Raw genomic sequence first — 53333 nt, 5'->3', positions numbered from 1 at the left:
AAATTTGGGCAGCTCAGTGTTGAATGCTTTGGAGAGATTGACAAAAGCCATGAAAAGGTCTCACTGTGAAAATTGTCCACTGTACTATGATTCTTCCTGAAACCACACTGCGATTCTGGCAACAGGCCTACACAGCACTATCTCCACAAGCCTACACAGCATGATTTTTGCCAGGATCTTATCTGCAACACCTAGGAGATAGCGAGATAGATTTTTCACCCTTGTTTTTATATAAAGTGACAATGTTTGCAATGCATCCCTCCATTGTTGAGGGACACACTCTTGTTCCCAGACCTGCAGGATGAAGGTATCTTGGTATGAAGGTAGCCACCCTGTTAAAGGAGCTCTGGTGAGATGCTGTCATTCCCAGGGGCCTTATTCATTTTGAGGGAGTTGATAGCTGCTAGCACCTCTAGAAAACATGAAAGTATAGAATGAAATTCATTTATGACATAACCAAGATAGTTTTATTTTATTATTTTTTTAAAGACATTTATAATATTATAAACTTATATGGGCCACAGGGGCAGTCATAATACTTTCTCTCAAGTTTTGAGAATTCAAGAATTCAGGCGGGCGTGCCTGTGTCTATGCGGGTTTGTTGTGACTCCTTGTGCATCTGAATCATATTGACAGTCTGTAGAAGAGCTGATGGTGGCTTCAGATGAACTTAACAGTGAGTTCTGGGCTGACCGAGATCTGGCCATGCCTTTTCATTTGAAAGCATAGCGAGGGCTTTTAACTTCTGTTTCTTTTTTAAATTTTAATCCTTGTCAAAGTTTCTCTCATATGCACTTTGTGTAGGCTATATGCAGAAAAATATTACAATATGAGCATGGACGAGTTCAATCATGAAACATGCATTGTCATCTGCTATTAATTAAAAGGGCGTGTTCAACATGTTGTACTGAAGTCATGATTGATTTATTGAGCTACATTATAGAATTTTACTCAAATTATTTATTTTCTTTTATGTCGTTAAGCTGAAAATGAAAATTCTGTCATCATTTACACACCCTTATGTCATACCAAACCTGTATCTCTCTTCTGCTGAACACAAAAGATAGCCTATTTTGAAAAATGATGACAACATTTTCATTTTTGGCTGAACTATCCCTTTAAAGGCATAAAAGAAAATGAATAATTTGGTTAAAATTCTAAAATGTAGCTTAACAAATCATTCATGAGTTCAACATAAGGTTTCAAACACAAGGTTTAACAATTTTGGCATTAAAAATCACTGCTGCTGTTAGCAATTATGCCTATGCAATTCATGTCAACGTATGTCATTTCTTGCATTCAAGACAGCAATGACAATGAAAGACTTGGACATGACATGCCTCAGGGCTCAACATGGAAGTTACTGTTAACAGGCCAAACCCTGCTTTCTTTCACATTCTTTCGTCTTCATCTTAGGTGGAAACAAATGAGTGAATACATTTATGAAGGAAAGCAGATAGGAACATGTGTAAGTGATGATAGCTGTATCTTGACGAAATAAACAAAAATGATGCTGGGTAGTCCATGTATGCCTAAGTTTCAACCTGTTATCAGATGCCAAGATGGATGCATAGCTCAGCCTGGGCAGCAACTGAACGTCCTGCAGCCTCTAGAGGGAGTATGTATCTCACTTTCCACAGCAGGCTTCTTTACTCCAATCAAATTCTGTGCATGAACTAGTCTTGCTCCTAAATTCTTCAAATATGAGGGACAACATTAGCACAGAAGATGACACACCAACACCTTTAGGCAAAGTTTGTAAGACGCTATAAAACACACAAAAGAGTATGTGAATTATGTTGAGCTTTAATGGTTTGCTTTATCAGACTTGCTCTTGGATTGCTATTCACGTCAGGAACATAAACTTTTGAATGCATTACGATTTAAATCATAATTTTCCCCAAAGCAATATTCTTTTATCCACTTTAAGAGACTGACAGCTTCCCTGAGGACATCTGTAAAACTATCTGGGAAATATGTAGACATCAGTAGAGAGATAGACACAATTTAAAGCTTTAACCTGTTCAACATGCCTAATCCAACAGTGGCTCACCAGATTAAACTCTGAAATAGACAAGACTGCACATGATTATCACCATGAATTATTAGAGGCTTCCCTCGTTTGGCCATATTAACATAAAAGCATGCAAATTAAATTCCATCCCAAAGTAGCATTTGTACATTAACAGGACTCAAACATCTTTAAAATATTCCTGAATTCTTCACTTCGTATGTAATGCTTGAGGTATATCATTCACAACTGCACCTTGACTCAGTTGTGTTATGGTTACACATTGTGCCTGTGTTTAGAGTGTAGCCTAGTGTAAAAAGGTGATGTTTTGAAGAGTTTAAGATGGTATCACTTTGTCGGCTTCTTTATTGTCAAAACCACGTCATGGAGGAAACTGAAAAACATTCTTTTAATGTTACTTTTTCCACCCACAAATGATTTCGAGCTGAATTTAATACTATAGGCCTATTTTTGAAAATATGTTTAATCTATGCTCACATCATACAACTCCAGTTGGGAGTTGTAAGTCAACTCCAACTTAAAGGGTTAGTTCACCCAAAAATGAAAATTCTGTCATTAATTACTCACCCTTCGTTCATCAGAAGACCTTTGTTCATCTTCGGAACGGAAATTAAGATATTTTTGATGAAATCCGAGAGCTTTCTGTCCCCCCATAGACTGCAACGTAATCACCACTTTCAAGGCCCAGAAAGGTAGTGAATTGGGTAGGTAGAATTGGAAAGGTAGTGGTTAATGTTATGAAGCGACGAGAATACTTTGTGTGTGCAAAAAAAAAAGACTTTATTCAACAATTTCTTTTTTTCCGAGTCAGTCTCTGATGCTGTTCACATTGTAAACACAGCACTTCCCGGTTCTACGGCTCAGTATTGGCCGGCTCCTGCATCAGCAGCACATGCATGCATGGTGGTGGTTACGTGAACAGTGCAGAGACTGACACGGAAGAAATTAAATAGTTGAATAAAGTCATATTTTACTCTATGGTAGAGTTGTCAAAAGTACCGACCTCTGTACCAAGTTGGTACTGAAATTTTAAAAATGTGACGATACCAGCAATTCCCTCTAGCATTTTGAGGTTTGAGGTTGAGCATTCAAAGGGTTAGTTCACCCAAAAATTCAAATTATCTCATTATTTTACCTTCAAGCCACCCTAGATGTATATGACTCTTCTTTCAGCCAAACAATGGATCTTCCAAGCTTTACAATGGGAGTGAATGGTACCTTAGATTTTGAAGCCCAAAAAAGTGCATCCATCCATCCATCATAAAAGTAATCCATATGGCTCAAGGGTGTTAATAAAGGCCTTCTGAAGTGAAGCAATGTGTTTTTGTAGAAAAAAAAAATCATATTTATTACTTTATAAACTATAATCAGTGGCTTCCGGTAACAGTCTAGTTCCAGCGGAAGAGTGACCTTCCAGTGTGAGTTGTGTTGCTTCACCTCCATTCATAAACCCTTTCCCATGGCCTCATGGGATATAGTCAAGTGTTCATTGGCACTTCAGAATCTCGCGGGAAGTAGTTTTCGAATACTATGTTTTCGGACATACTACTCTGTTGGCATACTGTTTTTCGCATACTATATTGTAGGGAAGTATACAGTAGGATTTCGTATTCGGCACTTTCAAAACAGACAAGACTGTCAGCAGGACCCTGACAAAAACCTTTAAATCTAACAGATAAGGAATATGTTCCATCCATCACGCCAGACTTTAATTAAAATAATCAGTCACTGATATGGAAATATTAATTTATGTGATGGAAAAAAGCAGAAACAGTATCTCAATAGTTACAATCTTTTAGCCGAAGACATGATGCAAAGAGGATACATTTCAAATGAGATCCTGACATTAATGTTTGTTAGGACTGCATGAATCATGAAATAATTGAATAAATCTCAAAAGCTAAACTGGAAAAGATATTAAATTGGGAATGCTACATAGAGCAGTGGACAAATGGTTTCACATAAATACAGGGTTTTATCTTTTAATGGGCTATTACTCATTGCAATGTTTTGGTGATGTTTTTAATTAAGTCTGATTGGGACCCTCTGTCCACATTTTAGTTTCAAAAGCACTGTTTAAAAAACAAAAAACACTATCATTAAAATGAAGTATTTTGATATCAATAATTGATAATCTATTGACAATATTGATAAACAATCATTTTAATTTTTGCATTTTAACACTTTTAACAACTAATTAGCTTGCTAATTTATTAAAACACAGACTTAACAAAATATAGTTGTCATTAATCTTATAATCAATGCATATAATGGTAAGTTTGCACGACAACAATGTACTAAAAATGGAAACGTTTTTTCTTTGCGTTTTTCGCATACAGACGATAACGTTGTCTAAGCAAACCCCGTTCACACGGATCCACAAAAACGATTAAAATGCTGTATTATGCTGCAGGCCAGTAGTTGGTGATGTTACTTTGTAAAGAAAAACTATGCACTGAACACGTAATACGCATGCAAATGACGTTTTCACAAATTCACGTTTGTCATGTAAATGAATGGCTAAAATGCATAAAAAGTTGGCCCCTAAGTGATCTTACCTCAAAACTTCTTTCTAATTTGCTGATAAATTAGAAGACAATAATGGGTAAATTACTTATTAGCTGCCATCCAATACAATGTTTACCTCAAATAAAAATGACTAGATTTTGATTTCAGATCTCCTTTATATAGCCTATAGTAAACACAATGACATCACATCACAATGAATATCTGTCTCAATACTAAACTAATTAGGTTCCCTATAAACAATTAGTGTTATTCCAGCTATCAGCAGCTGTGATCTAGGGATTACCTCAATCAGACTGATGCAATTATGCTCCAGAAACAATACAAATCAACAGGTTATGCTAAGTGCCGTGAGTTGGACAGGATGTGTCCTCTCTCTCTCTTTGCTTCAGGAGTGTGTTGCCACAGCTGGTTTGAGGAGGTCTGTAGGGAGTGATAAGGCTGGTTAGTGATAAGATTCAAATCTTGAGTATGATGTCATACATCTGAATAAGGGTTTAGAGAGCTGGAGAGAGTTGCTGGATTTCAGGATGTTTGTTTTTAATTCATAAATGTAGAGTCTCTCTCCCTGGGGACAAACGGACATAGTGAATGGATCTTATACCTGTGTGTGTGTGTGTGTGTGCGCGCACAGTAGTGAGTGCCTGCACAGTGCCTCTCCAGCTGTACAGGAAGGGGGTTAGCTCTCAGGTTGTCAATTCCACGAGTGTGAGTCTCCCACGTCACATTCCACTCATCCACACAGCTGTGTTTGAGAAAAACAATCTCGAACGGAAAAGACAAGCAAACTAATGAAGAGACAATAGCCCTCCTCCAGCTCCGCTCATACGCATACACACTCTTTTGACCTTCTGTGTGGACAATTGAGTAAATCCCCCTGTTTTATTCAGGCCCACCGAATTTACTAGGCATTAGACCGTGAACAGACATAAAAACCCATTTCTGATTTGTGTATTTCAGCATTTTCTGTGTGTTAGTCATGGCCTGGAATTGTGAAACCATTGTTAGTGTGTGAAAGGTGTTGGTGAGGTAATCTTTGCCGAGCACAATTTATTTGTCATTAAGACTAATCACATATGTGGGTTAACTGTTAGCAGACATAAAAAGAGCTTTTTGTTTGAGAAAGACATTTTTACAATGTGTGCAAGTTGTGAGTACAGAAACTGACTCTATTTGAGCTTGAATGGACTGGATAACAATAAGATTTTATTTGTTCTGCATTTACAAAGCAGGATGTGACAGCTAGGAATTTGAATATGAAGTGAGTGTGAGACTGTTATACTGATTTCTTTGGATTAGCTTTGTTATGGATGAACAAGTAAATTTTTAATGACAAGAACAAGGGCCACGGAGATTTCAAGGAAAATTAGACATCCATAGACTGTAACCCTGCAATTTATGTGAAAAGAAATGTCTTTTTACTGGTTGAAGCATTAACAATGTGTTTGTCTTCCGATGTTTTTTTTGCGTCTGTGATGGTGGACCGCTTTGGGTTGTGAGCATGTGAATAGATTGAAGAGGAAGGAAAGTTGATTTCCTTGTCCTGTGCGGATCCAGAGAAACAGGATGTTTGTATGATGTCCACAAGAATACTCAGTGATATGATAAAAGGTGACACTCTTCTTCTGAGTGTGCCTGATGAGTCTTCAATCTACTGTATGTAGCCAGGATGCCCTGGAGGATGTTTTCTGTGCGTGTGTATTTTCTTTATCTCGTTTGAAGAATGTAATTTATGCTATAAACAAATGTCATGGTGGCTTATTGACTTAGTGTCCAGTTGCATGAATGAGATACTGTTGGCCCACCAAAACATGTATGGGGAAAACTTAAGGTTCAATACTGTAACGTTTAACCAAAAAACAAACACTGACCTGCTCAAACAAACTGCTGCCCCTCAGACATTCTACAGACTATAAGTAACTTTGCAAGTACATGTCAACTTATTCTGCTAATCCTAACCCTAACCTAACAGTCTACTAATGAGAGTTAGTTGACATTTAGTTGAAAATGAATGAGAGTTAGATTAAATGTAGCAAAGTTATTTAGTGGAATGTGTAAAAAGTGGACTATTGAAGTGTGACCAAAAATGTTATGCTATTATTCAAATGTATATATATTTTTTTCTATTATTGATTTATGCAAATGTCTTCCCTTAGGTAAAATATTATTTAAATTATAATGTGTAACAATGCATTACTGAAATGTGTGTAACCCTTTTTGAGTTATCACTGCTCAATTGTTGGCTTTTCATGAAGTGCTATTCTTATGTTGTCTGTATGCAACATTATTTGAATGTCCATTAATCAATCAGTCGACAGGCAGAAATAGGACACCTTTAATAGAATTTTTATACCTTTAATAACCTTTTTTTTTTTTTTTTTTTTTAAAGCAGGACCTACTGAATCAAAACTACAGCAATCATTTGGTTGAGTTTGGCTAACCAATGACAGACAAGGGCATGTTCTGGAAACCTGTTTTCCTATTGATCATTATTTTTGTAATGTGCTTGGTTACACTATTGACACATAAATTACACACTCCCCCTGTAGTCAATAATTGTATCCCTTAAAACTCATCTTTAATCACCAAAATTACATATTTAAACGTTTTTTTCCTGTAAAAAAAAATGTCCTAATGCCTTAAAATAGCTTGAATGTAACTACACTCTAACTTCATGAATATGCAAATTAGCCCCGCCTCCACTCACTCTCAGCAGCTCAGAATACCTGATCCACTCGCTCAACTTTACTGTAGTAAACGCTGCAAAACGGTATTGCTCTTTACAACGTTGGAAACATAACAATAATTAACATGATTAGCCTTTTGCTTTACTAAGTTATCAAACAGCTAATAATGTGTTGCTAATGTTACACAAACCGTGTTCCCGTTTGCCGTCTCAGCCTGCCTTCTAAAACATCAGTATCCTTAGAAATGCTTTGAACATCATTGAACGGCTAACCAAAACATCATAGGGCCTACATAATTCACCCATATCGCTAAATGTATCCTATTTTTCATATCAACAGAAAAATCATATCAACAGATAACTTGGACTCCCTGCTTCACAGCAGTTAATGATATGCTAAAGCCCGCCCGCACGTTGACATGATTGGATACAAGGTAGTTTGTATTGTAAGAAACACTGGCGATTTTCTTTGGTTCACTGCAGTTTTAAGGAGAAAATACTCAACAATGGTGCTGAATAATGAATTTGCACATGATTTATCTTAAAGCATATTAAAAAAACACCACGCAGATTTAAACATTAAAAACTTGATTTTCACCACAGGGGTAATTTTAAGTGGGAAAAAAATCCCAATATCAATTGTTTCATGATACAAACATTTAGGCTGAATATTTGAGGAATCTGTTTGAAAATTGCTATCAGCTGTAATGTAGAAAAATATGCAAAACATAAAATCAGTGCCTGCTGTCACAACGTACACATACAAATATTTTTCTTGAATTTTAAATTGGTGTATGCAAATGCCAAAAAATAGAGGCGATATCTCGAATAGATCTCTTGCAGCACAGGCTAAGTTTCCAGATAAAGTGGCAAATCACGCTCTTTAGATCATCTAACTTACCTTGTACATTATTGAATAGTGCCGTAACACCTGATTCTCAACGAGCTCTTTATTTAGCAGAACCTATGTGCGTCATCACACGATCTGTCAGTTCAAGAGGTGCAGAAAAAAAGCCAAACTTTAGCCAATATCTCTGTAATCTGAAAATACTACCAAACAAAGATATTTCAAAATGATCTGCCCCATCCCCAGAACTGATTAAAGCTTGTCTATATAGAAACAAATTTTGTTGGTTAGATGTTTATTTCTCAACATTGTGTAGTGTCAAAAGATGGGTCAAATTCATGGCTTATTTAACCTGTCTTAAATAGGATCTTAACATGAAAACTTGTGAATAAATTACCTTAAATGAGAGGACTGAATATGATGAAGCATGGCAGCACTTGTACACAGTTTTTGTGCCTGAAAGCTTCCCAAGTGGTCTCTGGAGTTCCAGAGAACATTCCTAACTGAATCCTGTTTTAATAACATGGCCTCTAAGTGCTCAGAAAACAACTTCCTTTTTACCCATGTCATATTGGAAAAACCTTGAAGGTGGATGCCCTCAGCATGAAAACTAATAAAGAAAGAGATCCCATGGTCTCAACTGAAAGAAAAGAAAATATTTTTTAAGTTAACTAAATTGACTATAACACAGATTCAAGGAGTCAATTTGCAAAGAAAATGGAAAATAGTATTTGAGTAAACAAACGTAAGTTCACAGGGTTTCTTTGAGAGTTCTTTTTCTTTTTCTAATGAGAGTGGGAAAAAACTCAATGTGAGTGAACAAGACTGAACATACTGTGGCAAACTTATTGTTCAGCTGAATCCATGTAAATGACGAAACAATTGTCATTCTGGGGCCTAGAAAAAGACACAAAGACAGGAAATATAAACAGTTAGATTTTGAAAACTTTTTCATTTGAAAAAGTACAGCAGAGTATAAAATGATTTTGTAATTCAGCATGTTTTTTCCCCCCTTTTGTTTGCCTAGACATATTTGCTGAAACTATATCTATGGAGTAATTATTTATTTTAAAGAGGTCATGTCATGAGGAATCAAAATGCCCCTTCTGTTGGGTTCTTAATGTACTTTGCTTAACAAATACTCCCTGGTCTAAAAATAATTTAATGAATCATTTTTTAATCATTTAAATTAAAACCAAGCTGCTAAAATCACCCAATCAGAACTTCTGCAACTATCTGATGCCAGACAGATATTTTGTTTTATAAAATCCCAGATTGTTTGATCTTCCAAATTTTTGGTAATATATTTAAGCCTGAATTGTTTTATGCATCTGTCACAATGTGACACATTTGTCATGGGGCAGTTAAAAGTAGCCTGTGCTTTTTAGCTTCTGTATGAAAGCTGAAATGAGAATGTGCTGTTCGCATTTCACATACGAGCAATACATTTCTTAAAGGCATAGCAGAGTTTAAAATGAAGGGCCTGGAAAAAGGAGAAACAGTATATGAGAAACAACGAAGTGACAGTATAAGTGTAAAATGTATTTACAGTGATGTTTTTTATGACTTGATAAGACTCTTGAAAGAGTTACATTCAGTCAAACTAAAATCTGAAGAAAGAAAAAAATACATTACAAATTAAGCATGTTAGAAACAGAAAAGACTGACAAACTATAACTAGAATGGCTTCAAAAACTGAATTCAAGCAGGAAAAGTACAATGAGACTAATGTGATAAAAAGGCTAAATTATAAAAAACAGAAACTCATTGTATCTCTTGTACATTCTGTAATTTTTTTTTTCAGTGTGCTGTAGCATTTTAATGCTTGAAAGATCTAGTAAAACTTATAAATATTATAATGACAAGTTAAGAAAGGGATCAATCTGAAGAAAATAATGGAGCTTTCGGTTAACAAATGATAAATGACATTTTACATGACATACTCACAAGCACAGAAAATGAAGCACAAACAGTCTTTGGAAAACTCTTTTTTTTACTGAGCTTTTGCTATGCATGCCCCATTGGAAAACAATGCAGTTATGCAGAACCATACAAGTACTCTGACACTTTCCATGATCATCCCTTTCAGTTCCTCCCTATACATCTGCACAGATCTTATAATAGTAGCCTGTCTTTGAGCTATGTGATATCTTGTGTAAACCTGCATGCAATTGATCATCACTTTGTTTTAGACTGCAGGAATGTGGCACCGGTGTGGACTGAACAAGGTGTTTAAGACTCTGCTGATTTTGAGGGCAATCTTAAGGCCAGTTCCTGTCAACATGGTGATCATTTTATACTGACATGGCCATGCATGAATACAGTCTGACCTGTCTAAGAGTTTTCTTTGTTCTGATTAAATACGATTTGTAGTGACACACAAAGCTTTTAGTGGTGCTGAAGACCTGCGTTTAATCAGCGTGCGGAACCATAAATACCAGCTTATGCTTGATGCTGTTTTTGTCCTGCGTGATGGAGGACATGGGCATACCATTACCATGCCTTCACCCAGACACCATCTGTGCATAGTATGGGAGCCCAGATGGGAGAAAATGTTTGTGTCCATCGCACTGTAAAAACACATGCTGATGGCACATAGTGCTTCTTTAGACATTTTGCTAAATGAAGTTTCCCAGTGTTGTTTACATGAGGCACAGAATATTTAACTGTGTAGTCTTCTACAAATGACGCAAGTGTCAGTGGCTGGTCAAACACAAGACAGCAGAACAAAGGAAATGGACGAGGACAACAAAAATGAAACCTAATAGGGTGTCCTTTGTGACCCCTCACGCCTCTGTTGCATATTTAATGCGCAGATAGCTGATAGTCCCACACCCGGAATGTTCCAGGACCGAGTGCTTTTCTGATACGCTAAGATTCCAGTATGCTGAGCATCCAGCCTTTTGTTTTGAATGGTAAAATATTCATGCAGGGGAGTAAAAGAGTGATTAGATGCTGTATGAGCACATAAAGTGGGGTTTTGAGGCTAAGCCTTTTTTATTGTATCTGGCTTATTCCTACAGTGTATCGTTTGATTTCCGTAATGGTGTAGCGTGTTGTACGCAGTGCTTTGAAACATTATCCTTTTGTAACCAGTGGGTCCAGTGCATCATTACAACACTAACGTTCAAAATCTGCCTGAGCTCTTGTGTAAAGCTTTCTGTACTATAATAGCCTTTCTACAACTAAACAGCCAATTTAAATGTAAAAAATAGGAAAATGAGCATGCACTCATGCATAAATTTCCAATCTCAACCAATACTGATTAATTTAAATATCTCTAATAATGACCAAAAACTGAAATGGTACTGATATACTGTACTGTGCATCCCAAAAACACACATAATACGGCAAAGACTTGCAGGTGACAATGGTTCACAGCTGTGTTGTAACTAAAGTATATTGGCTACCTTTCGATACACCGTCCAAAGTCCTGCTACAATACGTCAATATAACCAATAATAAAGTCAAAGAGTCAAAAGTTCATTCAAGGCTAATATGATGGTGTGAGGTCAGACAAGGCTGAAGTTATTGACATCACACCTTCACTTCCTGCCCATCGTTCTGTTTATGTTTTGCTGAGGTGAGTGTCATAAAGGAGCAGACTAATAGCCACATGTTCTTAGTTTAGTTTTGTTGGGGTTAAATGAATTGAATTGGAGTTCTGAGCAAGCAGATTCTTAGAAGAGGAATAAGAGAATGTGTGTGTGTACGTGTGTGTGTGGAGACATGTATCCTTACCTCTGTTATTACCACACCACTGGTGGTGTTAGAGGAAGTTAACTGTATCAGAGATAAACCCAGCACACATTTCCCCACTCTACCTCATCTATCTCTCCATCCTCTTCACCTCTCTGCTGTGGTTTCTCAGCCAAGTATATATGTGTGTGTGTCATTGCTTAAGGTTGTTTGTGTGTGTGTGTGTGTGTGTGTGTGTCATTGTCACTGTGGTGTATGGGTTGTACTGTTGTCGTGGACTGGCTTCATGGTGGCTCTTGTGGTAGATATGCTCTTCAGTATATATACACACACATCCAACACACACACTTCCTCAGCAGCTGGGAGAAAACAGGAAGTGGTATTTTCCCTACTATGGCCTCCCCTGCTTGTGACACACACAACGTAAATTAGAGAAACGTATGCATTAGGGAAGCACACAAGTAATCGTTCCAGTACTTGTTCTGCACCAACTAGTCGACTACTAAAAGAACACCATTCGAACGTTGCAAATTGACTTCCTTGCCATACCTAAATCTCACCTCTATAACTGAATTAGTTGTTCATATGTGATGTTGAGGTGATGAAATGAATGCATTTTTGCATTCCACTGCTCTACTTTTCCATTGTTTTGCACTCGCAACATCTTGTCTTGTCTTTTGCAGCATCTCACAGCATTCTAAAAACACAGCACTCAAGTAAAAAGAAGTCTCTAGACCTTGTTTTTTTTCATTCCGTTGCCATGCATCTTGCGTTTTATCAATTTCATGAACTCTTATGGCTATGATAATCGTGTAGTGACAATCTGTAGTGACAAAAATTAGCAGCTGTGCTGTTCTTTCACTTTCTCCATCAGCTGGGCATATACATTATACCCCATTTCTTCAATTTGTCTGGTGATTGTACTTGTGGACAGACTCACCGCATTTAAGACGTCTTTCTTATCGGGGCACACCTCCGCCGCAACAGCATTCATACATTTCTTGACGAACTCACTATCACTGAATGGATATCATCATTCTGTCTGAATGATGGAACGTTAATCTGGGTGAATCTAACAAATTATTTGGCTACTTTAAAAATTATAGTTAATATCTAAAGGACATTTTAGTTTGAAAGCCAATATTTATTATCAAATACAGATATGATATGATTAAAACATATGTTTAAAATTACATTTTCAAAATATATCTCTGCATGGCATTGTTCAGAGGGCGGGTCCAAATGTGGGGGCGGGCTACTTGGCCCGCAGGCCGTAGTTTGGGGACCCCTGGTCTAGACAGACAAATTGCTAGGTTAGAGTACTCGACTTTAAAATGACAGGAAATGCCCATCCCTTGTAATTATTCACACCCTAAACTCTTATACTTGCTTGCACATAAATGGTCGTTAGCATCCACCTCAATCTACCTTGAGCTCCCTGTATGTTCACACCACATTCTTTTGCCTGAGGCTGTCCTTCATCATTTAACTGCTCAAACACTGCCTGAGGCAACTCCACCCTGTTCATGCACCCTTAGACCTTCCTGTGAGCTTCTCCAGTGCAGTTAAACGGCTGGTAATCCACCACCAAAGGCAAAGGAGTTAATAACAGTCATTAAATCTTATTAAAGCATCAAGAAATATTTTTTGATTACCTGAGTACATTTGGACGAAACCAATGACTTGAAACCCACATAGCTTACATTACGTTGAAAACTAGGCAGATTTTTTGGATACCAGAAAGGAATGACTTGATTTCAGTGCTTGTCAAGGTTCTAGATTAACCTAAGATTAAGGTGTTCCCAGATCCCATATTTCTTACATTTGGTTGAAGGTAGACTCCAGCAATAATGTTATGTAGGCTCAGATTTCACCATATCTCCAGCCTGTATGTCAGCCTGTGCCTTCATACCCAAACAACAGCCAGGAGAAGGAGATTCTTTATCTACATAAAGTCAGTCATATCTGGAATCAGAAAGGTTTGTTGCTGTCCTGTCTGTTACAGTGTTCATCTCCTCTAAACATTTCATCAGCACAGACCCAACGAATGTGTAATTTAGTTTATGACTTTCTAACCTTAGAGTTAAAATGACAAGTTAATTATTTAAAAAAATAGTTAACTTGCTGAATATATTGATAATTAAAAAGTGTCTCAGTTTTTGTTGTGTTTGTAAACAGCATCATCATCATCATATATAAGGTCATGTGATCTCAAAATGCAAAACAACTAGGTTCCCTTTCAGTCGCTCATGTTCGACTTAGTCGACGTGTCGACTGATTGGGATCATGCTTAGGGAGCCTGTCATCTTCGAGTATTGTGAATTGCATCACACGCTCCAGTGTTGTGAATTGGATGCACGCACCAGAGGTCTTTCGCTTTGGAGCCGATCGGATCTGTCTGATGTCTCTGAAGAGTGTTGTGAGAATACAACGAGCGAGTGTGTCAGTGTTCTTCTGGAAGACTCTCCCAGTGCTGGTTTTGCTACAGCGAGTGCAGCGGTGATCGCGAGCTACAGAAGCTCTCAACTGCTGTTTTAACATCATTTGCTTAAAGAGTGTTTGTTGACGGCCGGTTGAGGGAGAAAGTGGTGAGTGCTTCACTGAAAAGTGTTGCTGCGGTTGTTCCCCTTTGTGCTCCGGCACTGGTGACAGGTCCCATTTCCTGAAAGAGCAACACGGGTGTGTTTGCATCTTTTTCAAGATGCCATTCCATCCGTGCATTTCTGGGTGCGGTAGGGCTCTGTCCCCCTCTGACGGTCACTATAGATGCATCACGTGTTTGGGCTTACAGCACGCTGAAGCAGCTCTCGTGGATGATTCATGTTCTCACTGTGGGAACATGGTCATCTCTGTGTTGAGATCGAGAATTGCCTTCGTTAAATGCGAAGGTGGGGTCCCCACTCCCATGCCCCGCTCTAGTGTTTCTTCTGGGCCAACTTCCCAGAAGAAGGCTGGAGTGCCGCATGGGTTGGGTGATCTGAGGATTACAGTGAGGGGTAATCTGCCCGGCAAAAAGCCCCGTGGATCCCTCACTCCTCCTTCACACCACAACTGGTGGAGCTTCCTGAGGAACGCATTTCGTTCGGGCCCCTCCAGAGGACAGGATGTCCATCGCAGCATCGGAGGGAGAGCTGGGCTCTAGAGATGATGACTCAGCTCCACTGCCTCCCTCTGGGAGACCAGCTCTGCCCGAGCCAGATCCAGAGACTGTAAGTAGGGCTTGTCTGGAATCCTCCACCGAGTCCCGAACCGTCTCGGTTGGTTGATTGGTTTCTCGGGGCGGGCCGGGCTGGTTCTCAGCCCGCCGCCCCAGTACCTTTCTTCCCTGAAGTGCATGAGGAGCTTACTAGGTCGTCGACGGCACTTTTCTCTGCCAGAAACCGCATTAGTAGTGCCGGAGGGTTACGAGGCTATCCCTCCAGTGGAGCGGTCTTTCGCGATGCAACTGTGTCCGGCGACTGCTACCTCATGGAAGGGGGATCCTCATCTCCCCTCTAAGGTCTGTAAGGTCTTGTCCGTCCTTACGGGCAAGGCTTACAAAGCCTGTGGGCAAGCCGCTTCTTCTCTGCATGCCATGGAGTTGCTTCAGGTCCACCAGGCCCAGGCACTCATGGATATGCACGAGGGTAGCCCAGACCGTGAGCTCATGGGTGAGCTCCGCCCTGCAACCGACCTCGCCCTCCGGGGCATGAAGGTTGCAGCTCACACGATCGGTCTGGTGATGTCCACCTTATTGGTCTAGGAGCGCCATCTCTGGCTCAACCTGGTGGATATGAAGGATGCGGACAAGGTTTGATTCCTGGATTCCCCCATTTCACAGGTTGGGCTATTCGGCGACGCAATGGAGAACTTCGCCCAACAGTTCACACACATTCAGCACATCTTGCCCCGGTGGCCTGTTGCTGCTTCCACGCCTGGGGCAGATCATCCGCCTTCTTGTCACCGAGGGCGTCCGTCTGCCTCTGCTCCCGCTGAGCCAATACAGCAGCCTCCACCCAGGCCTCAGTGTGGACCCGGCCGCAGACGAGGCACCCAGCCCACTCCAGGTGCTACCAAGCCAGGTGGTAAGCGTAAGCGCAAGCACTCCTGAGCGGGCCACTCAGGAAAGGAGGAGAGAGCTCTTGGAGATGGTCACCGATCCACTCCCTCCACCCTGTGGAGGGCCGGGAGGAGTCTTTGTTTGTCTGTGTCTGTTCCGCCGCTGGCTCCCATAAGAGCGGAACCAGCGGTACCTACATTTTCAAAGAAAGAGAAATTTCCTCTGTTCCTGGGTCCCAAGAGGGCCAGACTGGCAGTGTGCGACCCTGTAAAGCCTTGCACCCCTCAGCTACCTCTTGTATCGCCAGCCGGCAGTTGGGTGCGGTTCGAGGACCCGGTCACGCCTTCTCATGCACTCTCTGCTGCCATGTTGAGACAGGTAAGAGTTACACTACACGCTTCGGGCCGCCTTCGGGCCTTCCGAGCTGGGTCCCTGTTATCTACCTCGCTGCCTCACTCTGAGTACGTCTGTGGTACCCTTGGTTCCCCTGTGTCGGTCCGTTGAAGCACTAGATGGTGCTCCCGACTGATCCAGCCGGTTCCTCTGTACCAGCAGACTCGGCAAGACGATTCAGTTCGCCCGGTGCCCGCCCATGTTCAGTGCTGTTCGTTACACTTCAGTGTTTCTGAAATTGCGTCTGTCGTGCACGCGGTCATCGCATTCCTACTGGCGAAGGATGCGATTGAGCTGTCCCTCCAGCCGATATGAAGGCCAGCTTCTGAAAGTTGCCTGTACTTCATTGTACTCAAGAAAAGGTGAGTTACGACCATCTTGGATCTGTGTCTCTTGGTTCGGGCCCTTTTTCAAGCTCCTGTTCAAGTTACAAACACAGAAACGCATTTCCAATGCTCCGTCCCCAAGATTGGTCTGCAGCATTCGACCTGAAGGACGAGTACTTCAGATCTCTACCCTTTCGCAACGCAGGCCATGCGTTGAGGGGTCAAAGTCTCAGTACAAATGCAGTAACGGGGGTCTGGGCGAACCTCCCACTGCATTGGCATCCATTGCCTCGGGTTGTTAGCAGTTCCCTTGCTTGATGCCACTGCTCAGCAAGCCTGCACTGCTCAGTACAGCGACCGCTGCTCATACGCTTCCCTCGCATGTCACAACTCGCCCGCCACCTCCTCCTATGGAGTCAGAAGCTTCTGAGGTCGCTTCTTCCACTTTAAGTTCCAGCCTGCTCAATCGTGCCGCCTACGAGGCCTCACGACAGCCTGTAGCCGAGGAGAGTGGAGACTCCATCCCCAGGCGGTCCAGCTGTTTTGGGATCACTTCGGGGCCGAACAGTTAAATCTGTTGCCTCTCCAAACTCGTCCCCTTGCCAGTAGTTTACTCCCTGAAACACGGAGACACTGGCATACACCTGACCCCAGGGCCTACGCAAAATGCGTCAGAAAGGAGCAGGAGCTCTTATTTGCCCCGTAATGGCCCAACTGGACCTTGTTCCCCCGAACTTATGCTCCTCTCGACAGCCTCTCCTGACCCATTCCTCTGAGACATCTCAGGGATGGGGCACTGTTGGCACCTGCACCAGACCTCTGGAAACTCCATGTCTCGTTGCGGAGGTTCAGTTATCTACCTCAAAATGACCGTAGATACTATCACTTCAGCAAGAGCTCCCTTTAAAAAGTGAGGTTTGCTTACAACCTGAAATGGAACCTGTTCGTTGTTGGTGTTCTTCCCAACCGGAAGACCCCCGAAGGTGTTTGATCACTTCTGTGCTTCTTTCCTGCACGATGGGTCGGATCGAGGGCTGTCTCCCTCCACCCTCAAAGTGTATGTTGCCTTTATATTAACGCACATCATGATGCAGTGGATCTAATCCTTAGGGAAGTACGACTTGATCATCAGGTTCCTGAGGGGAGCAAGGAGACTTAATCCACCTTGTGCCCCCTCTATACCTTCTTGGGACTTATCTCTGGTGATACTGCACTCAGAGACCTCCGCTTGAGTCACTGCAGGCAGCTAAGTTAAAAAATCCTGTTTTTAAAGAAACAGTTCTCCTGCTTGCTTGCCTCTATCGAGAAGGTAGGGGACCTGCACACATTTTCGGTCAACGATTCATGCCTGGAATTCGAGCCAGCCAACTCTCACAATATCTGAGACCCCGGCCTGGATACGTGCCCAAGGTTCCTACCTCTCCCTTAAGACGGGACCAGGTGGTGAGCCTGCAAGTGCTGCCCCGGAGGAGGCAGACCCAGCCCTGGCTTTTCTCTGTTCCTTCCGCCTTGCAGGTATACAGGACAGAGTGCAAGCCTCAAGACCTCATCCAGCTCTTGTGTGTTACAGAAACCAGCAGAAGGGAAGGCTGTTTCCATGCAGAGGTTGGCCCACTGCATAGTGGTTGCCATCACCTTGGTGTGTTATACCCAAGGTGCACTGTGCGCACCTGGGTGATGAGCTCCTCCAAAGAGAGAGCGTAGCTCCTTCCTGGGCGTTGACTTAGAGTGCCTCGCTGACAGATTTTTTAGAGCTGCGGGCTGGGTGACACCAGCACATTCGTTAGGAAAATAGCCTATGTGTCGAGCCGTTTGCTTTCCATGGGCTCCCTTCACATGAAGCCAGCTTCACTGTTAACCCAGTTTGTAGTGTCGGCTTGCTGCGTTATTCCCCTCCTATGGACTGGATACGTGCGCCATTTTCTCCAGTTGAGTTCCCCTTAGCCCAGTGGTTCTCAAAGTGTGGGGCGCGGAGGGAGCCCAAGGTTACTGCAGGGGAGGCGCGGGAGATCAGCAGAAAAAAAAAAAACAGCCGCTACGTTACTACGGCGTTCAAGTGCGTGAAAGCGTTTAGCACTCTGCCTTTATAAAGCAGCAACGAACGGCAATTACACTGAATCGTTCTTCTGCAGACCGTTGGAACAAGCCCAACATAGAAATTGCTCGCCATAGAAAAACACCTCTTCAGCGGACCGAATCACAAGCTGCTATTATGAGATGAGAAGACCAACAAGAAGCTGAGCTCGTGAGGCATTCTCCAAAGCTGCTATATATTGGCGCTTTTATATAGTGTCCATCCAAAGCATCACTTAACTATTTAGATGTTGTTGTTTATTTAAATTAAAAGTTCAAGTTCTGGTTTGTTATTCTCTCTTACTTTGAAACTATTTCTGTTTTTCATTGCACGTTTTTCAATGTAAAAAAATCTTTCCGATTTTATATATATATAGGGGGGGGGGGGGGCACCCGATTTTTTAAAATGTTTAAAGGGGTGCGACCAAAAATGTTTGAGAACCACTGCCTTAGCCGAACCCTGTTGAGTTCCTCCACACCCATTCGGCATTGGACATTGCAGAGAGTCCGATGCTAGGCCTACCACTCGTATGCAACTTGTGGAACTTGTGTTAGGCTGGGTCCATATGTTGTGATCCCTACGGCGATCCCATATCTGTATTCTTCCACGGTACGGCTCCCTCCGGCGAGCCTGTGTCTTCCCTTGGCAGAGCCTGCTCTGCCATCACAGACCGGTTGCGTCTCCCCCCGTTATAGGCTGGAGCCACCTCAGTGACATTCCATATGTGTTATTCTCCACATGTTACCTCCCTACAGGCAGGATGTGGCTTCCGCAACGTATGCCTTCCAACGAAAGGTTAACAGCAGTGACTTTCCTGGCCTAAGCCCTGTCCTATCTCCGCCTCAATATGTGGGAGGATCAGCAGGCTTTTATCTAGGCACTGGAAGGTGGCAGCACTAGTGGCGTTTTAATAGGGATCCCAATCAGTCGACATGTCGACTACGTTGAACGTGAATGACTGAAAGGGAACGTCTCGGTAAAGTATGTAACCCTCGTAGTCCCGTCGCCACTATTGCTGGACCACCGCTGACCCCGGGCTCCACTTGGCTCCTTGGCGAAAAACAACTAGTGCGTGCATCCACTTCCGTATTCATACCCGCACTGCGGGGCGGAGCGTGTGATGCAATTCATGTGCATTTGCTCATTTTTACAATACTCGAAGATGACAGGCGTAAGCGTGATCCCAAACAGTCGACACGTCAGGTTAGTGATGTTACTAATCCGGGAGGAATGTCGTGTAGTCACTACCAGCCGTTTGTTGTAGTCCTTAAAAAACGATTTCTTTAAGAGCAAATATCTTCCTTTGCTCTGAACTTTGAGCGTTGTAACTTTGCAGGTGTTGTTTATGCTCAAACAGCAACATTACACACTAACTAAAGTTAGAAAAGTGAAATCATAATCAACCACCCCTTAAAATCATTCAATCTGTCTGAGCAATGAGTTTCAAACCTAGAAAAATGTTTTCTTTGTTTTGGATGCTATTTATGCATTTTAAGAGTATGGACTTTATGAGAAGTCACGGTCGGCAGGTTAAAGGGATAGTTCATCCAAAAATGAAAATTACCCCATGATTTACTCACATTCAAGGCATCCTAGGTGTATATGACATTCTTCTTTCAGATGAATACAAAAGCTAATAATGGCAGTGAATGGTCGTTTCTGTTTTGAAGTCCATAAAAGTGCATCGATCCATGATAAAAGTCATTCACATGGCCCCGGGGGGTTAATAAAGGCCTTCTGAAGCGAAGCGATGCCTTTGTGTAAGAAAATTATCCATATTTAAAACTTTATCTATTAAAATAACTAGCTTCCGATAGACGTCCGTAGTGCAGAACAAAATACCAGTCGCAAATTAAAAGTCTAAAACAATAATCTGTCGGAGGAGCTTGAGTTTGTTGCCCAGCCCTGTTTGTTAGAACCGCAAGAGGCGTAAAAGCTTACACTACTCCTACATCCTACGTCATACATTGTTTCAAGAGTTACTCTGCTGGAAGCTAGTTATTTTAGTCGATAAAGTTTTAAATATGGATATTTTTCTTACACGAATGCATCGCTTCACTTCAGAAGACCTTTATTAACCCCCCAGAGCCGTGTGGAGCAATTTTATCATGGTTGGATGCACTTTTAGTGACTTCACAACAGAAACGGCCATTCACTGCCATTATAAAGCTTGGAAGAGCCAGGACATTTTTTAATATAACATTGTATTCGTCTGAAAGAAGAATGTCATATACACCTAGGATGACTTGAGGGTGAGTAAATCATGGGGTAATTTTCATTTTTGGGTGAACTATCCCTTTAAGACTCCTCCTCTTTCCATCTCCACGCTGCATTTCTTCATCTTCATTTTTCATCACTTCTTTCATAAACCCCTCCAGCCCTGCCACCTTCCCTGTCCTGCTCTGAGCACATTGAACAGGTCAAACTGTCAGCAATGCCACAAAAACCACAGGAAGGTGACGCTCATTAGAGAAACCACTCCGACTAAAGTGCACACTAAAAGTAGTTTTACAGCAACTTACAAAGACACAAGGGATGTTTTTTCAATATATAATCATTTCAATATATTTTTCTAGCTAGAGTCAAAAGTTTTCAAATTCTTCACATTTCAAGGATTACAGTAGGGTTAGGCTACAGTGTATATGTGTCATGGAGATAAAGGAACTGCAAGACCACAGTTAGGGGTCTATAATTAAGGACGGTCTGAGTGTCCTTTTTGAAAACTGTCATTATTTTTGCAATTCCTTTTAGTGGTGCCAATGGAAATTACATACTTCTGGTTTAAGTAAATATTATCCCTTCAACATCTGGAGGTCACTGCAGGTGTTTCTTGTCTCACAACAAAACTGTAATGTGTTGTAAATCTTTATTCTCTCATTCCCTCTTTCTCTTTTGGCTGGGCAGTGAGTGAAGTCCTCAGGTGCTGCTGACTCACTGTATGTATATTTGGTCATCTTCAATAGTGGGAAATCCTTTGCTTCTTATCAGATATGTGAACAATAAACTCTGACTGTGCTGGGATTCACAAGCTCAGAGAGCTGTGAGTTGTCTTCAAGACAACACAGAGCACAAGTACCAGCTAAGATCTTTCAAAATATAAACAAAGCACTTCAACCAACTGTTAAGGGCTTCAAATAAACAATTTAACTGAACGATTTAAACAAAACTCGTGACATGGGTTCATGTCTGTGGCCCATTAGAAACAGATGTCCAGATCTGCATCAAAGCCAAAATCACAGTCCCTGTCTCAGACAACATGGTTTTAACATATTTTACAGCTCATTGGGCATAATCATATACGAGACATAATTTCTTCTGACAGTTGCATTTGCCGCAATCTGCAGAAACTATACTGCATGCTCCCCCAGATGGCTGACAATATGGCCCAAAATCATTTGGTTGAAGACCGTATTAGACACAGTTTGATGGCGTTTATTTCAAGAATATATTAAAATGGGACACGCTGTTAAATTATTTTTTTATTTTTTTACATTTCTTTCTGCATTTATAAGGCAGGCAAATACCGTATATTTTCATGTATAAAGGAAACCCATTTATACTGTTGAAAATAAATAATATATATATATATATATATATATATATATATATATATATATATATATATATATATATATATATACACTCATCATTAGCTAAACACTGAAGAGACATTTATACATTAAATTATGGCTGTCAATTAATAAATTAATTATGATTTCAGAATAAAACATAAAACAGTAACATTTCAAATAGGACATTTGTTTTTTACGTATATATTTTTTGTACTTCTTTTTACTTTTCAATGGACCCCCTTTCGAAAACACATGTAGTCTATTTTCAACTGTAATTTTTTTTTTTCTTTCCAAACATTTAGTTTTCAAATTAATGTCTCACAGTGTTTTTAAAATTTATTTATGTATTTATTTTTTGAAAGAACACCAATAATATTGCTCCATGATGGCAAAAAAAACTTGAAGCTAATAATCTTAATAACTGCAAGATTCATAGTTTCAGTTATTTATTTACATACTGAAGTAACAAGAGCTACACACAGGATTTGCACATTTGTCTTCAAAATAAAAACTGTAAAATAAATATACAATAAAATACATTAAACAATCTTTTCTGGGGCAAAACACCTTTCAATCATTTCAAAATGCATATGAGAACTGTAGTGACTATGCGGTCACAAATGGGATTCCTGGACCATCTGTGTTTATTTTCATGTGTTCCTCCTTTCATCAGTAATGCAAACACTGAAAATACTGAAACAACAAGCAATGCTGAATATAATAGAAATGGATTAAATATATAACCAACTGTACCTGGTGTGTGTCTGAAAACTGCACTTATGAATAAATGAATCAAGAGGCAAAATAATGACAGAAGATGATAACGTGAAATGACATGGAAGTGACAAACTGTAACATACAAAAATATATGCAGCACATGAGAGAACGTACCGTGATAACAAAACAAGAAGCAACATTTTGATTTACATATATATATTATTTACATACAAGAAAAGAGCAAAGAGTGATGGTATGTATGTACCAGGCTGAACATCGATTGCTTCAGCTCTATAATTCAGACAATCTGAAGTTCATTGACTACAGTCGTTCTATTGGAGGAACACATCAGTGCTCTGGTATTTTAACAGCAAATGACCTGCATTTACACATTCATACACGCTCACACAGATGCACAAAACTCATTAGCGCAAATGCAAGCAAAAACCAGTGCACAACAGGAACAATGTCCCAGTGTGGCGAAAAGGAGCGGTGGAGATGGGATACGGTTGGATCTCCCCAGCTGAGTTTTTGTGGAAGTGAGACATCCGCCGGAGGAAGCAGCTGGACACAAAGAACAGAGGGAGACCTGGAAAATGAGCTACTGACTGAGTGCCCAGACTACTGATGTTTGCACAGCTATGAGTACTGCGGTTGGTGTCGACTGAATCATTCAGTAAGTAGCTCATATTCGGACGAATACTCTGCCCTTTTTCCTTTTGGCAGTGGAATGAGAATCCTATTGGCTCATGTAAGTAACAGAAAGCCACTCTTTTTGCCCTAGGTCTGAAAGCCACCCGTCTATTGGCAGATCCTTCATTGGCTAATTCTACAGAGATCAAGAAGCCATTGGCACCCATTTCTACACAGCAGCAGCAGCTTTCTATTGGCTCAACCTTCAACAGCATGATTCTCATTGGCTAAAGAGCAGAGAAAACATTTCAGGCACAACAGTTGGTGTGGTAAGTAGAAGTAAGAGTAACAAGTCAAGTCTGTAGGAAATGATAACCAGAGATTTCCACATACACAAGTAAGCAGAGCGACGATGCCATCTCAGAGCGGTCTCTCCTTGAAACTACCAGACCCCCACCTTACTTTTTATGCACAAAATTAGACGCAACACAGAAACTGAGCAAAACCATTACAAATATACAAAAGAGCACTACTCTTCCAGTTTCATGAAAGATAAAATGTGGAATCACTCCCATTTTTTTCTGGAACAAAGAACAGAACCAATGCTACAGAAGCTACTGATCTTCTACAGTCCACCATTCATACATAAAACTACTCAAAGAAGCATTTTCAGTTTGTTGAAACAAGCTATGTCTGTGCCATACACATGAAATAAGTATTTTATTTACCAAATATTGTACTTAAAACACACAGGAGAAGAGGAAGAGACTGTTTAAAGTGATCCCTAAAAGAAACACTGTCTAAAAGTTCGATATGTCAAGCTTGAATTACTTCTTGACTGGATCATTTTGCTGTCCCAAATTACATTTCTTGGAAAAGGAAAAGGCGACACAAGCCAATAATATAATACTGCTGTGGAATCAAAATATCGCTGAGTGTTTAAAGTAAACAATGAACTTTGATGAATTGCCTTTTCATGTCTCAACACCTTTCCTGACAGCGAACTGAAATGTACCTTAATTTGGTCTATTTAAACGTAAAATGTCTTACAGATTCAGCTGCCAACTGACAAAATACTATTCCAAATGCAACATGCATCAAGTAGCTTGTTTTTGGCTTGTGCAGCAACATGATCATGCTGTCAAAGTTACAGAGTTATTGCTGCTTATACATGTCATTTCCAAATAGTGTAGCCTTTTGTGTTTGATATTTGAATTTATGAATTTATTGGAAAGACCTGCAAAATAGTTAATAGTAAAATAAGTGGGATTTACTCTCACGCCAGGCTCTTTTACTACTGACAGTCGGACATATTCAACACGTGAGTGTTACAATATCTTAAAGGTGCGTTATAATGCATTTTCGGCTAAACGATCACGTCAGATTGAATGTCAAGACTTCAGAGATGGTTGGGGAAAGTCTAATTTCCAATTGTTTCACTGTGATCCATCATGATTTTACTAGTCTCTGACTTGAAACAGCCTGTTTGACTTCTGTCACTTGTAAAGACTTGACAATTAGCAAAATAAGCATTATTGTGTTTATATATCCCATATTATAAATCAAAGGGATAAAAAAAAAAAAAAAAAGTTCAGTCCTCCTGCAGACTCACATTGAAGATATAGTACCATGGGATGATACCAGCATGGATTATTAGCTGTCTCAAAAGTTTGATGTCCCACAATTCCAAAGAAAAGAATACATGAAATGTAAAAGGAAAGCACACCATCACTGTCCTTTCTGGCAGGGGGGCTTATATACACAATCTGCGAGAAAGGTGAATGGAAAGAATACGACTGCTCTTGGACCCTAAAAGAGATTTTTGATCAGTGTTTTCCACCAAAGTCCTCATGCATGTCAGACAGCTACAATGACGCTTAGCTAAGGCGAAGGGTCTCAGTAGATGAATGGCATCTGTTAGAATGCCTGCTTTTTGCTTGGAATCAGATCTTCACACTGGAGGGTGATGTGAACCTGTCCCTTCCAAGAAGACATCATTGTTGGACAGCAGGGGCTGAGTGGCGGTACTGTGACTGCCTACTGAGTTTAGCCGCTGGACAGGAGAACTGGATTCCTCACGGGGCCCCGGAGCAACAGGCAACCTGGAGCTGAAGTTTAAATAAATCTGAAGAAGAGAAAGGAGATGTGGTGTCCACCACAAAGAAAAGGACATTTAAAAAAAAAAATCTACTGTCAAGTTCTGAGAAATGTACTATGTGTATTCACATCTGTTTTTTTGTAGAAATGAAAATGTTATGTGGTATAAAGTGAGAAAAAAAATAGGAACAAATATCATGATATATTAATTAAAGGTGCAATAGGTGATTCTCTACAGAAACATTTTTTGGTTTATGCTGGTTGAAAGTCTCCTCATATCCTATGTAAAGAGGTCTAAATGTAATTTTAGAAATATATATCATCTGTGGAAGGCGGAAGGCGTAGGACCATAAAATGTTCGTTCGATCGTTGCATTCGGTCCGAATTAAACAATAGCATGTGCTCCGTCAGTCAACGTGTTTTTGCATGCCACGTATGCAATGACTCTGATGATGTATGATTTCTGCGTGAACAGGCGCAGACATTTGCCATCAGCGCGTTTCACGTACGCTGTGCAGACAGAGCGAGAATGGAAGGCAACCAGTTTTTTTATGTCCGTTATTGTAGTATTGTTACTCACTGTACTGTAAAGTTTTCTCACCGGTGAATGATACGTCTCGCTTCTGGTCTGTGCGCGTTCATGTGTTTTGGCTGAGGCGTTGCTTTGGACTGCGATTTGCAGGAAGTATGCTAGCAGGCTAAAGTTAGCATTTCCCAGATCCCCTATTGCACCTTTAATGTTTTTAGGGAGTCACGCACCATGGCATTTCACAACCTGAACTAACCTTGCCTTATTAAAAGATCAAATTATTTCTGATATCTTATGACACTTTGACAGTCATGCGGGGGTCTTCACTATGATACCATTTTTATATGCTTCATGTGTTTTTTTTAAAAACAAATATTAACACAATTAATAAAGATTATATTAATAAGACTTTTTTCATCATTAGTATATCATATATAATATTGTATCGCTTTCTTTTTCGACTTTATGCTCCACCCTCCTAAAGACAAATTTTAATTTCCGGAATTAAAAGCATGTTTATCATGTTTCAAATCATTGTATAAACTGCATTTTCAATATACTTTTTCAAAAATGTATAGATTCAAACAAAAAAAAACTAGCATCATGTCATTGATCCATGCATGTGTAACCCCTCAGTTACACTTTTACAATGTTTTGTGTTCTAAAAAGGAAAAAAATAAGAAAGACATACGTGTTTGGTGCTGTCTGAGATTTGCTGTTCGATTTTCTCCACTATCTTGCTAAATGAGGGTCTCTTGAAGGGGTCGGCATCCCAGCATGAGTGCATGATCTCGTACCTGAAACAACAACCAGTTTTAGTAATTATAGTTTAGCAGAGTAAACGGAACACTTCCAGTTAAAGACATTTAAGTTCAGCAAAGTTTAATGTTACAGTTACAGATACAGTTAACTCTTGTGCAAACCTCTTAATAATAAAAATAAAATAATTGCTTGAGATTGAACAAAGAACCAAACAAATGCAAAAATTAAAAAGTAAAAATTATTCATTCATACTTATTAATATTATAGATGAAATCAAACGTGGTGTATAAGAAAAAAACAAAAATATGTTTATGATTATTATTTTATGGTTATTTCTATGATTAATCCTTTTAAATATTTTTCTGGTATTGATCCATTTATGCTTTTTGTCTATTGCAAATTTTAATATCATATACTCATAGCTATACTCATGTTCATATGTTCTATTCAGAAAATTTAAGTCTATTTGTGGGCTAGACATGCTATTTGTTTTTTCTGTTTTCTGCTCAGTTTCTTCTATGTGGGCACGTCTCTTTCTGTCACACACATGAACAGCGTCGGCCAATAGTGAGCCTACGTTCTGATGTACAACAGAGAAGCGCTGCGCTGTTACACTACGCAAACTCACGTCAGAGGCCCACACAGAAGAAAATGAATAGTTGAATAAAGTCGTTATTTTTGTTTGTTTTTTTGTGCAAAAAAGTATTCTCGTCGTTTATTTCAGTTAGTTTTCAGTACTGTTGTTAGTTTTGTTTCATTTTATTTTTTCATTTAAGTTGAAATTTCTATTTTATTTCAGTTTTCGATGTCTTAGTTTCAATTTTCGTTTACGAAAATAACCTGGAACATTGTTTTAGTGTGAAAATGTTGCCAATATCATATGTTTTTAACTGCAGAAATATATTTTAACTAATTAAAGCTCAGTCTTACATTTCACTTGGGGAAAACTCTGGTGACTCCATTCGGTATCCTTCCTTGATCATCTTATAGAATTTAGAGTCCACAGGCATGCCCGGGTAAGGACTACTCCCTAAAGACGCACATTATTAATACTTGAATTAAAAGCAGTATATCATGCCAAGTCAAAATAATCATGAGATAAGTTTAACTTACCGAGGGAGAAGATCTCCCACAGCAGGATGCCATAAGACCAAACATCACTCTCGAAGGTGTACACACACTCAAAGATGCTCTCGGGGGACATCCACTTCACTGGAAGACGGGCCTGTGCAGAGAATATCCTCATTACATACATTCCTTTCTTAACAACATAGGTAGAGCATGGAGGCATGCAGTACAACACACATTACTTGAAGGATTCAGTCTGTGACTACCACTGAAACAATTAAAAGCTGTGCTTGGAAACCTCAATCATACAGTTTTGTTCTAGTTAGCAAGCAGTAGATTGACATTACCTGACTTGGTTGCGGAATAAATATACAAAAAGAATACGGACTCAAAGACAATCAACAATATAGTCCAAGTTTGCTTGACTGTTTGTTGCTTTGGGCTTCTTTTAGACCATGAATCCAGGATGCAAATGGAGTAGTAGAATATTATAGCAACATTAGCGTTCTGCTTTATGCAAATTCTGGAAAATAAATCAACTGTCTTAAAACTGCAGAAATTACCCCGTTCCCGGCTTGTTTTGCATCAACCTCTTGCCATTGTAAGACACTGGGTAATTCACGCCTAGTACATGTCTCAACATGAATAAGAGCTCTTGTATTTTAAACTGAACATTGTCATTTTGCTTTAGCAGGGATTTCTTCGCAGTAAGCTCTTTGGATAAAGCACATCCAACACCCACAGAATAGACTTAAGAAGAGGGTTTGACAATGTTGGATGACAGCCATTAGCAGTGCATCAAAGCAAAGTAAAAGCATCCAATTGTAAGGAAGTGTCTTATTTATGGATTACACATTCTTTTTTCCACAGCTTTTCATGATTATGTATAGTTAAGCTCTGGTTCCTAAATGTCAAGCATCACTATGATCTGTGCTTGACTATTCACTTAATCCGATAATTAGTATACAGTGTGACATGCAAAACCTAGTGGGAAAATCTACAAATAAAATAAAGTTAAGGTTAAAGTTGTTTATATGTCACATGTAATGACAGTTTATACTTACATTGCCCTTAACAACATAGTTTGAGTCAGTAGTGATGTCTCGGGCTAGTCCAAAGTCACAGATCTTGGCCACTCGGCCTTGGGTGAGGAGAATGTTTCTGGCTGCCAGGTCTCGGTGAATACACTGCACAAACACGCATACAATAAACACATGAAGAAATACTAGCCATCATACACACTAATGTATTATGTATTAAAGCAGAGACAGTACAAGCGATAGAGACAGACCACTTATACTGTAGAAAAATGAATGGGAGAAACTGGCCGTATTAATGGATGTCTTGTATTTGAGCAAAAGAAGCTAAATTTACGATACAACTGTGGTTACGATACAACTAATGCCTGTTAGCTGCATAGAATTTAGTGTCCTGGAGGCACTAACAAAATGACCACCAAGTGGACTGGCTTCCCTTTTATAAAGGTTTTGCTTAATATTGCTTTCATATGTCAGGACTGTCACATATTTACAATAACAGTGTCAATATTCAAAACCTCATTAGCAAAAAAGTGTTGAAAATACCATATTCTAAGTTAGAGTTAAGGTGCTGAAATGAATTCACTGACAGAAAACTCACATGCCCACTTAACAGCGGGACTAATTTAGTTTCCTTCCACTAAATTGAATACTGGACCTACTGACCAGGTGGGGAAATGTGATATTTCTCGGCATGACCCTCTGTGAATGAGTGTGTGCATGTGCTTGACAACTTGTGTGCATTTGTGCATGACTTTGTGTAACCCAATCTAGGACTGGGCAGAGGTAATGGAATGTGAGCCAATGGCATTGTAGAGGAAAAGAGAGATCTGCAGTATGGGATTACCGCAAACACTCGGAATATAAAACTCAACATCCGTCAGAAAGAACGAATGCGAAAAAAAGACAAAAACACTTACGTTCTTGGATGCCAGGAAATCCATCCCTTTGGCTACTTGGTAGGAGAAGCTAAGAAGATCCTCAGTGTCCAGAGTCAAGCCATCTTCCTGCAGAATCTCACTGACGGCATCCGTATCGCTGTATGAATCACCTAAAGGGGTGACAAATTCTGTTAAGAATAGACAAGAAGGGACAAGATAAGATGAGACACAAAGAGCTGAGACGAGAAAAGAAGGTACAAGGTGAGACGAGACGAGAACAGACAAGAATAGAAGACAAGGCACATGACAAAACAAGATGAAGTGAGACAAGAAAAGAGATGAGATGACATGAGAGGAGACAGGGCAAGAAGAGAAGGCACGAGACAAGAGGAGGTGAGACAAGAAGAGATGAAATGAGATCACAAGGCACAAGACCAAGAGACGAGATGACATGAGAAGAGATGAGAAGACAACTGACAAGAAGGGACATAACAAGATGAGAGAGAAAAATAAGAGACGAAGAAGATAAGAAAAGAGAAGACATAAGAAGAGAGACAGAAGGTGAGATGAGACGAGAAAAGGGGATGAGATGAGAAGAGATGAGATAAGATAAAAGAACAGATCAGAAAAGACAAGAAGAAAAGAAGATAACAGACAAGAAAAGAGAAAGGAAGGAGAATAGATGAGACATAAGGGACAAGACAATATGAGAGTCATGAGACAAAAAGAGATGAGACCAGAGAGAAAAAACAAAAGGAAAGAAAAAGAAAAGGCATGACAAGAGAAGAGAAGACATAGGACAAGATGAAATGAGACAAGAAGAGATTAGATGACATGAAAAGAGATGACAAGAAAACAGGAAAGAAAAGATATGAGAAGACACAAGACATCCAACCTTTATTAAGTGATCTTCTGTTTTCTGAGGACAGAATTCCCAATACAGAGGGCTTCATGGTCATGTATCCATTCCTGCTCTCACTGTGATCAAACATTAACTCTTTTTAGTGAACCCAAAAGTAGTTCACACTTTCACATTTGCTTTGATCATGACTTTCCTAACTAACTACCAGTTGCATTGATCATACTTACTTTGGTTCTGGCTGCAGCATGATGTTTCTATAGTAAGAGTCTTCTCCCAGTGTAGAGAAGTAGAAGGATTCTCTCCTTTTGCGCAGGAAGTTCAACAGGTCACCAAAACAGCAGTACTCCGTTATAACTAGCGTTGGACCTGTCCAACAGACCATTTCAGTAATGAAGAACAACACTATACACACAAACCTGGAAAAATAATATCTAGCCTTAGCCTCTCACCTCCTATAGTGCAGGCCCCTAGCAGGTTGACAATGTTAATATGGTTGCCAAGATAACTAAGCACCTTTAGCTCAGACATCAAAGCCTCTTTCTCAGTGGCATGGGCACTTGCTGCGGGAAAAAAGACCAAGACAAATAAAAGCATTAATAAAACAACAACAAAAAATCAATTCTTAGAACAATTTTGGTTATTGTTCTAAGAACATTCTTTTTATGTTTTATTGTTTAAAACCATAAATCAACATTATTCCCAGATTGTTCAAGGAACCAAAAATTGTGGGTTACTGGAAATGTTTAACCTCCTTTCTTCAAATCATGCATGTTTGTGTACTTTCTGGTGTGTCATTACACACTGCCTTATTTGCTTAAGTAAACATGCTGGTTAAACACGCCTTGGTGTTACTGTGCTACTCATATTTCAAGATTATGAACATGGTCTCTGTTGCTTTTCACTCACGTTTGAGCATCTTCACAGCTACAGTCATCACAGTGTCTGCTTTGGACATCCCATAAGCAGTGGCCTCCACCACCTTTCCAAATGCTCCAGATCCTAGAGTTTTTCCTGGGGATGCAGGAAAGCAAAACTGATTCAGAAAATGGATACAGCGTGAACGGATCAATTTCACTTTTCCCTGATAAAGTTGTTTACAATCAATGGATCAGCCTGGAAACTGGTCCAAAGCCAGTTTTCAGCTGGAACATTAACTTGTTTTTGAATCAAGGAGGTGTGGCTTGTGGGGAAGCGTGATATGCTAGATCCTGTTGGATCCTGTTTGTTGACGGATACAGCTATTCCTTCATGGGGAAGATATGATCACAAGGCTAGCTATCAGTGTCAATAAACCATGGAACAGTCAATGAAAGACAGCAAGGTTTGTAAAATTCAAAAGAATTTGATGCTTTTTGGTGCATTTAACCTTGTAAACATTTCCAATCATAACGTATAAACAAGAGAAATTTTCCAAAGTAGAAAGATTATTTGGAATATGATTTACGAGGCCCAACTAGTCAAAGCAGACCGATTCAGGAACTTCACTCACCAAAACGCAGCTTATCTCTGGGAAACTCCCACTGGTGGTCGTATGGAAGCTGGGTAGGGTCAATGTACACATAGCTATTTCCATGAATACCTTCTATGACTTTCCACTGTATTTGGTATTTAGGTTTCTGTTGGAGACAGAAATGAGAGAGGGAGAGAGAGAGAAAGAGGGATGGGGGAAGAAATAAGTAATGAGCGACGTTTTCAGACAAGCATAAACAACCTTTTAGAACTAGTTACTGCAAGTGTAATGAGGTGCTCTGATAGACAAAAGTAAACAGAGTCCACTAATAAACGTTTAGTGTAAATGCACATAAATTATTCAAACCCAAATTTGGACAGTAATTTGGTGTGTGTGCGTGTGTGTGTACTGTACATATATAGCCAATAGCTCCCCTGTACAACAGTGCGAAACTGCACGGTGAAGCATCAGGTCTTATGACATGCTAAGTAAATATTTTTTTTTACATGAATGTTTATTGTTTCAGAGTTTCCCTGAAGTGCGAGAGGGCTGCCAGGTGTGACCGGTAAATTGCGCTGAATTTGAGGATAAAGCTTAATATTAAATAAACATACACTATAGTTACACTATAGAATAACAATAGGTTACAATATTTATTACTATAACAGGGTGAGAAGTAAAACACCTCAGTGAGTCAGCATGCATGAACTTCATGTGTTGGAAGACAAGCTACATGTAATGAATGACACTTTACCTGCATGTACTTGTAGGACAGCACAATCAGGATGAGAACAAGGATAACGGCTGCGGCAACAAAACCGATGAGCAACGGTGTGAAGAGTTCATGAGGAACAGTGTTCTCTGTGAAGATTAAAGCATTCAGCAGCCATTAGAAACAGATGTACTCCATCAACAGCAAAACACAAATGTGTTCCTTTTAATTATAGGGATGCACCAATATTTAAAATTCTGGATGATATGATATAAACATACTAGAAACAATTAAAGATACTTGTGCAATACTGATAACCAATATGTTGCCAATATATTGTGCATCCCTACTTTTAACTCATAATGGATATAATTTAGTGTTATCATTAAAATTATTTCAATTAATATTAATCACATTAATAATGTAATATAGTATTAATGTAATCATGTTTTTAAATGTAATTTTGTCATTTTATACATAACTTGAATGTTTTTATTGTGATTTTGATTGCAAATCAGATTGGAACCAGTTGGGAATCACTGCTCTAGACAGTGTGTTTGCGTAAAGAAGGCAATCTGTTACAGGCACCGACGGATAATCAATATACATGGCTCATCCCTGAGGATCAATTCTGTTAAAAAAAAAAAAAAAAAAAAAGTTGATCTGATGCTTGTCTTGGGACTTGAGCCAGAGGATTAATGGAAACAAAAAATGATTATTGCACTAAGTACAGACGTTGAAACAAAACCACAATAGGGTATTTACACTGTTGGAATATCTATATAACAATACATTCCCATCAGAAATAATGAATAAGTACCTACACAGTGGAATTATGTCCTAAGTGCTTGCATTTGAAGAGGTGTGAATAATACTCAAGAATGAATTGAGGTAAAACTCTTTACTGGAGATTTCTTTCACATTTTGAAACTATAGCTGTGTGTGGGGTTTTTTTTGCAATGTGTGTGTATGTGTTCATGTGTGTTGTGTTATTGTTTTTCTGCGTTGTTCTGAGCGGTGTAGTAAGCTCTTAAGCTATAAGAAGCTTTCTCTCCATTTCAAGTCAAAGAATGCAGACTCTGCAGTAAGTAATCCCATGTAAACCTGCCACTGGCTTTTACAGTCCTCTTCTGCTACCCCCCCCCCCCCCCTCCCCCTCCCCTCTCTCTCTCTCACCCTCCATCCTTCCCCATCCATCCATCTATCATCACACTGCATCCAAGCATACCATCAAGCCCTACCACAAACCAACACACACCATAACAAAACACTTTTTTTTTTTTTGCATCTCGTTCAGCTGAGGTCGAACAGTTTTAACAGTCTAGCCTAAGGCTCATTGTCCCACTGGTTTTCCTGGATCTGCTGCAGCCTAAACCTTGAGAGTCTAAACCAGTTCTCACATCCTGAGGCAGCAGGACTCAATTCATGCTCTCAAACCTCAAAATATCCAGTCCAACTCCTGATGGGCTCTACAAAAAGGTCAACGTTCAACTAGAGGTTTTTTAACCTTCCAGCTAATTTAGTTGAGAAAATGCAAAAACAGGCAATGTAGTCAACAACTTTCACCAAAGAAAGGATAATAAAAAAAAAAATTGTACCAGACACAAACTACGCTGGATGTGGATGACCTTTTGTTAACTATTCTGTCTTTAAAAATAATACCAGCACTAACTGGGGTGGAAAAACCGGGTGTTTTGCAACAAACCAAAACGTAACCCCCCAAAACCCTTGAAATAATCCCCAACAGTTGGTGATGCTAGGTTTACAATGGAAACAAGATTAGGGATAAAACTCTGCACCTCTGTTTATATAATAGTCTGCATATCTCTTATCCAAAAAGTCTGCCTACACAGGTTGAGCTGGAGCAGGAGTGGTGACCTGCGAGTTGGCAGCTGGTTTAGATTTCCTTAAAAAGATGCAGCCAGCAGATAAAGCACAGCTGGAGTGAACGTGAGGAGATGAGCGTTTCCTCTCGTTTGGTTGTTTAACCATTCCTGGGAAACCAGAAGCACCTGGGTCGAGGTCTCTGAGTCTCATTCCACTTCCTCGTTTTCTATGATGTGCATAAGTATAAGATGAAAACTAAACATTGGGACACTGATGACTGAAGGTCAAGGTTCTTCATCTTCATTGTAGATGTACAGTGCCATTATGAAATATGCGCTATATTCTGTATTTCCTTTTAATGAGCAGAACAGATCATGTACATATAATATTCAAAGGTTTTGGGTAAGAATATATATAGCAGCATAACTGTTTTCATCATTGCTAAAAAAATAAGAAATGTTTCTTGAGCTCCAAATCAGCATATTCAAATGATTTCTGAAAGACTGGAGTAACGAAGCGGAAAATTCATCGTTGTCATGAATAAATGAATTACATACTAAAAATATATTAAAATAGAAAACAGTTATTTTAAAATTAAAAAAATAAAATAAAATGTGTGGTCATTTATCTTCTTCTAAAGGCCAGTTCACCAAGAACGATAACTATAACGATAACTACATTAGTGTCCACACCAGCGGACGATATCATTCTGTTTATGTTAAGCGTGTTCTTGTCTGTCAATTTAAATGCTTGAGCTCAGGATTCCTGATTGGCTCATTCATCAGCTGGATAAAATCGTTCTGAAAGTGATTAATTTCTCAGTGCAATTATTGTTATAGCTGTGGTGTGAACTCTGCTATTCTTTCATTTTGAAAAAGATTTTTAGAACTATTTCTTTATTGTTATCTTTATAGTTATCGTCCTTGGTGTGAACGGGCCTCAACACTACTTCATGTATAATATTTAAAGTTTGCAGGATTGTTTTCTTTTCATGCACATTAGAAATATACTGTGGGACTGTGGGGCAGACTGACTCCCTGGCCAGTGCAAAGATTACTTAACTAGGGAGAGAACTGAGACACACCTTCAGAGTCAACGATGGAAGACAACCCAAAAACAAACAAATCAACAAAATTAACAGAATAGTTTACTACTAGCACACCAAAGCAAAGACACACACCCAGACCTGTGACAAATGAGCAAAACCTATACAGGCCACACTGGGACAGTATGTGTGTAGGCCTATGTGATATGCAAAGGTCCAACAAAGAAGCAGTGTTTGAATTCATAAAATCAAATCTCAGATATAATATTCAGGTAAATAAAAAAACACCTTCAATGTGCCCTAACTCTCAGAAGTTGCATAAATCAGTCAACCAGATTATATCCTGCAGATAATGAAAGTGCTTTCCAGTTTTGTGAGTAGTATGGATCAGAGGGTCAGCAAACAGACTGTAGTGGGAGTCGTCTGAGGCTGAGACTTAGTAATTACAAACAAGAGTCTTCAGTCAATGTCTGAAGGGCTGTGTGTGTGTGTGTGTGATTTGGGAAGTTATTTGCTCACCGCTGATGGAAAAAAGAGTGTACACGATTTCCCCATTGGCAGATGCCACACATTCAAGGGTGGCATAATTGTTCTTGGTTATGTTTAGACGGCTCTCCACTGCGCCTTTCCCAAAGGGAGGACTTGTCATGGTGACAGTGACAACATCCTCCTCCTCCTGAGTGGCATTCAGCAAATTAGAGCACCTGAGGAAGCATGCAACACAGTTGTAAATTCTTGATCTTGCACTTATCAAGAACATATAATTACTTCATAGAACTGTTTCCCAGAAACACTGCATAAAAGGAACTATTGAAAAAAAAAAAAGGTATTTCGTGCACAGTCCTAAACATGTTTTAAAAAAAAAGCTCATAACCCTAATATACAAGATAATATTCAGTACTTTTTTCATAGCCTTTAAAGCAGCGTATCTTTAGTATTATTTATATACAACTATAGTTTTTATTAACATTATGAATTAGATTTTATTTATATATTTAAGTATTCATTTTCAGTTCATTTGTTTTAGTAAATTTGTCATTTGTATTAGTTTTTATTTATATTTAAATATTATTTTAGGATTTCTTTAGTTTTTATTTATATCCAGTTAGTTTAGTCATTTTAATGATTCAACTTATTTCAGTTAGTTGCAGAATTTCTTAAGTTCATTTTATTGTAATATTTATATTTTAGTTAAATTAAACTTTATTTCAATAATTTTTTTTTTTTTAAGTTTTCCTTAATGATAATAACCCTGCTTTAAAGTCAAATTAACTGCCCATTGCAACCCATTTTATATTTTGAGGAAATATTCCGAAGCCTAACATTTTTCTTTGAAAAATGCACCCATGAATTGTTCACACTAACACCAGGAGCATATGGGGTCAATTTTCATTTCATGTAGATCTTAAGATCAAATGTTAAGCACCACTGCATATCAAGAGACACAACTTTTTAAGCTCTAAGGATAACGATAAGCATCTCTCGCTGCATTCAGGGTCTATGATGGATTTTTACAGATATTGTATGTGTGAAAAAGCTTCTTGCTTAAGAATGCAAAATAACAAGCTGTGAAGTGACAGACCTTGAGGGCTCTTTAAAAAAAACAAAAAAAACATCAGAGTGGAATGCAATGCCGTCAAGTGCTTTGATTTATTTGCTTCATTTTTGTACAATTCTTTTGTCTCTCTCCGCTTGAGTTCAAAGGTAGCTTTTAATATAAAGGCAGAACAAATAATCTCAACTGGTTTAAATTTCTTATTCATCTCTTTCTTGTTGAGTGATATTGTTAATTACTTTATTTAGCATGGTGGAAACCTCTCATTATGTTTCTCAACAGTGGAATGCCTGTTTGCTGAGAAAACCACCAAAGCGGTGACAGATAAAGCAAGCATCACACAAACAAGATCAAAAGACAAATTGCACTGCATGTTTATATGCTCAAATTGAAGCAGGTCATCTTATCCTGATCGCATTTGATCACCATGAGGAATTGATTGGATAAGCTTGTGACTAAGTCTGTGCTAAGGTGTTCTGTCAACACTGTTACTATCCAAGAATAAACAGCCCCATGGGAGCGGCTTGTTCCCATGTTGTCAGGCATTGTCACATGACTGATAGCAACCAATCGCTTTTGTGAAGTCACAATCATGACAGAGTCAAATTGCTTATCCCCATCAATAATAGGCTAAAGCTTTGTTGTCCAATCATCAAACATCAAGTTAACGGTAAGTGGCTAATCCACGCTGCGTCACAATGTACCCTTGGAGAAGCTAATATGTTAACACTGCTCAAGGGAGGTACCGCTAATTTTGGAAACCAACTTTGGAAGCCCATTGTAGGAACTTTTCCGAAATTGTGGGTGTATTCGAAAAACAAACAAAAATGTAGAAAGCCACGTACCTGGAGTGGGGTTGGTCACAGTAATACCACTTGATCTGAGGAGTGGGGTAACCCTCTGCAGCACAGCGCACCTGTCCATCAATCGGCCCCTCATAGGACACAATCTGTGGTTTACCTAACAGTCAAAGATTAATTCAGGGTCAGTTTTACAATTCTGGTTTGTGGGATGGATGTTTGTCTCATTTGCGATTACTTTCTAAAATATAGACAAATTGACCTAAAATGCCAGATATTAAATATTTCACTGTTTAAAATGTAGGTCGAATGGGAGACCTGTTTGACGAAAAATGATATCCGTTTATAATGGGTGATCAATAATTCTAATTGAAAAGAAAATGATTGATGATAAATGATAATGATAAAAGGTATTATTTGCAGTCTTGAAGGCCAGTCCTTTCATATCTGTTTTTACATGGCCTCTACTATTGTTAGTGGGCTTTAAGCCAGGGTCTTACCTAGACAATTAAGTTATTTTACCCAGCACAATGTCCAAGAAATATGACTGATTATTACTGAACAAGAATACACACAAAAAGTCATAATCACATACATTCTATACTCTTTTCTGGCAAGTGAAAAGTGCAAATATTTGCCATTTGCATTCAATTTTTTCACTCACTTATGACATGGACTTCGAACGTTTTATGAACAGTTGTGTCTCGGTTTGAGCATGAAAATGTGTAAACTCCGCTTTCTGACACCTTGAGACGCACTAGTTTCAGCTCGCTGGTGTAACTGTTGAATAAAGAGAAAAAAAACATGAATTACATAAAGTATCTTTCAGTTCATTGAATTAGTGGAATAAAATGTTGATTTTGCACAATATGTGGGATGCACTGGTATTAAAAATCTGGTCGATACTGATGAGCCAATAATTATTTTCATGTTATGGCTGATAACCTATAAACCTATAAAAAAACAAAAACCAATCACTTTAAATGTCACAAGTGAATAATGTAGGCTTCACAACATTATAATGCACCGTATTAAAAAAAATTCTATTGAGAGATTTGCTAAAGATTATACATGCTTTTAAATTATTAGTGTTTTTAAAAATGAATTATAACTGAGTTACATGATGGCAAAGGTGATATAAATTTAAAAACACAGCACAATTGAATGCACAACATCGACGAATACTTCCAATAATAATATAAAACTAATATTGTCCAGATAACTGATATGGTACCAATATGATGCACAACCCTAACAATTGCTACATATGAAAAACAAGAAATGTTAGGAGTAAAAAAACATTACAAAATCATACCTATTCCCATGTGACCCTCTGGTAATGACATGATCAGTAGTATTGGTTAGTTTTACACCTCTGTAGCTCCAGGAAAACATATGAGGTTTCGGGTAAGCTTCCATTACCACACGCAGGGACAGACTTTCTCCAGCGCGCACTCTCTTAGTGCTGTTATTCACACTTGTTAGGTTAATAAAGCCTTTTTCTACACACACAAACACATAAAACATAATTTTATCCTTTGAAACAGTCGCAACAAAAAGTCTCATGATTGTTTGGTAACAATGTCACAGTGTCCTTGTTACAAGTGTTACATGTACTTACTGTAGTAATAACTGTAAATTATGCATAACTACATGCAAATAACCTAATTCAAACGCTAACTCTAATTACATAGTAAGCACATGTTGTTAATTATTATTAATCAGTACTTAAAATATGTAGTTAGACTGTAACAAGGACCTTAAAATAGAGTGCCACCCATAGTTTTTAAAATTAAAAATGGTGTTTGAAACAACAGAGACCTACCATAGATGTCGACCCAGACCGGCTTTGCACTGGTCCCTTTTTCGTTCATGGCCTCACAGTTGTAACTCCCTGCATCCTGCATCGTCACAGAACCCAGGCTGAGGATGGCGGTCCTCACGTGAGAAATAGGCTCAGTCAGGAGACGTGAGGACAGCTGCACTGACGGTTGCTTGGCACATGCAGAAAGAAAACAGACACAAAGCTGATTGGGCAACTCTGGAGAGATGAGGCATAGACCTTGTCTTGAGTGAAGTGCTTGTGGTTGTCTATATGTGTAGGTGTGGCTGTTTTTATAATCTTTATATGAAACAAAGTGTGTTATTCATCTCTCAAATATCAGTCTCTGATGCCAGTTTAGTCTCAATGAGGACCTGTCCATTCATCCGTCTATCCATCTCTTCCAAATTTTCTCAAAACTTTTAAACAAGGCTTTAAACAACATTCAAAGTTTTTCATATTTAAAAATGTCTGTTGAATTTGAGTTAGTTTTAATTCTACTTCCATTTGAAATTCTGCATCCTGTTTGCTACCTCAATTCAAATATAAATCAAAATTCAAGACTTAAACTAGAATTTAAATGTCATTTTCAATTCACTTCTGAATGACACACAACTCTGCTGACAGTCGTATTCTGCTGCTGTGTAAACATGATCATTTAGAATTTTGAGGTGTGCCTTGAACCAATTAAGGTCCAATTTGTCTCTGGGCATAATATCAAGAACAAACACTCACACTCAGTCTACAAACACATTAGCACATTAAGTAGGTTAACTGGGACGTGCACCCATACCTACTGTATGCTTTTCTATAAGTATGCTTTTCGTAAACATTGTTTTGACTTGATTGATTGAAGCGGTTGATGTGTTAACAATAATAAAGCCTGCAGTATGTACTGTATATATGTGTGTGTTATGGTCATGAAGAGTGTCACAGTGTGCTCAGGTAAATAGGTGAGAGCCGGTTAGTTTTTGTCTTACCACTCCGCGTGGAGCCTTCCACTTGATTGTGATGTCGCTGTTGACATTTGAGGTGGAGCAGGATAGGGAGAGCTTTTCCCCCTGGGTGAGTAGCACTCTTTGAGGCTGACCCAGTGTGATCTGAGGAGGCGCGCCTGGAACTAAAAGCAAAGAAGTATGATGCATTGTATCTAAGCAGCAGGAATATGTGGGAAAGGAAGAAGAAGTATAGTGGGGTGACATGGACATGCACGTGTCTGGTGTCTGTCTGTGTCCACTTGTTAGTGTATTTGGACTGGCAATCAATTACATTTTTAATCAAACTAATTATATGATATGGTGATTAATTAATCAATCAGTCTATAAACTACCATTCAAAAGTTTGGGGTTGGTAAGATTTTATGTTTTTGAAAGAGGTCTCACCAAGACTGCATTCATTTGATCAAAAACAAGAGTAAAAACAGTAATACTATAAAATATTATTATAATTTAAAACTTTCAGTGTCTTCAGTGTCAGAAACCATTATAATATGCTGATTTGCTGCTCAAGAAACATTTCTTATTATTATCAATGTTGAAAACATTTTTGTGGAAACTGGGATCCATTTGTTAGGATTCTTTGATGAATAGAAAGTTCAATGAACTTCAATGAGTTTATTAGAAATAATATTCTGTAACATTATAAATGTCTTTACTCTCACTTCTGGTTAATTTAATGCATCCTTGCTGAATAATAGTACAATATAAATGTCTTTAAAAAAATCTTATTGATGCCAAACTTTGAATGGTAATGTGCGTATACCATCTGCTTTGAACGCAGGAGCATATCCTGCATGAATGGTTCCGTACTCATTCTCTGCTGCCCATTCTTGGGAAGATGGCACTTCAAGCTTGAATTAATTTGCATTGGGGTTTTTTATTCATTATTGACAGCCCTCTAAATTGACAGCCCTTATATTTATAAATGCCTCTCTTTTTTTCTCACCAAGACGGACATTAAGTTGATATTGTCCGGATTTAACCGTGGCGCCTTCTAGAGTCCCGACGCAGACGTAACATCCCTCAAAGTCCTTCCTAACAGCATCCAACACCACGCCCGTCTCAATGCTGGATGAACATCGCAGGTTGATGGGAAGGGGCTGTCCGTCACATTTCTCCAGGTGCAAATCCGTCATATTTGGGTCTGTGGCCAAGCATGGGATCATGGCCGTGTCTCCTTCTCCCGCAACAATGTCAAACACGATGCTCCTCCTGAAGAGATTTTCAGGATCTGCTGAGAGGAATGCTAAATCAAAAACCAATGAAACACAACCAATGGGGCTTAGATCATGACATTACAGCTCAGAGAAAGAGAAAGAGTGTCACAAATAGAGTGAAAGTGAAAACTACCCTCCATCATACCTAATAAACAAATAAAAATAACCAACATCTGCAGTGTTAACATTTGTAAAATCGTGTGAATCTGTCCACTTCCAAAACTGCCAGGGATCAGTTTGAAGATTCTATTATATGGGATTATAAGAACATGCATGAAATAACACATGACATAGATGTATATATATTAAAGGCCATGTAGGCAACAGGTGAATACAGAGAGTTGATTGCGGGTATTTAGGGCCCCTAAAGTGTGTTTTTGGCACAATATGGAACCACACAGGAAGATGAGAGATACTGGAGTGTGCGTTCATAGAAAGAGAGGGAGAGCGAGAGAGAAAGACAAAGATGAAGCACGAAAAGTGTTAGAAAGTACTACAAGATCATGCAAACACATGTAACGTTGCAGACACATTACCTATACAGTATGAATATTACTATACAGTATCTAATCACACATATACTGTTTCCAACAGGCTTGTACAAACATAAAATGTACATTAGCTGCACTCACACGAAGGTATAACAAGACAAGGTACACACATAAAGGAGGGTTCCTCATTAATTCTTTAAATACTGTCCTACAGACATGTCACTCAGCCCAGACAATTTACTACACCCACTTAAGATACTCCAGAATGCAAAAGGCTGACTTACCTTTTACATACACATAGATGGAGCTCTTTTCACCAGACTCCTCATGGCATGAATATTTGCCCATGTGGTGAGGGGCTGCTTTGCTCACTTTAAGAACTGTTAGTTGACCCTGCCTTTGTTCCTCCTTCAAGGTTCGCGTGGGACGGTCTTCTCGCATCCAGCGCACTGAACTGTTGCTCTGGCAGCGCAAGCTGAAGTCGCCGTTCAGTGGTACTGTAATCCAGGGTCCTTCTGGGGTGATCGTGGGCCTGGACCTGCCTGAGAGGAAACAAGAATGTGAACATGGCACACAGATGGAAGATAAAGACGTTTAACATTTAATAAACTTGCAAGAGGATAGATTATTTCTAAAGTAAACATGACAAGTTATGAAGCTCTGCAGACTTCATTGTATTTTGTCAAATGCATTTAACTCTCCAGTATACTATGGTAGACCTACTGATTTTGCAAAATAAATAAAAAACAGCAACATTGATAAACAGAATATACCAAGCACATACACATTTATACACACATACAAATCAAATCCCTCTCAAGTAAGTTGCATAAATGACAGTTAATGGTGTGAAATAGACAGTTTCACAATTTAACAATCCAAAAAAAGTATGTCTTCTGAGTTCCTCTCATTCTAATTTCTCTAGAAATGGTAATTTGACATTAGACAATTCTACAAAAGTCTACAAGGGGATTTTTTTTTTTTTAATTGCTGTGCTAATTCTTGGTTGGTACAGCATCATTCTCCATTCAAAGTGCTGTGTTGCCTTATACAGCTACAAGGCTTAAAAGCAACAGATTAGTGTTTTAAACCAACAAAAGAGTCATTGTCCTCCCCTCCCCGTATGACTGGGAGAATGGTGAAAATATACAAAGAAAAGGGGGAAAACAGTAAGGTTTTAAGTAAAGGTTTGAAAATAATCAAACCGAAAAACCCTATGTAGCATGACAGTAAAATACATAATTGGAGAAAAGCAAACATTTGGGGAAAAAAGGCTGCAGTAGAAAATAGAATGGGGTTCCATTTTGAATATACATCCAGGTCCAAACATTATTAATCTCGCATCCTATCATCTTTATCAAGCATCATTAGCTTTGAGTGAAAATTCAGTTCCTTTACATCACCTCTTTTTTAACAACTCATAATGGTGTCGTAATGGCGTAATCAAGATAAAAGCTCTCTTTGCATGGTTTAAATATTTACCAGAGAAACGGTTGGGTTCTATGTGTGTGCGTGACCAATTTGTCTTGTTATTGTTTAAGGCTTTTCTTTCATGCAGTGATTCTTATTTGTCATTTTGATGTTGACAGTGGTCACTGGAGAAAACAAGTCAACATCAACAGTTGTTCTGTTAGGTTTTTCTCTGGAAAAGCACCTGACTTTGCAGATGTCGTTTTCGTGGCATAGAGTGACAGTTTGCATCAGGGAAAGCTACTCATCAGGCTAAACCACAGTTCACGTTTTTATCACGTTATCTCATTTTAGCCTGAAGCAACTATGGAAGCAACATTGCATACCCCCAACCCCCTGTCCCTCATGTTATCAGAAAAAAAAAAAAAAAAGGTTCTTATAAACAAGAAAGAACAAAGGAGATGCAAATATGTCACATTTGCTTATTTGGACACATTTTGAAGACATCACCATTGACAATCGTGAATGCCATGAATATTGGCATAAGGCAATCGTGATTGCCTTAATTTGCCTATATCCATCAAAACTACAGAAACCAGTTTCCAGGAACCAAGAGTACACATTATTATTACTACATAATCTTTGAGTATCCATGCAATCCTTTACCTGCCAAACAGATGTTTACTTGCACTTTTGCCCTTTGTGCACTGCTTATTCTTGCTCCCTTTATTTTTATTATTAAGTATTTGTTATTTATATATTTTAATATAAGCACATACATACAGACGTACTTATATATATTATCACTAAAATCAGAGGGAAATGATAGGTGAATAATACTGATGTAGAAGCACCTAAGCTTGTGGTTGTAAAAGTATAACTAAACTTCACATAAGCTGTAAACTGTCCCTCAAATCTGATTGGTTGATTTGAACGTTGTTCCAGGATCAGCAAAGATGTTGATCCAGGAACATGATGTACTTGGTGAAATCACGTTGACCATAAAGGTCTGTGCATGTTCTCTGCTCACACTTTTATTATTAAATATATATTTTTATACATTTTTAAGAAATTGTATACTGTAAAAAAATATTATTGGAGTATGTTTTACAAGAAAATAAAATTTTAGTTGTTCTATTTAAAAATCGAATTGTTTCAAAGTAAATCCTACACCAATTTATTTTCCAATGTATATATTAGATAAAAGTACTATAATTTATATTTGGTTGTAGTTTCGTAACTTACGTTACCACCGTCAGCCACAAGGGGCACTCGCCCGAACATAGCACGACCACCTCCATTCAGACACCCACCAGAAAATTGACTTCTGGCTGTAATTTCTATATTTCAAACAGTGTACAGTAGGCCTATATCAGAGCACTCTGCTGTTAACTAGCCAATGGATATTTCCATGTAAATGGTTTTCTCATGGCTGTTTGTTTGAAGGAACCCGATGCAAAATAGTCACTTGAGCGCTGAAGCCCTCTGGCGTTACAAAGTTGATCTTCAGATTCATGCCAAAACCACAGCAAAAGTTAACCGCATGTGTTCAGTATTGTCCACGCTCACTTTAAACCTGGTCATTTGAATTCATTGAGATGTTTCATAATAAGACTTGGGCTTACATAACCGGGCTTCTCCATACACAGTGACGGTGGATTTCAAATTAGTGAACATTAGGCTACAGATTTTGTCTCCCACCCCCACCAAAAAAAGAAAAGAAAAAAAAAGGAAAGCTAGCCTGTATGTTCCTTTTTTGGAAACTTAAATGTATCACAAAAAAAAAACATCATTATTACAGCATCTGAAAGGACAAAAAGCGGTATCTTTTCCAAGCACGAGTTTTCAAATGATAGCCTACAGGTCTGAACACGTGATGCGCAATGGTCAGTTAACAGATGCAGTCCAGATAATCATCTTTTTTTTTTATCTGACCACCACAAAAGACTATCTGATATGACCATGAGGTGCAGCATTCGCAGGCAAAGAAAAAGTCAAGCTGCCGTATGCAAAACAACTTCTCTGGCTTTTGGAATTGACGATCATTTAGCTACATGTAACAGCTATCCTGATAGGATGAGATAAAAAATTAACTGCAAATGAAAACCCATATTAAGGCACCTTTTAAAAACTGAAGCCTACCTGTTCAAATTAACCGTACAGTCTTTTCAGCCTACCGTCACATCAATGCAATAGCTTGGGGCTCAAATTGAGCGCGCGACGTTTGGCGACACAATTATAAAGACGTCTTAAACAAAAGCGTGACGTGAATCTCTAATGAAGTATTTAAAAAAAAAAACACGACTTGTTTAATTTTACTGATCCTAACGTGCTCGAGCTGCCACTGTTGCTATGGCTACCTCCTCAGATGAAGTTAGCCGCTTTTTTGGTTACGAAAAAGTTGCTATGCATTAAATATGTAGGCTATAACGTGTGGCCTATAAAGTTTAATATTCTGTAAGACCCACATTTTTTTCTAAACCTTTTGGGGGGCTCAGGGCTTGCTTAGCGGAGTCAAGCCACCCACGTTCTTACCAAGCTGTTGCTATCTGAACTATATAAAGTTAATAATATCAAAGTGCAACTTTGTTCAGCGTTAACACTCTTTCCTTCACATCGCTCGCTAATTATAGTCTACCTGAAACAAGCATCGTATTCCTACACTTGACGCGAAGACGGGCACGCGCGAGCCTGAGAGATGAATAATTGAGAGCAGCGCGCGAGGATCGGCTTTACTTTACATTCTCACCTGCGCTCCGGATCAGTATCTTATTTCAATGATCCCGTAACCCCTTAAATTGATGGTATGTAGAGCCTCCACACGGCAAGTGAAGAGGATATGATTCACTGGGATTATCAGTGGGAATTCTCGTGCGTTAGAATGTTTAATGTTCAGTTTTCAACTGGAGAGAGGAGTTCTGCACTGATAGAAGGTGGACCGAAGTGCGAAAGCTCCTTATGGACAGTGATATTCATCATGAGGGAAAATAAGAGAGCACACATAGGGTCGTTTAGTGATAACAGCCAAAATTGTGATTCTACAAAGAACCTAAATCTAGATTAGTTAAAAGTAAAAAGCAACAGGTCCATACATTATTCTCTGAATGATCGCATATCCGTTTTGTTTTGAGTTATAGCCATAAAGAATAATTCAACAAGGCTGCCTCACATCTACAGCAAGTGCAATATACATCCCTAGTCTTCAATGAACAACTTTCTGGAATCTTTCCTCTAAACTTGGAAAGCAATGTGAGATAATAAAGGACCAATAAATGATAAAACTCATCCTACCTGGTTGGATGATTAACTGCAACAAAACAGTAAACAGAACGCAGTGATATTCCATTGTTATAATTCCATCTATCTCATGTGTGTTGGTAGCTCGATAATACCGCGGAACGGTCGCCAGACGAGCGATCACTCCCGTCTTAAAGGGCCAGCGTTGTTTTCTACCTTGTACTCTGCGCGCGGGTCATGCGGAACGACGAGCGAACATGGGCGGGGACAGTGAGGTAACATCAACAGTAATAGCACTAGTCATACCTGAGACGCACAAAAGAGGTTACTAGTGCCACAGGGTGACACGTGGCTTGTCAGAAGAAACTCTGAATTGTCCATTACAAACTATGATAACTATGGAAAGGGGTTATCTAATTAATTTATCAGGCATCCTTCAAATTCAATAAAAGCTCCTCTGTGACTGATAAGGCTGATCTGGCAATGATAAATTCGTAACACAAAACATTTAAATTGTTACAGACCAGCATGGATTGTTATCAGAGCAGAAAAATCCATCAGTTGCATTTTAATCAGTTGAAATAAAGGGTTGCTTAACAATTTTACAAAACAAAATGACACATTATCTTATCTCAGGCAAGCCATATTATTTACAGCATGAAGTGACAGGTGACTCATTTAGAGAGGTTGTATATGTCAGTTCTTTTTCATAAAACATGTTGATTTATTTCACAGTTATCACTAAATGTGACAAACATATGGCTGTATTTATGAATGTTGGAACCATCGAGATGAGTCTCATCTGTGCAGTCCTCTCTTCTTACTTTCATTTTGCCTAAAGAGAAATGAAGAAATGAGGCATAACTGAATGAGTGGATATAACGATGGCATTGTTTTATGCGTTTATTTGTCATTCATGTCTGTGACAAGCTCTATATCTCTACTAATCTGCTCTCCGGATGGGAGATCCATCATTGTGAACAAAATTTGTGTTGGTTTATAAAATGCCATCATTGATTGTATGCTTTTATTATTGCTCATCTTGCTTTATATGATCTAATAAAGCCAAACTTGTGACCCAAGACACTGTGATCACTGTGACACCCCTGACCTCCCTTTCACCACATTTACCCCATTTCTCCATGACTCTCAGTCATTTTTAATTAAAAGAAAAAATTGTCTTTTCTGTATTCCCATTCTTCCATATATCTTGTGATTTGACATCATTCCAGCCTCTGAGATAAACACATTCGTTGTTTTCTTTTAGAATCAATATTAAATCTGAAATAAAACTGCTGAACAAGTTCGACAAGCCAAATAAAACCTTTAGGGAAGTAAAATGTATTGACTTTGAATGATTCTTGAATTTTACTGACAATTGCATTTCAACAGAAAAAAAACATAAAAACAAGTCACATGACAATTTTTTTTTTTTTTTTTTTTTAACTATAAGGACTGCTAGGAAATATGTAGATGATATGGCACAAACAGTTATTTAAGTCAGGGTAGAATGAACAGAAAGAAGTTGAACAGAAGTTTGTTTCAAATACAAAAAGAGTGTATGCTCAAAAACATTGCACTTTGAAACTGATAACTGTACAGGTCAGATCTCCTGTACTAGCAAGAGCCCAGACCAGGTGGGAGAATTTTTTTTTTTTTTTTCTGACTAGCAATAGGAAATAACCTAGTTACAGACACATCCATTTTCTGTGTCAGCAAAGAAAAACTTCCTGATTAATTAGCCTACACTATACTTTAATGCCATTGAAATTTCAAATATTTAATGCCTTTAAATTTGCACATTAAGACAGTTGCATTTTTTTTCCCAATTGCATATTAGAAAATCTATCACTACACCAAGTTCTCTAATTTTCATTATGAACAACCCAAGTTAAGGTATAACAACCCCAAGCTATTTACATGTGGGTATATCATTACTCTACTAAACCAGTCACCATACTTTATCGAAACCAAATATTTACCTTTCTTCCTCTTATAAAAAAATCACATGAATCCAAGACTATGTGTACAAATGTAAATTACTGATCTCCCCCTCCTTTCCCCTGCATTTGCTTATCTTTTAATCAAACTGCTATTCGTTTTTTGGGTTTTTTGGTTTTTTTTTAATAAGTGCATTTGGAAAATAGGTCAGTCTCAGAATATTAATGTGCTCTCTTTTCAACACATACTCCTCTGCCATCCTTTCATTTTCCTTTTCAGAATAATATAGCCTACTGTAAAAAAGAGAGAGAGAAAGAAACTCTGATTCTGCTGAATTGTCATATCCAATTATTTAAATTTTGCTAGTCATTTTAAGCTCATCTTGGTAGTAGAGTACAAAAATTAAACTTCAATAGCCCTATTTTAACGATCTAAGCGCATGGTCGCGCAGGGCGCAAATGCAGTTAGGGCGTGTCCGAATCCACTTTTGCTAGTTTAACAACAGGAAAAATGGTCGGCGCGCCCAGCTCATGGTCTAAAAGAGTTGTCCCTATTCTATAAATGAGTAGGGCTAGGCTAATGGGCGTGTTTTGGGCGTAACCAGGGGTTAAAGTGGGCGGAACGGTCCAAACTGCGTTCCGGCACCTCAGACAAATTATTAAATAAATAGATTCATTAATATCAATGATAGCGCGATGGTAGGCTATTGTTAAAAAAAATGTCGCGTGCACCGTCAAACTGCAGCCAGCCTGGTCCTCCTTCTGGAGGAGTCCTTCCGCATCAAATCGAAACGTATAATATCACAAACACGATTCCCGACGTTATGTTCTCAGTCACGGTTCTCCTGTCTGATTTGAGTGCATCTAGATTCAAGCATGCAGACAAAGTCCTTCCTCCCCTCCCCGCTGAACGCCAGCGATTACAAATGCGTGAAATGGACTTATGGTGGTTGAGCGCGGTAAAATTAGTTTTGGGTTCAATATTCGTCGGACATTTGTTTTCCCTTTCCACTGTTCGGTCGGCAGTTAAGATATCAATAGGATTCGTTTTAACACTATGTAGGCTATCCATTGTAAATGGACACGAAATATTCATTCAAAATCACCTACGTCCGTTAATGCTGCATATTTATACCTGAGAATGCTTCGACGCGTTTCCACAGCGCCTGGAACACACCAAGCCGACGGTCGGTCGTCGGGCAGTTTTTGTGCATCGGCCGACTAAGTTTTCTCAGTGTTCTACACAGTCGGCTGAAATTTAAACGTAGCCCATAGTTTGTATTATTTAAAATTACTTTTAACATTTAAAAACAGACGTCTTCAAATTCCAAAGCTTGTAGAAAGTTCCTATACTGACTCAGCTTTCCTGGTAGCCTTGAGTAAATTAACTTAAAATGATTCATAAAACGTATAAATATCAGTTGAGCCTACTTTCTTCACTGACACAGACAGAAATGAAAAGACTATCAGTCAAAGTTCAGCTTTAGGAGGAGAAGAAATAGCGCAGGATAAGGAGACTGAGAGAAAAAGAAAGATGGAGATGAGGAGAGAGCAGGTATTTAGAAATAATCTAATGCCCACTGGCATGGTTTTAGGTTTTTGACATGAAAATGACTGCGTCGGGCTGAATCTTGCAAAAAACACTCGCGTTGGCTTTTGCGCTGCATTGCACCCAGAGCCAGCTCTCCCTATAAGCGAACTAAGCGGCTGCTTAGGGCCCCGCCGCCACTAGGGGGCCCCCTAACTACAGATGGTACTCGCCGGTGTCACCGCGGTTTAAGAGTCAACCAACCGTGTAAGGGGCCGCTCACATATCGCGCCTAAAAACGCGTCGAAAACGCTAGGCGCGCCGCGTTGTCCTTTTTTCCAAAGCGCTCGGGTGGTTGCGCTCCGGAGGCGTCTGTCGTTGCTAAGCTTGGTTCTTGTCACGTGACCTGCGGTGCGCTTGCGGCATTCTGAAAAGTTGAGATGTTTTTATCTCGATGCGGCGCGGACGCGCTTGGAAAAAACGAGCGCGTCGCACCGCGACCGCGTCGCTTCCATTATGAGCGCGCATACCGCGCGGCTACATTTGAAATAACGAACTTGCGCGCGCAAAAGACGCGATATGTGAGCGGCCCCTAAAATCGTTTTCTTCCCTGGACTTGGAAATTTGACCGCGAAAATGAAATCGGGTGCAGAAAAAAGGAGAAAAAATCCCATTATAGCAGCGCTACTACTCTAACGAAATCCAAATTTTAATACGTTTTTACTGTAGAATTATTTTTGCATTAATTTTTGAAATTGGCACATTACACAATGCACAAAGAGCTGCCTATTGCATTTTCTGCACAATTCGCGGTGCTCTTTCACTGCAGCCTCGGAGGGTGCGTTAAATTGGACATGATCCCATTATAGTAGAGCTACTACTCTAACGAAATCCAAATTTTAAGTAGTTTTTACTGTAGAATTCTTTTTGTATGAATTTTTGAACTTGGCACATTACACAATGCACAAAGAGCGGCCTATTGCATTTTCTGCACAATTCGCGGCGCTGTTTCTCGGCAACCACTGTGCGTTAAAGTGGACATTATCCCATTATATTAGAGGCACTTCAACGAAATCCACATTTTAAGCAGTTTTAACTGTAGAATTATTTTTGTATGAACTACATGTAATGTGCAACAATGACTCTGTAAAATGTAAAAAGTGTTACCTAGAGTTTTTATTAGATTTATGTAGCCTATATATTTTATAACTAAACATTTTACATACACATTTGGCTAATGATTGTTCGCTGAAGTAGTGTTTTTGTAGTTGGAATATATATAAAAATAAATACCAACTCAAACTAGAATGTTTTGCAGAATTTTTAATCTCTTTGATACATAAATATAGAAGAATATGTTTAAATCACTTTAGAAGGAAGCAAAGAAATTAGCCTACTGGTCCAACTTCTCCCTCTTTTTAAAGTGTGGAAAAGGGAAAAGAAGTTCAAAGATCGAGACTCCGGCAACACCTGTAGTAGGCCTATATGCAACAACTTTATTGAAGATTTTTTAATACTAAAGGTTTAAATCTGTAATCTTTACTTTTACTGTTTCAGTGAGTGTACTTTAATAAGCAGTAAAGTAATTGTGGGCAATCATGTTAAAAGAGGTACAGATGAAATGTGTAAGTGTTAGATTGTAGACAGTTGCTGGTTTGCGGTGGCAATACTCCACCACTGCAAGGCAGGGCCCCAAAATTATCCTGCTTAGGGCCCCCAGATTTACAGAGCTGGCCCTGATTGCACCGGATGGGCCCCAGGACTGAAAAATGAGCCAACAAATATCTCTATGCAATTTCTTAATGTTCATCCTTTATGCTTCACATGCAATCATTTCATTTTGCTCCACCTAAGTTTTCAGGAAAATCAGATAATATTCCAATTAAGGTGTACTGCTGTGTCAAACGAAGCAAACATTAAGCAAAGCAGTCATTTTGGAGAATTCACATGGGCATGCTGTTACTTGTTTTAAAGGTTTAACTGAATGGTATCTAAATTAAAGCCACACCATAAAAAAGTGGGTTAGATGCAGCAGGCTTTATTAATACAACATATCTTTCAGGATCTGCTGGTGTCCAAGGGGCCTATGGCTTGTGCCTGGTCATGCTTGTCAAACCTCATGAGATGATTTCAAGCTCCTGGGCTCCCTGATTCATCTAATTCCCATGAACACAACGGCTGTATTTGCTTATGACTGCCGTGTTGAACTGTAAGACAAAGCCTGACAGAAAAACTAGTCTGGGGGTTGAAGGGTAGTTAAGGTAAACATGTGATAGGAGTATGGATTTGCCTGTAGTATTTTCCCATAGAATGTTATCATTTATTGTGAAATGCTTTGCATCTGAAGTGATGTCTGCTAGCTTTAAGGAACATAAAAGGAGATATTAAAATGTCCAAGCTGCTCTTTTCCATTTAACAGCGATACAAAAAAAGCATCATAAAAATGTAAGAAGTGGTCTGAAACCAAACCAAAAGTTAAGTCATTAATAACTCAAAATTGACAGCCGTGGTCACCATTCAC

General features: G+C 39.0%; 1 protein-coding gene and 1 long non-coding RNA gene across 4 annotated transcripts; one reads left to right on the top strand and one right to left on the bottom strand.

Moving 5' to 3' along the window:
- Nucleotides 1-22625: 22625 nt before the first annotated feature.
- On the bottom strand, nt 22626-47555 carry kita (KIT proto-oncogene, receptor tyrosine kinase a). Of its 3 annotated transcripts, none has more exons than XM_079889256.1 (21): nt 47399-47555; nt 42982-43239; nt 41936-42223; nt 40972-41111; nt 39995-40163; nt 39485-39671; nt 38834-38949; nt 38215-38329; nt 36334-36518; nt 32985-33091; nt 32270-32396; nt 31687-31791; nt 31230-31340; nt 31008-31146; nt 30814-30896; nt 29958-30088; nt 29065-29187; nt 28046-28157; nt 27863-27962; nt 26862-26967; nt 22626-25669 (listed from the first exon to the last, which is right to left on the bottom strand). In XM_079889256.1, the coding sequence occupies exons 1-21, from the start codon at nt 47451-47453 to the stop codon at nt 25496-25498; spliced, it is 2931 nt and encodes a 976-aa protein (XP_079745382.1). In that variant the 5' UTR covers nt 47454-47555; the 3' UTR covers nt 22626-25495. The 3 variants fall into 3 exon arrangements, with proteins under 3 accessions (XP_079745382.1, XP_079745384.1, XP_079745383.1); XM_079889258.1 differs by having other exon boundaries at nt 41936-42235; nt 47399-47549; XM_079889257.1 differs by having other exon boundaries at nt 41936-42220; nt 47399-47543.
- On the top strand, nt 32254-33041 carry LOC307168949. The gene is made up of 3 exons (XR_013823010.1): nt 32254-32322; nt 32757-32795; nt 33001-33041. It is a non-coding gene; the product is annotated as an uncharacterized lncRNA (long non-coding RNA).
- Nucleotides 47556-53333: the final 5778 nt, after the last annotated feature.

The sequence above is a fragment of the Squalius cephalus genome (assembly GCF_949319135.1).
Source record: "Squalius cephalus genome assembly, chromosome: 12".
Classification (NCBI taxonomy): Eukaryota; Metazoa; Chordata; class Actinopteri; order Cypriniformes; family Leuciscidae; genus Squalius; species Squalius cephalus.
This window is presented reverse-complemented; position numbering and strand designations above follow the sequence as displayed.

Coding starts and splice junctions, on each gene's coding strand:
- kita (XM_079889258.1), bottom strand. CDS start 47,453: ATGGAATATCACTGCGTTCTGTTTACTGTTTTGTTGCAGTTAATCATC. Junction 38,330..38,833: donor GTTCGAAGTCCATGTCATAA/GTGAGTGAAAAA, acceptor TTTGACTGTTAG/GTAAACCACAGATTGTGTCC. Junction 27,963..28,045: donor GTGGGAGATCTTCTCCCTCG/GTAAGTTAAACT, acceptor GTGCGTCTTTAG/GGAGTAGTCCTTACCCGGGC.